This window comes from Odontesthes bonariensis, chromosome 7 (genome assembly GCF_027942865.1).
Source record: "Odontesthes bonariensis isolate fOdoBon6 chromosome 7, fOdoBon6.hap1, whole genome shotgun sequence".
Lineage (NCBI taxonomy): Eukaryota > Metazoa > Chordata > Actinopteri > Atheriniformes > Atherinopsidae > Odontesthes > Odontesthes bonariensis.
The window spans coordinates 18,508,472-18,580,375 of record NC_134512.1 but is presented as its reverse complement, the minus strand read 5'-3'; the positions used below and the strand labels follow the sequence as shown (position 1 = coordinate 18,580,375).

Sequence of the window (71,904 nt, the reverse complement as noted above, 5' to 3'; positions counted from 1 at the left end):
ATTTTTCTAAGCTAGATTGAGAAACACTGCTGCCTTCTCTGAGCTCTTTAAGATGGACTCAGGCTAGGTCATAACTGTCTAAAAGTCTGACATGTAGCACTTTTTCTGCAGTTTCTTTGAGCATTACACAGTCTGGCCTTGGGATGAACTTGCTGGAATGTCCACCCCTGGGAAGATTGCCAGCTCTCTCGCTTGTTTTCCACCTGTAAATAATCTTTGTCACTGTAGAATGAGGGACCCCAAATAGTTTGAAAATGGCCTTATAACCCTTCACAGACTGAAAGACAGCAACAATTCCTTCTCTAAGATCAATGCCGATGCCTTTCCTACATCGCATTATGTTAAAGGACAAGACCGTTTTTTTTACATTGGGCCCTTGATTTCACATTATAACATGATGTTCTACTCACCCCTGCTTGTTGTTGGTAATTTGGAGCTGTTCCGAAGATATTCGAGAGGCGTCTGGCTGCTCTCTTGAGATATTCGGCCATGAAACGGTTTCCTATGGGCAATGTTATACAGGCACAAACTATGCTGTTTATAATTTATTAATTACTGTACATTAGCACTGATAACGTGGAGGTGCGTCGCTTACTTCAAAAAATCCGGGTTACTGTAATTTTGAATTTTTGTCGTAAAGTGGGTGTTATTGATGTCATCATCGTGCTACTACCACAGACAGCCCACAGACCCACTTTACAACAAAAATTCAAAATTACAGTAACCCGGATTTTTTGAAGTAAGCGACGCACCTCCACGTTATCAGTGCTAGTGTACAGTAATTAATAAATTATAAACAGCATAGTTTGTGCCTGTATAACGTTGCTCATAGGAAACCGTTTCATGGCCGAATATCTCAAGAGAGCAGCCACACGCCTCTCGAATATCTTCGGAACAGCTCCAAATTACCAACAACAAGCAGGGGTGAGTAGAACATCATGTTATAATGTGAAATCAAGGGCCCAATGTCAAAAAAACGGTCTTGTCCTTTAACCAACACCTGAAGGCTCCAGATCAGCAAACTGCCTAAACTTCTACTTTTACATAGGCACTCACACCACCTAAAAATCAATGAATCAGTTTATCAGCCGCATCTGGCTGCTCCCTATTCCCTTAATTTATTTTGGAGCAGTAAGGGTGGACTTACACTGCTTCTGCTTTTTGGCTTAGTTTATGTTAAATAAAGAATGACATGGTGTGGTCTTTTAGTTGTTTTTGCGAGATTGTACTATCTTTTTCACATTACTGTACTGTATGGCATCTTTATACATTTTCAAATGTGTCCCAAGTTGTTGCGGATTTTTTGGGAATTTCTGTTAAATGTATTGGTGAAGCGATCAATTAAACCTGCAGAACGAGTTAAAAGTATGGACCCACCTTCCTATTCATCTTGAATGACTTGGTGTGTCCAAACCTTTCACCGGTTCAGGATATGATATAAAGACAATGGGAAGTTGGAATGTATGGGTTGTTTCCATACAACATTTTAAATTTCTGATCCTAAAGAAATGAATGCACACCTATTACTGATTGTACAAGTCAGACAGGGTCACAAATTTTACTGCAGTTTGATAAAAAGACAAATTAACATCTGACTTAAACGACAAGATTTGAATCATCTCTAGAACAAAGTCAGACCCGTTGTACAGCACTGACTGATAATGACTGAGACATAACAGATATTAGGGATTGCAAAAGACAGTCAGGGTTTTCTCTTTGAGCCAGTCAGAGGAGGGACAACACTGGGGGTGAGGTGGAGCCACAGTGACATAAAACCATAGGATGTGTCCTCAAAGTTAGTTTGCCTGTTGGATGCAGATGAATGCAGAGCGGACACACAGGTCGTATGCTGGATGGCATTTTAATTCTGATGCTGACATGATCCGCTGGAAAGTTTCTTCTGAGGAAGTTTGTACTTATCAGCGTTAAATTTTGGACTGAACATATCAGTGTTTTGTAAGTGCTCGCTAAGGTCAGCTCTGAGTTACTGTAGCTTTTTTTTCCGTTCTATTTTGTCATGTGTCATTTACTTGTGCTTTAGTACAAAATGCTGTTCAGGTTATTATGTTGTCAAGCACATCTCCTTATCACTTTTCCAGCCCAGCTATCTATCAAATGCATGTTGGACGGAGAACTGATAAGGGTATGTGTCTGGCACTTTCCATCACTGATAGCTGGACACAATATGCTGCCACTATGGGGAAAAAAAAGTTAATAATATGAACCAGTAACCAGTTCATCAGGACAACCGGATTATTCCCAAAAATATACCAATTCAACATCCTTAATCCTAAATATCTTACAGCCACATCTGAGTGGCTTGCTTCATCAATGCTTTTTACTGAAAAACACATTGTTTTCATGATTTCTCATATATTTCAGCAGTATTTTTAACCATTGCTCTAATACTTATTTGGTCTATGTCTTACAACATTTTCATGTTTTTAGAAAAGCCAAAATATTTCAATATCAAATAAATTAATTTACACATATGTAAATAAGACTGTTGAATTTGATAAAAGCACATGGATGCTTGTCGAAGTCTTTATACAGTTATGGTATATCTATAATAGACCTACGTTTTGTTTTTACGCTGCAGTATCATTTTGTTTTTTTTTGTGAGAATCTTTTACTTCATGAGAAAAATTTGCAGTTTTAATCTCAGCATCACCAAGGCTCACTAAATGTAATCTCTTTTAAATGATTTAACAATGTGGGGGCATATTGTCAAACTACCCAGTTCATCAGACTTGATATGAACACTGGGGTTAAGAATCCTGCAGAGATTTGCTTTACATGTTACTATTTGTCATTCTCAGTTCACATTCTCAAAGATCAGGGCAGCAAGTCAAACGATTTATCAACTTATCATGTTTTCTGGTCTATTGTGTCAGGTTTACAGATAATTGTGATAGACAGACTTAGAAAAAATTTTTTTTACTTAAAAATGTTCAATTTGTTTGGTTGCTTGTTTGAAAAAGCAGTCGATAGTGAAAAAAATTAATGGAAATAGAGCAGACCATGAGATGCAGACCATAAGATGCAAGATCTCAAAATGAGATGTTAGTTTTGCAGAGAGTGAATCACCACTAAATCTCGAGGCAAGTTTTTTTTGGATCATTTCAAAGTTTCCTGTACAACGTCACCTCTCAGGGTGTGTCCCTCCTGGAGGCTGTCTTGTGCTTCTGTTTTAAAAGGGAAAAACCTGCCTCAAAAGCAACTTTTTTTGTAGGATTTGCACAGGATGTTTGTAGGTGTGTTCTCAGTTTTTCCTCAGTTTTAATGCAATCTTTTGTATTTGCCAATAAATTTGTCAATTGGCCTGTTTGAACTAAGACGACGGTGCCCAATGCTATCTATATATGTACTGTCGGGAGGGTTTGGTATGCTTTGAGGAAAGCAAAGCCTGATGTGCAGAATGTCTTTCCCCACACTGTTTTGTTCTGTTGGAGCTGCTGATCTTCTTGGAGATTGAAAAATAAATGCCATCCTGTTCCTCTTTTCCCTGATGTCAGCGTAATGTATCATTCTTCCCTGGCTTACTTGTCATTGTGCGATAATCATTTTTTTCCCTCCTTGTTGAGAGATTTCATAATTTTTTTTATCTCTACTTAATCTGAAAAAAGTACGATCATTTTATTCCTTTTTTTTCAACGTATATTTTACAACAATCCGAATGTTCAGCTGTTAAATTAAATTGTTGTATGTCCTATTTTTGATTTGTTTGATTGACTTCATATTTTTTGCCAGGGGTTGTACAGCCCTCTGAAGCCCAAGCGTGAGGCTGAAAAAGTAAGTTTGAGGATTTCAAAATAAAATACTTTTTTAAACAAAGTAGATTGTTAAGTGGAAATGTGTTTGATTTTAATGTATCTTTGTATCTAAACGTTAAATGTTCTACTGACATTAAACTGTTTAAAGAAAACACATAAAGCGACCGAATCTGTAATTCATGTTATAATCCATCCCTGCATGAAAACAAACGACTCTTTACTCACCAAATGAAAGCAGTACTCATGTGGGTCTTCATGAGTGTCTCAGTGGAGGATGTAGTTGATGATCACTCACTGACCCTTTATGAGAAACACCTGTTAAATAAAATGCAATCCAGTATAACTGCACTGTCATTAATTCAGGTATGTATATTTTCATTTTGTTTGTGGTAATTCAAATGTTGAAAATTTCTCTTGATGTTAATCATTAAGGTCAAGGAGGGATGTGCTAATATTCCATATTCAACCGTAACCCATGAATATACTGAAGGGAGAGAAGACTATTAGGTGCACACTGTACACTGCCAAAAACTCCATCAGTGATACAATTAATGGATTGGAGGGTTTTATGCAAACTCTCATGAAAATGCAGAACACTCATTTGGTGTTTTTGCAGCAATGAAACAAATCTATTAAAATTGCTTGTTCTTGAGATTGATCTTAAAACATTTCTACCTTTTAAATCAAATTAGAATACATTTAAAAACCTTATTAGAGTTAATAAAGTTGAAGTCATTGAGTTGCACTATTGATTTAAAATATCTATTATAAAGGACAGAATACATGACATTTGTTGAAATGTATCCAAAAGAGTTTTCTCAAAGCTCAATGCTTTTATTGGTGTTTGTAAAAACTGTGAGCACCCAAATCAATCAATATCAAAATCAAAATCAAACAAATGTTTGGTCATAAAAACAAAGTGTCTTTGTAAAAGTATTTGGTATATCTCGTGATTTTCTTGTTGATCCAGAGGAGGGGGCCAACCAACTTTAGCTGTGAAAATGCAAATGGCTGTTATGTTGCACTTTATCAAAAACCTTATAGGCTTAAATTAAGCACAGATCAACTATATAGTCAATAAGATTTGGTGGCAAAGCTGCCAAACACCGACTGATGGCATATCTTATGGTTGCATAAAAAAGTGGTGTTTGGATTTGGGACGGCTGGTTCCCATGGCAACTGTTCCCTGATGAACTGCTCGAACCCTTTAATGTATTCAGTGCACTGAATGTGTCATACTCATTTTTAAAGCACTTTTGGAACTGGAAGATTTCAAACTATAATTCACCTTTGATTACCATGGAAATCAGCCGCGCACATCAAACCTTTGTGACTCCAGTCTGTGTGAAGGCGTCCATAAACCTGGAGAGGCTAATTAGACATAGTTCAAACATAGATTGTAAGACAAATTAAGTTGTATTCTGAAGTTTCATCCAAAGTTGGTGGTCTGTAGCAAGGGGAATACAAGGGTCAGACCTTTAAGGGGTGCTCAGTCCCTAATGAGGCTGTAACTAGAAAAACAATGCCCTGGGAAAGTGTTCCCTGTTAAATTAAAAATAAAAATGAATACATTATGGTACTTTAATTTTCAACCCTAATTCTTTCAATAAATAACTTATAATTACTGGTCATCACAACAAGCAAGTGAACAAGTTGTTTGTTAAACTATTGAACCTTTTTTACACTGGCAAACCTCTATTAAAAAGCCTATATTAGCCTATTAGCCATGTTAACTTCAGATGTTACCCAGTCAGTCAGTCTCTTGTGTTGTATAATAAGTTTTTGGAATGAATGTTCAATATCTTCAAATGTGATACATCTATTGCATGGATGATTATCAATTAGCTGATGAAACATTGATAAGAGTCAAAAGATCAAGTGACAGCACAGCAGATACGAAAAATTCACAGAACACTGTTACAGTCACTGAAGGACATGAGATGGTCCACCATATCATCGAGGTATGAGAAAAACATCACGTATTTCATCAAATCAAGCCATCACTCCGATCTGTGCACCTGAACCAAAGACAAACTGAATGACAGATGGTCCAGGTACTGTGAACAGAAAAAATAAATCGTTTTTGTGACCTCATACTAACTCTAACTTTATTGTGCAGATGCAAAACAGGGTTTCACGCTTGCACCCCAGTTGCAACAATGAGTAAGTTTATGGTCTGTCCTGGCAATGTGCACACAGGTGTGCTACTGTATTGAGCCCTTAATCTGTCTAGCCACTCCTTGCAGACTACGTTACACTCGTTGATAAAAAAAATTCTGCCTATACATCATCAAACAGAGTATATGTGCATGTAAACATGTGGTTTCGACTGTCCACCTTCTCATCTAAATCCCCATTCTATCAACTTCAGTGCATGTGCGTAAGTTTAGTTCATAGACTGTGTATAAGGTTATGTAGTATTCAACAGTGAAACTCTTTAGCACGTAAGTATGGAACCACAGCTGTGTCCACTGACTGTCGCCATAGTAACCTGCACTGACTGCTTGATGTAGTTAGGAACTACGCTGCCTTCGATGTCATTATGGAACAACCACCATTGGGTGTTATATGCCTATTTTTTTTATTTTCATTAATTTATTTGTCATATTTTCTTTTGTTTTATTTTTCCTGGTGGTTGGTGACTACTGCAGAAAGAAAAAAAATTTGAATAACAATTATTAGTATCAAATTACTATTAAAATAGACTTCTTATAATTAAAGAGAGGAGGTCAGAAGTCGGCATAAAAGGTACACATCCAAAGACATGGTGATTTCAAAAACTAACATGTATTCATGCATGACCTGGAAACCTTCCATCTCATGCATTTTGGTCACAGTAAGTGTGCACTGATCACTGATGTGAACCTCTGATGTGAACCATCGGTCGTGCTGCTTTAGTTGTGTTGAGAAAAGATAGGCCTTGAGGCTTAATCCAATTTTCTGGAAAATTTGTGGAAAATAAAGCTTTTACAGCATAAAACTAACCTCAATTTGTCTAAAACTGCTGCAGCTGACCTCAGTGTAGTGGGTGCAGGTTTCATTACTACTATTTTAGGAGGAAGAAACCAACGCACACCAGAAGATTCGAGGTGCAGGTAGCGGGTACTAGTTCACTTCAAAGGGGAAGATACCGCACACTCTTGTCCATCATGCTGAATTTATTGTACAAACAACGTTTCGGCCAGTGTGGCCTTTCTCAAGTTTTTACAAAAAGTTTTTACACAAGCAGAGTGAAAACACCTCTTATAAATTGTCCTCTAGTATGTGATTGGTAGACAACAATCAGTTAATTATGACACCTGCCAATCAAGGTGGAGTCTCGTCACATATTAATTAATCACATATGTTTATATTGGCAAATAGTGTCAAAAGGACAGGTAATAGGTTTAGACAATTTATAAGTATTGAAAGAAAAAAGAAAAACATAAACATAATAATACACCAGCCCCTGTGAGTGCAAAAGATCCAAATACCAAGTGGTCTATATACAATATAGTCCCATGGTGGGAAGACAAAATAATATAAAGACAATACTTGCAATGTTTAAATCAGGCCACTAGGGGCCGTCATAAAAAGCATTGTATCACCCTGTCAGCCCATCAAAAGAGTCCAGACCTACAGAGTAACAATGAGTCTAGTTAGAGAAAACATTTCAGTTCAAATTCCACATTTAAACCAAAAGGAATTAATGTCCTAAGGGAATGAATATAATAATTTTCTCTCTGAGATAGTAGACGTTCAAGGTTACCACCCCGTCTAGGTAGAGATACCTTTTCAATGCCTAGGCTATATATTTTAGCGCAGAAACCGAATGCCCAGCTTCCACAAAATGCGCTGCAACTGGATAGTTAAGGTTTTTACAGCGAATAGTGCTGCGATGCTCCGCAATGCGTACTTTTAACTCCCTACTGGTTTTACCAACATATGACTTTCCACATGGGCACGTAATCAAATAAATAACAGACTTTGTGTTACATGTGATAATGCCCTTAATTGGAATACTTTTACCTGTATGTGGATGTTTAAATGAAGTACATTTATAAGTATAACTGCATTGCACACAGGAGCCACATTTACGGTTGCCATCCGGAATAGGAGTTAAAACAGACTTAGGGGGCGCAGTCAATGGTGGAAGATCAGAGTTTACCAACTTGTCCCTTAGGTTTTTACCACATTTGTACACTATCCGTGGTTGGTTCTGAAATGCATCACCAAGATTAGTATCTGATTTGAGTATGTGCCAGTGACGGTTAATAATACTCTTTAGTTGCTCGGAACATTTGGAATAACATGTAGAGAGCATAATGGTGGGTTCTTCTTTTTTCTTTGGTCTGTAACGCAATAAATCCGACCTGGGTCTGTTTTTGATTTTGTCATTTGCAAAGGTAATTTGAGGTGACTTGTATCCGCGCGCTCGAAACCTGGACTCCATCGTGCGCATGCTGCGTTCGTAATCTGCCTCTCTGCTGCAAATGCGTTTAACCCTACAGAATCTACTGCGTCAAGTTCCAGTTTTTTAACCAGCAGACCGCACGTCACAGCGCAACAACAGCGCGGACGAGGGCGAGGACGAGGGCGGCCCCCAAAGACATCAAGAATAAACCCAGAGGAGCCACGTTGGACACGCGCCCGTGTGCGCACACGGACCTAACCATACAAAGCACTGAAGATACAACTGTCTTCAATCTCTCCAGTAAGACACTAAATGCCTCACATCTTTCTGTTCTTAATAAGGGTTTATCTTTTGTTCCTACTACACAACCAAATGATTTTGATGTAAAGGTTGATCTATTTAAGTTTTTTCGTAACATTAGGTTGCGTGAGTTTTTTGCCACCACTCAGGTGTATTCGTGTCCAACTGGGATGTTGACTGAGTCACAATACCAACACACACAGACTGCCTTTCGGCCAAAAAGTGACTTTACACCTCCAGCCAACCGAAGTGCCTCGATTGAGACTTTCTGTAGGTTAGTTGACCAAGATGCGACTGAACTGTTGAAAACAAAACACAAATTCAACACACATAGTAACATATCAGCTGATGAGAAAAAAGCACTAAATGATTTACAATCTGATGTATCCATCATAATTAAACCGGCTGATAAAGGTGGAGCCATTGTGGTGCTAAATCGATCTGACTATGTGAATGAATGTGAAAGACAACTGACTATGGACATGTTTTATGAAAAATTACCTGGGGACCCAACTCGATCGTTCCAAAATTAGATTTTTGGGACACTTGATGAATTTGCTCACACGGGTGATATAACTAAAAAAGAAATGCAATTTTTAAGAGTGGACAACCCAGTCATTCCGACTTTCTATACACTTCCAAAAAACCATAAGAACCTTCAACAGCCCCCTGGTCGTCCAATTGTGGCTGGTATAGGCTCTCTGACAGCCTCAATGTCTACTTTTGTTGATCATTTTATTCGGCCCCTAGCGGAGGCTGCGCCATCATTTATCAAAGACACTGGGCATTTATTGTCAGTTATTGACACTGTTAACCCTCTTCCAGAAGATGAAATGATTCTTGTGTCATTTGATGTGAACGCTCTTTACACCTCTATACCCCATGACGAAGGTTTGGAGGCATTAGAATATTTTCTTTCCGAACGAGAAACCTCCCCAAAACCATCTACTAACTGCATACTTGAATTTGCTAAACTAATCTTGACATGTAATTATTTTTTGTTTCAAGATGCATGGTTCTTACAGAAGCGAGGTGTAGCGATGGGCAGTCCATTTGCTCCATCCTTTGCTAACATTTTTATGAGGTTTTTTGAAGAAAAATATATTTATGTGAACAACAGGTTTAGACCACATCTGATACTTTGGAAACATTATATAGATGATGTACTGGCCCTTTGGCGTGGGAGCATTAATGATTTACAAGATTTCTTTACTTATCTGAATAATTGTACGGAATGTTTAGCTTTTTCAATGGACTTTGATTTGACCCGCATCAGCTTTTTAGATGTGTGGGTCATACGTGAGAAAGACACACTGTATACAGATTTATTTATTAAACCTACAGCACGCAATAGTCTTTTAAGAGCCGATTCTTGTCATCCTCTTCCACTGAAGAACAGCCTCCCCTATAGTCAGTTCTGTAGGGTTAAACGCATTTGCAGCAGAGAGGCAGATTACGAACGCAGCATGCGCACGATGGAGTCCAGGTTTCGAGCGCGCGGATACAAGTCACCTCAAATTACCTTTGCAAATGACAAAATCAAAAACAGACCCAGGTCGGATTTATTGCGTTACAGACCAAAGAAAAAAGAAGAACCCACCATTATGCTCTCTACATGTTATTCCAAATGTTCCGAGCAACTAAAGAGTATTATTAACCGTCACTGGCACATACTCAAATCAGATACTAATCTTGGTGATGCATTTCAGAACCAACCACGGATAGTGTACAAACGTGGTAAAAACCTAAGGGACAAGTTGGTAAACTCTGATCTTCCACCATTGACTGCGCCCCCTAAGTCTGTTTTAACTCCTATTCCGGATGGCAACCGTAAATGTGGCTCCTGTGTGCAATGCAGTTATACTTATAAATGTACTTCATTTAAACATCCACATACAGGTAAAAGTATTCCAATTAAGGGCATTATCACATGTAACACAAAGTCTGTTATTTATTTGATTACGTGCCCATGTGGAAAGTCATATGTTGGTAAAACCAGTAGGGAGTTAAAAGTACGCATTGCGGAGCATCGCAGCACTATTCGCTGTAAAAACCTTAACTATCCAGTTGCAGCGCATTTTGTGGAAGCTGGGCATTCGGTTTCTGCGCTAAAATATATAGCCTAGGCATTGAAAAGGTATCTCTACCTAGACGGGGTGGTAACCTTGAACGTCTACTATCTCAGAGAGAAAATTATTATATTCATTCCCTTAGGACATTAATTCCTTTTGGTTTAAATGTGGAATTTGAACTGAAATGTTTTCTCTAACTAGACTCATTGTTACTCTGTAGGTCTGGACTCTTTTGATGGGCTGACAGGGTGATACAATGCTTTTTATGACGGCCCCTAGTGGCCTGATTTAAACATTGCAAGTATTGTCTTTATATTATTTTGTCTTCCCACCATGGGACTATATTGTATATAGACCACTTGGTATTTGGATCTTTTGCACTCACAGGGGCTGGTGTATTATTATGTTTATGTTTTTCTTTTTTCTTTCAATACTTATAAATTGTCTAAACCTATTACCTGTCCTTTTGACACTATTTGCCAATATAAACATATGTGATTAATTAATATGTGACGAGACTCCACCTTGATTGGCAGGTGTCATAATTAACTGATTGTTGTCTACCAATCACATACTAGAGGACAATTTATAAGAGGTGTTTTCACTCTGCTTGTGTAAAAACTTTTTGTAAAAACTTGAGAAAGGCCACACTGGCCGAAACGTTGTTTGTACAATAAATTCAGCATGATGGACAAGAGTGTGCGGTATCTTCCCCTTTGAAGTTCATTACTACTATAACATCTAAAGTTGACTCAAGCATCTTTGGAAGAAACTTCATCTTGTATCATCTCCCCTAAATATCTCAGTCTTAAAGTGACTTGGGTACTTATACTACAAAACGGAGTGAAAGTATCCAGGGTAACTGCTGGTTATCTGGTTTAACTTACCCCAACAGTGGAAACCTCATTAAGTGGTACAATAATGCTCTTATTTGTCTCAGGGGGTTAACCCAGGTTGTCTAACACTGCAGTCAAAGCAGGGAGGAAAGCTGACAAGAAATTAAAAAGAAAGCTGACCGCGTGAATGGATTTATAATCTCATCAATATCTCTGCCGCAAAATTATAGCACAAGTAGATCAAATCTGATAAACTGGATATGCTGCAGGTGTAGCCTGTTCTTGATGCATGTGAGGGAGTTTTAGATGAGAACAGTATTCCGTATGTATGTAGCTCTCTATGTTCATTTCTCTTATGCTGTCTCTAAAAAGCTAAATAAAAGGACTTTGAGTTGTCTCGTAATTTAAATCATTATTTTAAACATTTCATTAGATAGGTGTGGGTATAAATATAAAGACACTTAACATAATTTGAGGCAATGTTGTGAGTTTGATATGCTGTATGGTCATTCTCTATATGAGGAATCAGCAAGGGAATCTTTTGCTGTTTAGCTTTATAGTGGCGAACCTAACCTGCAACAGAGTAGTTTCGGTTCACTGAACTGCAACCAAGTGGGAAGTGAACTAGCCTTGTGATACTGAAAATCCATAGCTGAACCTGAACTTATATACAAGAATGAATACAAACAGCAGTTTGTCTTCATAATCATTCTGCTATTCAACAACTCTGTGCTGCTGCTTGTCAGATTGATGACATGGAGTACACAGGCTAGAATATAGTATATATTTGAGTAGTTATAGTACTGAGTTAAGAGAATATCCTTGAGCCAAGATGAGATCTGACAAACAGACTAAAAACACTTCAATGAGTAAGAAAGTCTAGGCTAACATGTTTTACTGCACACAAACTAATAAACTTGCCACAAATTCTATTCCAACCAGCAAGTAAATACAATTTTACATTTTGGTCACATGATTAATCAATAATCAAAGAAAACTCAACATTTAGTTAAAATGTGAGATACACCAGCAACAACTTTATCTTAAACAAACAATTGAATTAGATGAATTGTACAGAAATATTGGCCAGAAATCCCTCATCCACCTGTTTAGATTTAACTCAAAAAGCTTCACAATTGTGCCTGATTTACAGAAATAAAAATTTAAACTGGCTCGTTTCTTTGACTGACAGGAGAAAAATAAACAGCTTTCAGGAACCACTTCAGCAATTGTGTTTGACAGGGTGTAAGATCACTAGTGGTTTGGAAAAAATAAAAATAAAAAATCACCCGCTGACAGGAACACAATGCTAGCATGAAAACTGAAATGAAAACAAACTGATCATTCAGTATGCCTATTGAGCCATGTAAGAGTGAGCACACACCTTCAGGTGTAATTACTACGAAAATAGTAAAGTTTACAACAAAAAGACCCGCTCCATTTTTTTACCGCATGTGTCAGGACGCCTCTTCCTGTGCAATCAGGAATCGTCATTCAGTATTTTAATATGCTGATGTTATTAGTTGTGTCTCTGCCCATTTGTTTTTGCACAATGGAACCAGCAGCCACACCGCTGTGACCACAGCGGGAAGAGTTTCAGGAGACCAGTAGACTCAAAAGTTCATGAGCATATCTAAACTGGAGAAGAGCCTTCCACCTGTGATCATCATGATTTCCTTAATGTACAATGTAAAGATATTTGATCTCCATTTGACATTTTTAAGATAATTTGCAGGGATTAAAGAAGCACTGCCATGTGTGGGCCAATGTGCATTTAAGTCAGTTTTAAATATGGCTGAGACAATCATTTCAAATGTATTAATGGATTACACATATATTGCACTTAACAGGTTATGTCTGCAGTTATGCAGGTGGGTTTGGCTCCCCATGTTTGTGGGAAACTGGTTACTTTAAGTCTTCAAAGAGCCAACAGTAAAAGCAAAACCTTGAGATTTCTCAAGGAACACAATCTCTGGCCAGTTATAGCTGAAACTCTCATCCGAGCAATAAGTCAAGTAATTTTTCTTTTTGTAAGTAAGAAGATTGAAGAAATGTCTGCTTTTATCATTTGACAAAACGATTAAATTGAAATACAAATATTCTAGGGAGTACAGAAAGGAGGTAATGTGCAAAACTATTCCTGAGCTGAGATCTAGATAGTGAGTGCATCTGTGTCAGTCAACACAAGGGGGTATTGTTCCACTACTTTTGTAGAGCAGCTCCTGAGTTGTGAGAAGGATGATGTGAGTGTTTAACACGCAGAACATACCAATGATACACCTAATGCTCTGTTTGGAATGACATCCACAACAGGATTAAATGCGGTCAGCTGAGTCTATTACAATGATCACGATTCATGTCAAATGTGTAAGATCAACCAATCTGTTTTCAAACTGAGTCTTGTAATGGCGCAGTTTATTTGCACAAATAATTAATCTGTACATCAAGCACCCACACCTGTCAAGAAGAGGACCCTTCATTTCTAACCTTCCTGATTTGTTTGCAAAATCTTTGAAGGATCTCTAACAGTCTGATAGGCAAGACGCAACTTTTGGATTCTGTAAAATTCAAAAATGTAAAAAAGTTACTTTGAAGCCAGTGGGAAGACCACCAGGATAATATTTGAGAAAAAAATATCTAGTAATGTTTTATGTTAGTGCAGTGTCGAGATGAGCTTCAGTAAATTGAGGTGTAACACTGTTCTAACAGGACAAAGGTAGCTCACTTTGTTTAAAGATACGGTAGATAATGCTGTGACACAAAACAAAGATGTGTCTTTGAAGTCTTTCTTTTAGCTCTGCTGCCATTATGAAGCCATTTCACATTGTAGTTTGGAGGCAATTATGAATGTGTTTATATTTGCATAACAATGGCAAGTTAATTTCTCTTAATGTTGACCTGCCTCTCTCATCTTTGAGCCCGTACTCTTCCAGGCACCTCGGACTGTTGGTAGCCACAAATCGTTGCTAAATATCCCAGTAAAGAGATTGTCTGATGTGTATGAAACTGATTAAAGACTGTATTCAATTTTAAAAAGATGTCACAATCATGATTAACAATCCCGTGTTTTGGAAAACGCAAGGTGAGAAGCCATGTTGAAACTGAGAGGGTTTGGCTCATCATTTTCTATTCTGGTAACTATGGTAACTATGCGTTTTAATCAAGAACTTCATTTGTCATTGTTGTGGGATACATTTGTCATTTTCCACACTTCCAGAGATGTCTATTTCTAAAAACAATCTTATTTACGGATGGCTGTTGTCTGTCAACATGGGCCAGACAGGGTTTATGTGTGACAGGGTTTGTCACCAGGATATTTTCTCAAAGCATCAGTGATTTAAGAATAGTTTGGATAGATAACAGCATGTGAGAGCCCTGTCCGTATTTTATGCTGCCTCTTTCTATCCACATGTACTCTGCATGTTTCAGCTGCACGTGCATGCTTCTAATTAAAGATTAACCTTTTGATGACAACACAAGGAAAGGTATTGGGAGAGGTACTTTGTGAACTGAAATAGTCAATACGTCCAAAGCTCTCTCTTTAATTAGACTCAAAGACGAAAATCCATCACCATGACGACACAATAAAAAGATAGAGGCGATGGAAGATGGGTTGGTGTGCATCTCTGGGAAGCAGAGAGGGCACTGCACATTGCCATACATTTGGCGATAATTTTGTGATATAATCCCTGCGTCTTTTTAATATCTGCTACTAATTTATTTAGACATGGTCCTCAGATCAGCTGTGACCAAATCGTGACGCACACAAAGTCCTTTTGAATAGAGGGCAGCTCCCAACTGGACAAAATATAGAACACTTAATGAGATATGATTATGTTCTGGATATTCAGGAGATGATATTTGCCTGCTCATAATTCTATCATGGAGGAAAAGAGGACGAGATGAAGTGCACCTTACATCGAAAGAGTAGCACACCCCCATTATCTCAAAGTAACAGCAGACCACCCACTGGTGCTCAGAGCTCCACACCACCATCTGTTACCACGTGCTAAGTGTTTACTAAGGCGTCAACTGCCTTAGATACTGTGCCACAAAACAAGTCTTGTTGGATCTGCATCATCTGTGTGCCAGCCAACCACAGAGGAAGGGCCGACTGACAGACATCATCGAAACAAAGTGGGTTCAGGAGAGGCGCCAACATACGGTGCACGTTGGAACTTGCATGTATCCATGTGCTTCACACGGAGCTCAGCAGTTACTATGGCTTGATGTATGGCAAAGGGACTGTTGACAATAATTGCTGTGAGCCTTACGTCAGAGTCTTACTCACAGGAATACGTGCATAGTGAGGTTGTAGAGGAGGAAAAATTAAGGAAGTAAATAATGATAAGGGTATACACGTGACTAGAATTTAAGCAATGAATGTATTTGGTAGAATTATCATTTTTATAACACCTTTCAAACAGTGTGTCTTTAAAGTTTATTCAACCTAACAAAAGTTGAGCTCTGGGACACTGGATTTGTATTTTGTTTCCCTCATGTGACAAAAAGATGCCCAAATGAAATGACAAATATCACCTAACGTCACATCTTCAGCCATCAGCACTGACAGAAAATTTGACAGAGTTCTACCACACGTGCAGCTGTACAAATATTGTGAGATGACATTGTTCATGACATTAGTCAATAAAGTAACAAAGTAATGAAAGAAAAATCTCCCACTGGCCAAAAGAATGGGCCACAAAGAGCCCCTCGCCCATACAGCAACGCCTTTCCCATTTACCTTATTGACCTTTCAGAAACCCAAAGCACGAATCAATTCACCTTTTCATTTGCATACGCATGAACTGCACCGGAGAACGTTTTCAAGCTGTGACTCAACCCAGGAGCAAATTGCAGAAATGTCAAAAATACTTCAGATGTGTTGTTCTAAAGAAAAAAATATCTATGTAATAATTACAAGGAAACAAGATTTATACATTTGTTTCAGGTGGAAGCACAATGTGCTACTACGAAGCCTTAACGACCACACTTCTAGATGGTGTTAAGATAAAGAGGTAAGTAACAAAGTATACACTTACCACATTAATATGAATGAGTACAAAATGTTGGAGACAGATATATATAATGAGTTAAAAAGGCAATGAATATGTGGAAAAGTCAAAAAGCAAGAATTAAGATTGAATTAATTCATACACATAAATTAAGACAGATTAAAGAGCAGTTAATGGACTGTTGAGAAGTTGCAATTATGGGATGTTCATAACTGCTGAAACATGTGGCAGAAGTAAAAATAAACAAGAGTAGCAATCTTAGCAATTCATTAACTTTGCTTACATTACCTGACAAGTAAAATCCCAGCAAGTCCTTAATGGAGCAAGATGTGTTTTATTACAAATGACCCCGCTGCTTTACTGAAGCCTATATTGAAATATTAAGGACTAATCTCAAACAATGATTTAGGGCAAATCAGATCTGTGACAAAGTAGTGTCCTTTTCTTTTTACCCCTATATTGTTTGCATGTGTTGTTGTCATTTTCAAGGTTTTTTTTTTTAACTACCAGCCATTAGAGTACAGGGCTTAATCTGCAATTATGTTTTACGCTTTTATATTGATGCTAATAAAGGGGCACTTTTTCAAATTAGATGATCAAATATAGTAAATAACAAAGTAGCATAATCTAGTTTGATTGAAACAGATCACTATTTAAGAATGTCCTCAAGGTGAAATTTGACAATTGAAATGGAAATAAGTGAGGTTGAACAGATCAAACTAACTATATAAATGAATACATAAACAGATAAATAAATAAATAAATAATCCAAACTATTGGAAAAGTGGAAGTGTAGCAGAGAGAGAGGTGTGGTTGAAATCTCCAGGGGTTTGCTGCAAATGCATTGTGATGTTTGTAGCTCAGCAACAGCTGAGCTGGTGGCGTCACGGACAGCATCAGCAGGTAACACAGGTGAACCCTGTCAGTAGACAACATGGAAATTAACTCACATCTCATCAATTCAGCATCAAGGTGCAGAAATGCTCCTTTACAATAACATGTTTAGGATTACATAAAAGAATAAATATCTTTTCTTTTTATTTATTCATATGTTATTTACTCCACAATTTTGAAAAAATCTTTACTTAGAGGTACATGCAGTTCATTTTGCTGTACTTTGGATTGATTGGAATTTGAGTAGTATCATTTCAATGTTTCACGCATATTTTCTTTATTCCTATTTTTATTCTGATTGTGGTCTATTATAATAACCCTTAATAACTTTGAAACTTGCTTTATGTGCCTCCAGTGTTTCCTCACACAAAGTTCTGCATTTTTTTTTTTTTTAAGATCAAATACAATAGGTTTTCCTCAGCTCGCCCTCCTTTCTTCACCCCTAACATTGAGTGTTGTTCAGAACACAGTCCATCAGTGCACTTGGGCAGCGTTGGATGTGTTGTTACTAACTGTTTTTAATAGTTCTTTTTGTTTTTGTATCTGAACTCTGTAAAGCAATTTGTGCAACATTCAATTGATTGATTGATTGAATGACTGACTGATCGATTGGTTGATTGACTGATTGCTTTGATGTAACATTTACTACTACACTCCTAATATTTCCATCTAGTCTTCTTTAGTGCAACTAGGGTATCCATTTTATGTGCCAGAAAGCTCTCAGCCCCTGAGACAATCTTAGGGTCTGCCTGGCTAATTCCAGACATTAATTGGGCTTTGGAGAGTGCAATCTGCTTCTCCCACATGTAAACAACTCTTCTGTGTCAAGTGCCAGAATTGTTAACAGAAATACCTTAAGCAGCAAATCAGTGTTTTTGTGGAAAAAGAAGATAGGGTTAGGGTTAACCCTAAAATAAAAGGCACTTTACATCTCTGTCAGTCAATACAGACTGCATCAACTCACCATAAAGGCAACACGTTTAAACTTTTATTACTCCATACAGTAAGATTCACATTCCATTCCTGCATGACCTGACACACATTTTCACTTTCAGCTACAGATTTGGCTATGTCAAAAGGTGAATTAAATATAGCCTCACCATCCTTGTACTCCTGTTTCTTCTTTGTACTTAATATCTGCAGCAGCATGCAGTTTTCTCATGTTCTCTACTCAGCTCAGAAGAATGTGTCAGCACTTGAACACAGCTAAAAAATGTCTAAAAGAAACAGCAAAAGCAGGGAGGATATACAAAATGGCAATAAAGTCAGGTTACAGCAGTCTTTGTCTCACTGTATGACGAAAAATATTGAGCATGGTGAGTAAAACATGCAAAATCTTTCTTTCTTTTTTCTTTTTGTTTGTTTTTGCTTTGAGTTAATTGAGAGCTGTTCAGCAGATTAGTGCTGTGTCTTTTTTTGTTTTACCTCACTGTTGTATGCCAAGTTGTAATTGGTCTCACTCTTGTCCCCTGAGACGGTACGGCCAAAATACCTGCTGGGATTAGTTTATTGAACAGCAGTTGTAGTGTGTTGTATAGACCGTTTCCCCCTACAAGGGGAAATTAATTGAATTTTTCTGTGAACAATGTCTTTAATGTTGCCCGACACAGAGGCAGTTTCTCTCTCCAGCGTGTGCAGTAATGACCCTGCAGATTTGTGTTGTGGCTGTGTTTCTGAGTAAAGGTGTTTAATCAGATGGAAATACTACAACTGCTCATGAGCTTCAGGTGGCCACACCAGTCTGAACACCACACATCTTTATTACTGATATTAAAAAAAAGTGTCAGAAGTTGATTAAAGCTGTAGATTATCTTGTCAGATGGGTTCAAACTTTAGTCTTTGGCTCTCATGGCAGATCTAATATCATTGCCAAAATCCACTTTGGGAGTCATATCTTCGCTCATGCAAACCATTTACTTGTATTGTGTGCTTAATTATATGGATTAAAAACTGAACTGAGAGTTTCATTCCATCACACGTGACAGAAGGGCTCAACACGATGACACAAAAACATTGCCTTTGGGAAGAATTAAAAGCCTGTTTATCTCCAGGACCCAGATGCCTGAAACCAATGATCTCACTTTACAGTGAAAAACATTTTTTTTTAAAGATAATATGAATTAAAATCACTGCATTACATACAGGTGTATGGAAGTTCTTTGTATGATTGGACATTTAGATTTAAACAGCAGCCACCGAAAACATTTTTTGAATGGGCTAAGCAACTTTTTTCGCTTGATTAGTCTGATTAAGTGATGGTATTCAGTCATTCATACATACCGATATTGATGGAGATTGTGTGAGATATTGGAAATTTGACACGATAAGTGATGTATACCTGAAAATCCACAGTCAGAGTCATATAACCACACCTCTGGTGGATGGGGCGGTAGATAATATCTCTTTTCTATATGTTTGAGGACACAAAATTTTTCTTTAAGCCATAGCATTCCTTAGAAGTTGAGCTAAAGCTCAGAGTCCATTTTCACTGTAAAACTGTACAAACTGGCAAGTAACAAGAAAAGCATTTTTGCAGGAACTCCGAAAGATACTTTTCCAGAAAAAAATGTCAAATATCAATTTGATATTTAAGATGAAAAAAACTGTAGAATAAAAATATTGTTTTAATATTTTGATTAAGAAAAACATTTCTTGTCACATTCTAATCAAACCTAGAAGCTGTCAATGTGATTACACGATATGTAGAAAAGCACATTGTCAATATTGGCGCTGCAGAGTTGCGGTGGGAGCAGATTGTATTGTGAGGCTCTGTGTTTTTCTTGGTGGTCTTGACTGGCTGTGTGCCGCTGCATGGTCATCTCCCCTCGGAGACATGATCAGAGCGTTGCTTCTCTCTAATGATGCTCTAGGCTGACTCACCTCCCAGCTGACAGACAGTGCTTTATTAGTTTCCTCAGGATAAACGTCTGCCTTTCCAACCCTTTCCAAAGCCACATCTCAAGGGTCACTGATGGCACCGTCCTTTATTCGGTTTATTTATAAATCCTGTCCCTGTGCTTCATTGAGCTTCTTCACACACCTGGCTGTGTATTGCTGATCATTGATCAAGCCAAAACTCTAAAAAGAAAGAGCACTGAACAACACCACCAGCAAGCCTTTAACACCTGAAATCTAATGTCTTATCTTCTTTTTAATGTCAGTCAGCTCCGTTGTTAAGCAATGCCACTGGTTCTCTGCTCTGATGCTGAGATAAAGCTATAGTAGAATATCTATAGGCATTTTGAAATCCTTTATTTGCATGTGACATTATCAAGACGGAGACCTTTTGAGGAAAAAGCAGACATGTAATGGTGCCTGCATGGACACTGCATAATGCATTATCTAAAGGCAAGGAAAATGACCTGTCAGGTGCTGAGCTGTTCAAGGGATTGTAGGAAGATTTACAGCATGTGTTCTTCTCTCTATTTGCTGAAAAGACAATAATTGTAACTTTTAAGGAGAGCAGAGGGCCTTTAATATGAGGGCTTTTAACATTTTAGCATATGCTGATATGTAGCGAGCACGCATCCCCCACAATCAATGTGGCTTTATTTTTCTATTCAATCACAGTGAGCATTTTGTGGCACTAACATGGCCATTACAAGAAACAGAATAAATTAAAGTTTATCATATTTTAGTGACTGAAGATCAGAACAGAATTTCTCTTGAGAAAGTGTAGAAATACAGGACAGCTGTACCTTCTCCATATTTTGTTTTACCTAAAAATGTTTTTGTTTTTTGAATAGAGCCTTTCGTCTCTTCATACTAATATATCTGAAAGGACATATCACTTGACTCTTCTCGTACACTGAGTATATATGTGCCATTGTTAAGAGGAAAGAGTTATATGCTTGGCTGTAGAAAATACTGTAAAAGAGGAATCGTGAACCGTATGACAATTAGATTAAACTGTTTTTCAAACTGCAGTATTTTTACACTGGTTTAAAAAAAAAAAAAAAACACAGACATCCATTAACATTTGGCTTTTGAGTGCAATGAGAGGTGTTTAAATGGCATTCAGTACTGCGTCAAAGACTCAGTTGTTGCTGGCTTTTATCGACTCCAGCTCAGAACGGCATTAATGGGAACACAACATGTGTGAACAGACTGGGCTTCAAGACTGTGCCCAATTAGCACAATTAACTTACCAACTGTACTGTCTGTCATGGAAGGTCTGAAACTGACAGTAACAACTCACGGAGAAAACGAGACAGGACTGATCGATTTGACCTGCCTGTGAGACAGCTGGCAGCTCACTCTCAGTCCCACCGTGTATGGGGCTGATGTCAGAAACAATAAAACTAACATTATTATCTTAGAAAGTCATTATTATGAGAAGCTGTGGTCCAACGCAGCCTGTAGGGCACTGTGGTGTGATGTCATACCTTCATGTGGTCGTACAGGCTTGACCCCCAACAGGTGGTGGTTTCTGAATCTTTTCTGGAGAAGCTGCAGCCCTCAGAGCACCAAGAACAAAAATGCAACAACTCAAAGTGGAAAAGGATGTAGATGTCTTGTTTTAAGTAGATGTCTGTGTTTAAAAAAAAACTGTTTAAGCACGCTGCTTTTGGTATAAAAACAGAATACCACACGATAAGACATTTTCCTTTTTAACACTGTTTGACAGATTGTTGGGAAACTTTAAATATTATCTATTGATGTTTGTACTGAAACTTTTGTTCAAACATTACCGGTCAATGAAAATTGTTATGAACCACTGTTTTTAGTGTGTGGGCTTTATGTCTTTATATGGTTGTGTAAATATATTTTGTCCAGCAGCTCAAACTTTCTTACAGATCAGCTACAACACAATCACCCACCCAATACTGAGAAACACCCTTATTCCACTGCAGGACCTCTAACTGGTCAGGGTGGGGACAAAGAACATCTGTCCATGGGGTTGTCTGGTCTCCACAAATGCAGCATTTTTCCCATCTCACAAACGTCTGGGAGAGCAGGTTCAATACTCACCAATACTTGTTCAATATTTGCCAAAGAGAACAGGAATATAAGTCAGACAGAATAATAACTTTGCTTCGTACTGCAGTATCTGTCAGTAACTGTCAACTACAAAAGTCAACAGGTTTTGAAACAATCACCTACTGCCGGTTGAAGAAGGAAACTCAAGATGAATTCATTACAAGGACTGCTTTTTCTCAGTAAGCCTCAAAATTTCAAAGATATGAACACATTAATATATATGGATAGATATGATATATGTGAACTAAAAGCGGTTATTATAATCAAATCAAATCAAATCAAATTTATTTGTATAGCACATTTCATGTACAAACAGTTCAAAGTGCTTTACATAAAATAAAAGCATTGCAGCAGGGAGTGCAAGAAGCATTAAAAATACATAAAATAATATAAAGAGAAACAAATAAAATCATTTAAATGAATTTAAAATCAGGCAACAGTCTAGATAAGTTAAAAGATATTTCATGCATAGACACATGAGAAAAGAAATGTTTTTAACCTGGATTTAAAAATGTCTACATTTGGTGAAAGTTTAATCTCCACTGGCAGTTTGTTCCACTTATTTGCAGCATAACAGCTAAATGCTGCTTCTCCATGTTTAGTCTGGACTCTGGACTGGACCAGCTGACCTGAGTCCTTGGATCTAAGTGCTCTGCTGGGTTTATATTCTCTGAACATATCACAGATGTATTTTGGGCCTAAACCATTCTGGGATTTGTAAACCATCAGCAGGCTTTTAAAATCTATTCTGTAACTGACTGGAAGCCAGAGTAAAGATTTTAAAACTGGTGTGATGTGTTCAGATCTCTTAGTCCAGGTTAAAACTCCAGCAGCAGCGTTCTGGATGAGCTGCAGATGTTTAATGCTCTTTTTGGGAAGTCCAGTTAAAAGAGCATTACAGTAATCGAGTCTACTGGAGATGAATGCATGGATGAGTTTCTCCTGGTCTTTTTGGGAGAGGAAACCTTTAATTCTGTTGATATTTCTGAGGTGGTAAAAAGCTGCCTTGGTGACAGCTTTGATGTGGCTGCTGAAAGTCAGATCTGAGTCTATCAACACTCCGAGGTTACCAACTTGGTCAGTGATTGTAAGGTCCCGAGTCTCAAGATATTTACCAACGCTGACCCTCTTCTCTTTGCTACCAAACAGAATGATCTCAGTTTTGTCTTCATTTAATTGTAGAAAATTCTCTCTCATCCAGGTGTTTACTTCCTCCAGACACTGACACAGTACGTCTGCTGGGCTGCAGTCGCCCGGTGACAGAGACACATAAAGTTGTGTATCGTCTGCATAACTGTGATAATTGATGTTAAAATTCTGCAATATCTGACCCAAAGGGAGCATATACAAGTTAAACAGAATTTGAGAACTTGAGAATTTGAGAACTAAACCCGAGTAATTTCCTTCTTCTGTATTTGCATTTTCATTACATGCAGCAGCTGCTGTACCTTTTTTTTTTCCAACGACCTCTTTCAGTTCTATCCAGAGTCCTCTGTGGTTTGTGCTCTCTAGATGGCTGTCCTGGATTGGGTATCACATAAATCATCCCTAAAAATACACAAATATATCATTCTTGTAAGCCTTCCTCTTGTTTCAAACAGCATGAAACAAGCTCAGATGGATGACAAGGATACCTTTGGTTTGCTTTTCGCACCTCTCCTCTTTTTTTACTCCCATTTTTCTGTGTGTGTGTGCATCAGTAATTGTATTTTTCAATTGCCAAGACAGTCCTTTTATCCTGACAGAAGCTGAGAATGTGAATGAGATGATTATGGGACATCTCAGTCGAGGCATTTGGGCTTTAAATGAGCTATTAGATCAATAGCACCAGTGGTAGCAGCAGGAGGACCAGGAAATCAGCATGGCTACTTACATATTTATTTAGGGCACATCCCCTCCATCTGTTCCGTGTGTCAGCAGTGGCATTGTAAAATGCAGAAGCAGGCATCTTGCTGCAGAAGTGCAACACTTGTGATGCAGATTTCTAGTTGACATGTTGAAAGGCTCACAATTGTCAGGGCAATAAATCTTCACTGGAACAACTCATTTCCAGAATTGTTGCACTGCTAGGTACCTTGGAACTGATATATTCAATAAAAGGAAATTACTTTTGTTACTCCGTCATAACAGAAGAAATGGAAAATAAATGTTTCATTGAAAGAAAAAAAAAAAGCCTGTCTTTGTGTTTATTCAACTTCAATAGACAAGGCTTTCCAAGACATTTTTTAAAGATTTGTTTTAGATTTGATGGTGCATTGTAAACTGTTTTTAAGCATTGCCAGCCATGTTGTCCCAGGGATCCATGTATTGAAGCTATTTTAAAGTTAAAACCGAGTGGAAATAGTTGCATTTGTTAAAAATGCAGGTTTGAAGCTGGGTTGTTGTTGTCACATTACCAGTTTGCATCCCCTGGGCCTAGAGAGTATGCCAGCCGTTACTGGGGAAATAAAAAGTGTTTGTGACTCTCATGTCAGTGCATGTTAGTGCAATCAAAGCAAAAGGCATAACACTTAAAAGGTAAACAAATTTTTAAAGATTACCTTCTGTGTTCAATAATGTGCTGCATCACCTCGTAGGAAACTCTTTGTCCTCTTGCACAGATCAGATCCGTTGCTGTGATATCATAGCTGCTGCCGATCACGCTTTCAGACTATTTTGTCAAAACAGGCTAGGACAATGAAATGCACTGTGAACCCTTTGATCAGCGCTAATGAATTATGGTTCCCCTCTCGATTCAGCATTCATTGAGTCACTGAACAGAGAACAGAATTGCAGCTTGAGTCAGAGGACAGCTAATGTGTTACCAACAGTCAAGGGATAATGAAAATAGATTATTCTTAAAAATAAATGAATTTCCTTTGAATTGACTGATGGCAGTTAATGCTAATGATAAAATACATAACACACATGTTTTTGGGTCACAATCCTTAAACCTAATATGACGTGGAGGAGGACGCATAACAGGAAGTAAGATGAGAAACATGAGTCACCATATTGTGATACAGACACAGTCGTGTCATGAACAGCATGCCGGCAGCATTCTGGGTATTTCCAACTCCTCAGGATGGGTGCCATTAGAAAATGTTGCTCAAAAGAAAAAGACGAACGAGAAATCCTCAAAAAAAAAGAATCTAGTAATTGCTTTAATGTTTAACAAAACAACTGAATCAATCATCGAAAGTAATCATGAATAAATAAAACTGAAATGTTTCTGGTATCAATAAACCTAGAAGAGAACATGGCCTCATGTCAACTTATTTTTCCCTTTCCGCTTGAAGCCAGTTTTGAGGTCAAAGCAGAAGCAGGGTTAATCCAACAGCTCTCTTGTCTGACCCTGCTGAATGAAGCGCTGCCCTGGCTTAGCTCTACACTGAGCAGGTAGAACGTCTTTAAATGGACGGAGGCATTTACCTCTGAAAGCCTTTCAAACCAAGAAACAGTGTTGTCATCACACCACACAAGATATGGTACTCAATATGTGCCCGCTGTCTGTGAGGTTAGAGTCAAACTCATTTGATTCCACACAAACGCGGGCAAAGCCCAGCATTTCAGAAATTCTGTACAACAGTTCATCCTTCGTTTGCTCAAAGACTGAATCATTAAAACATGGAATTCTCTGTTCCTGTTATATGTTGTAAAAAGGGATCAAATGACTGTGATGGAACAAAAGTGTAATGTGAGAGAATGTGCAGCTTTTCTCTTCTCTCTGAGGCCTCGTACAACATTTTGGATCATTTTGGTGGTGGTGTGTATGATCCAACTGTATGAACTGGGGAAAAAAACTGGCATGACACTTTTTGCAGCTCTAGAAGGAGCATCATGCAAATATTGATGGATCTTGCTCATCAAAGTAACATAATTTACATCCCATTTCTTGCAAAAGTGCTGGTGGTTGAGTTGCAGGGCGGGTAATATGGGGGGCAGATTTTGATAAGGCACTTTAGAAGAATGGGTGGAACAAAAAGAATCACGCTCCTGGTTCTCCTGGTTTTCCAACAACTTGGGAGTGTTGCAGTGTAGGATTGTAAAGCAAAATCATTTGTGATTGAACAAATTTAGCTCAAGCCTAACGTATACCTTTATATTTAAAGGTGCATTAACCGATACTTAGAATCAGCTTCTGTCGTTTATAGGTGACTGAAATTAACACCAAATTTTGCACATGACATATCAGTTATACATCAATTTTAACAGTTCTGCAGGTCTCCTGATGAATACACCAATGCTTTGTGATTATTGTGCGCTTTTTGATCTGTTACAAAATAATTTTAAAGTGCCTGAGTCACATCAGAGTTCATTAGTATTAATTATTACACGTCTTTCCAAATTACACTCTCAATAGACACGAGTAAAACCTGTGATTAGTAGTTACATTTTAAAGCCCTCACAACTCTAATTGACAAAAAAAACCCAGAGTACTATTCTGGTCTCACCGAATCCCAGGCTGCTGTGTCTGCTTAAAGTGGTGATCTCCCTCTGGGATGTGGAGTGCTGTGAGGCAAAGATAACTGGTTCTTATCTCGATCTGCTCAGTCAGGTATGAGAGCTCCTTGCCCAGGGGAACACCAGCACAGAGCCTCTCCAGCACAAGGGGAACCTGAGAGTAGATTAATTTTCCTTGCCTTTTACTGAGCACCGTTTGTTTTAATTACGTCGATTATCTTCCTCGCAGTGTTTTTGCTTACAGACTTTATCGCCACAGAGGCATATCATTGTCAGGCCTATTTTGAACTGAAATCAGACAGGAAAAGGGATTACAAACCAGCGGAGTTGTGATCAAGCTGAGAGAGCCTCCTGTTGAAAACTCTGATACATGTCCTGCCTGTTCTGTGTGTGCAAGCAGCAGGACACAAACACAGGCAACTCAGCCAAGTGTGTCAGCTAAATCAGTCTGATATGGAGAGTGTGAGAAAAAACAGGTGACACTATGCTCACAGTGCCATGAGGCTGATTGATCTATTGCTTTTTGAAGTTTCCTATTTGCAGGCACATGCAGCCATTTGAAAAAACATTACAAAGATCAGGTGACTTGTATTACGTGCATGTGGTTCAGTGCCTGCTTATTGCTGTGATCACTGACTCTGTGCTCACTGTGCTGATGTCAAATCTGGACATTTGTCAGTGGCATGTTTCTAAAAGTGGTTAAAGTATAATGCTGACTGTCACCTGGTTAGAATATGAATGACCAAATATCTGAAAAATTGAAGCAATCCCCCTCAACCTCAGCTGTTTATGGTGTTTATTGCTAAATATCAAAAGTTAACATCCAGTACTTCTCCAAATACTACGAGCCTAAGCGTAGGTTACCACAAGGATCGACCATTACTTTTCAATTTGTTCATGCTACACCCGGCCAGGGTTATCAGGTGGCGCTGCATCTCTTTTTACAGCCATGCTGATGAAATTCAGACTTTGAAATTCAGATTTTTCACTCAGTGTGTTAGAGTGGACATCCACCATTTAGGAGGCAAATGGTGGGATCTCTAGCTTTCCAAGGCCACAAGCATGAAAAATACAGAAACCCACATTGCTTTTAATCTGTCATCTGTATGTTAGGTGGTCTACAACAGTGAAACGCACTATGGAATAAGAGGGGTTGTAAGAATGTGTTTGTCAGTGGGTGAATTTGACTGTAAGTGTAAAGAGCTTTGAGTGATCAACAAGACTAGAATGATGCTATCTAAATGAAGACCATTACATGCATCTAATCTTGTCTCTTGATAATGCCAGCAATTGGACTTTTCTGTTAACTGTGTGGCAGTCACAGATTGTCACGGTTACAGATTTTTTTACAGCTCAGCTGGGATAAAGCACCAGTACTGATCATTGGTTTTAGAGTCTGAGAAGGAGAAATTGACCATCATCTGTAAATATCAATCCCAAGCCAAGAAGCAAGTAGTAAAGGAGAGATTTTAAAATAAGTCGTGTTACCCCGAAATAGTATTTTCTCAATTTTGGCATTTCCCAAAAGTGAGGTAATTTCTCTCTCTGAACAACACAGTGAAACTGATCTGTGCTTTTTTTTTTTTTTTTTAAAGTAGTATGTTACATTAGTCTGTAAGTGGGCTTCTGTCTGGTTTGCCCTGTTTAAATTTTTGTTCCCTGTGTTACCCCAATTTTTCCATGTGGATTTTTTCGAGGTACCCATATCTATTTGTAATGCCAGAGAAAGACGTTATCAGATCATATCATTTGCAGAGTCATGTTATTCTTAATTGACTGGAGGAACTCGGAAATGACCTGGAATCTCTAACAAGAAGGTGTCGTGCAAAGCCTTAAGTAGTTCTTTAGATTTTGTCCTTCATTTTTTTTCAGTTTGTATTGATAGACGCATAACATGTGTAACTTGGATGTCATTGTCCACTTTTTCACCAACATTTTTTTTCCAAATGCAGAGAAATATAAAATTATTAAATGTCAAGGAGGCTGCTATGCAGTGCAGGTTTCACTCAATGTGGGTTTGGGCTTAATTTATGGAATAATAGTTGTTTATGATATCCTAAAATGAGTCTAAAAGGTTTTCCTTGTTGTTATTATTGGTCAACTCTGTGTGCCATCCAATCCTGAGCCAAAAAAACAATTCTGAATGTAATTAAACTGAATGGTAAAGTTTTAGGAAATTTGTGAAAGTTTTTTTTTGTTTTTTTTTCGTCATATTCTCCCTTGATCTTACCCATTAAGTCTGTTTGAAATATTTCAACTAGGGGTAATCACATTAATGGTAATTTTGCCTTTTTTTAAAATATAGAAACAAGCTGTGCCTGAGTCATTGGTGAATTACAGGCTACTGATCATCAATAGGTCTGCTTGTTTGCGACTCTCCTCTAATTTGCTGGTAGACTGATTTGGTCCTTATTGAAATGCACAACAATAGTCGTGCCTGTGTTTACAGTCAGATGTCACCTGCCAATCTAGAAACTCCCATTTGGGCTGTTTTTTGATTTGTAACGACACACAAACTTCCGTGGGAAAGTAGATCCTCCCTGATGTGCCCTGTGACTGCAGAGAATTATGAAATTATTTCCTAATGCTGGGGAGACTCGGCTGATTTTTGCATTATTTCTGAATTTCACTTAACATTTTTGTGTGTGAATTAAAAAAAAATATTTCAAAAACCCATTTTTATCAACAATTTAACGTTAGTTCTTATCCCCTTTCATTGTATAGCATTTCATTATTGTTGGTCCTAAAATAGAGATGTCAACACTTTACCATAATCATTTTTACCAGCACTTGAGGCACCCTGGACTTGCTGCAGTCCTAATAGTGGGTGTTGCCTCATGAATGTGTTGAATGTGTTCATTTGGTGTTGATAATAAGAAAATGACACAACCACACAGCAGAAATAGCAGTGGAAGAAGTCCGACATCTTCCATACAGATATGTAATAACCCAGTTTCAGCGTATCTGTTTTCTTGATGTTTTAAGATTTGCTGTAAATGTATCTTTTGGGGTTTTCTGCATACGCTGCTGTTCGTGAGTAAAACAATGACCTTGAACAAAGCTTTAAGTCCAGATCAAAGGCTAAATTTGCAGCTCAATCATTAATCTTTGTGTGCTATGGGTGAATCTTTCAAAGAAGGGATATTGAGAGGCTCTCAGTCCACGACTAAATATCTATCACGTTTGATATTGTCAAGCATTCAGAGGGGAGGAATTTAAAGTGAGCTGTCAAAGAAGTACAGCTAGTCAGAGCTCAAGAGACAGGGTCAGGGAACAATATACCGTGAAACCTGCAAAAAAAAAATAACACTAACATGACAGAGGACATGGTGAAGAAACTACAATCTGCTCAGGAGTCTAAGCAGGGTTTTGTTAACTGGTAAGAACGCCCATCATAACCGATTTGAGCGAAGGAAGTCATTGAAAAAGATCTGCCACTCTCTCTTCAACAACCTGGCGAACTAAACCGATGGACTAACAAGGAATTACTTGTATATTTGTGTAACAAACTTGTCTACAGGACAGCTGGAACAGCTCAGTAAAGAACCAACTGTCCCTGTCGCTGATTAGTTGTGTAGTGTGAACACACCAGCCTTTCAAAACTCCCAAACACAAGTTGTGACAACAGTGAAAAAACTGGCTGGGGTTATGCTCTATTAAAGGACAGTGATTTGGAACATACCTTAATTTTGACAGCATTGCAAATATGGAGTTATGGTATCTTATTTGACAACCCTTTCAGGCATTTTCAAGCCAGAACGTGTGTGTGAGAGCATCTTATCAGTTAGGAACTGCAACACACTCACTCTGACAGTTTTCAGTGTGAAACCGCTCTTTTCTTATAGCACCCAGCAATAATTACTGACTTTTGTTTGCCCTCTGATACTTGCCAGCTCTTCCCACCTACTAACACAGTTGATAAGACCCAGCTGCAACACATATGCTGTCTTACACTTGCCACAGTAGGAACTCAATGTCTGAACAAAACCCCCAACTCGCCAACCTTTCATTTTTTAAAGCAGGATTATGGCTAAATAATTACTTGAATTAATTAGAGTAGATATGTGAAGAGATGTAAAATTCAGTGCTGTAGTGGTGTAGTCAGTTGATTCTGTTGCTCAGTGATTAATTATGGTTGAACCCAGAGGAGTATGACTTAGTCTTCAATTAACAGCTGGCAGGTATCCTGCCTTACAGCCATGTTATGAAGCCTCAGATCTATTGTTAGCTATGTCACCAAGACAGGGTGCATTTTGCAGAGGCCAGGCAGATCCTGTTTGGTCCTGTCATGTCTGATTGTGCTCATCAACAGACATGCTGAAGGACGGAGCAGAATGATTTGACGTCACCAACAACAGCATGCACAGAAAAAGCTTGTTCTTCACCTTTTGCTGCAGAGGAGGTGTATTTTGGTCAGCGTCTCATAGTGTCAAATACGTCACAGTCTCAGGGGTGTGAACCGCATGCAGCTAAGTTAAGTTCTCTGACTGACTGTCAGAACAGCCACTCATAAGCTCTGATGTACCCGCATACTCAGACAACCCAAATGTCTGACAGCTCTGAAAGGGTCTGTGATCAATTCACGGCACAATTCACTGTTATTGAATTGAAATCTGTTCAAAGACTCACCAACGTTTTCTACTTTATTCTACCAATAAAAGACCACAGCTGTTAAAAGATTTAGACACTTAGGATTTGAAGAGGCATTTGCAGTAATCTTAAGACACTTGAGCAACGGCTGTGCATTTTCTCAGTAGTTTTTCATTGGATTACTTAAATAGATATTAGGGGGATTTGGCAGATTTGGTGGTGTGAACAGAGATGTGAGAGATCCTTCCAAAACATTAATTTTGCTGTTACATTGGGTGGTTGATGAGGCAGTTACATAGTTCTTTAATCTGAAACTCTGCATGAAACTGATTAATAAAACTCTTGTTAATGTAGAAGTCATGGGATTAGATATTTGTGGTAAAATTCTTCCATAAAGTCCTTCCTATTCCAATATCCCATTAAAGGCTTTACAAGAACTTCTTATAGGAGGTCTGTAGAGATGATAAGCAACCAATTCTGAGGTTTCAAGCCCTCTGCTTCATTAGGACGACGTTGAGCTAAAACAGAAAATTCAACACGCTGGACATCAAAGTACCCACTCTGCAAAATGAGTAACAAACTCCTTATTAGATATGCATCAATCTCCTAGGATACAGCCAACATACACAATGATCACCCAGCAAAACTGTTGGCTGTATAATGCTCTTGAATAATGTTCAACTCAATTATTGCTCACCAGAAGGGCAGGTGTTGGTTTGCACTGCGAGATGTGAGAGAATAGAAGGAGCGAAGATGGAGACGGATGCAGAGGAGGAGTGGAACCATTTCAAAATTTCAAGTATGAGAAAGTAGCACTTTTAGACACGACAAGATCAAAGTGTCTTCAAATGTGTTATACTTCACGGGTTATAATCATGAGTGGATGAGGGGGGGGCACTGGCAGCATAAGTGAGGGGTGGCAGGGTTTTAAACTGCACCGGAGGCATTTTTTCCCTATATCTGCCGAGGTAGGAGGGAGGCAAGGAGCAGTCCGGTGCAAAGCTGCAGCAGGGTTCGTGTCAGTTTATTGCTGTCGCAGCCCACACATTCGCTTGATACAATCGCAGAGGCACCAAATGCCATGAGAATGTCAAACTCAGTCTTTAAAGAGACAACCACCACAGAGGAAGAAACGCAAGAGCACCACAACAGGTGATAAATGTGCGGGAGAAATCCTCCTCTATGTTGAAATGCAAATGGTGTTATCAAGAAGAAAGGGACAGAGAGAAATAAAAAGATCTCTTTTATAGGACAGTTTCCTTAAAATAGCATATTTGAACATCTCTGATTGCAGGTTTTCCTCTGATCAGCTCTACAGTTCTTCATCTGTAGACACAGTTTTCTAATCTTAACCTATGTGGATCATGGAAAAAAGTTACCACGTGTCATTTGCTTCTTGTTGAGAGGGAGGAACTGCCATTGTGTTTGCATGCCTGATATGAAGCTACTGATAGCAGCTGGCTAACTAAGCTCTGCACAAATATTGGAAACAGACTAAAATTGGTTGGAAAAAAGCCAAAGCGTAAAACTAAAAAAATCAACAGTTTTGGGGATGTTGCGTGTCAGACTTATTCTTGGTATGTGGCAGTTTCCCAGCAACCAGTGGAGGCTCCAGGAGGTTGCTGCTCCCAAACATGTAACCCCAATAAAACAGCAATTTGCCATTTTCACAGTTTTCACAGGTTTTTGGATGGACTAAAGAAAGGAGATGTTCAAGCAGGGAAATTTTGTCACCTCTGGAGAGAGTCAACCAGGCTGTGCCAGTTATTAGACAGTCAGCTTCTGTAATGGTGGCCCAAGCTTTCTCCCAAACTGCCTTTGTTCATTCTGGTAATGTAAACTTGAGCTAAACTTGAGTCAAGGTGCTGCATCTTTTACTGCACTTTTTGCTAGCTATTGGTTGTCAATGTCAAGCTGTATTAAATACCTGACAGGTTTCTCATATTATATAGAATACTGTTGTTTAATGAGTTGCGATTTGTTAAGCATATTTCTAGGCAAAACAGAAGTAAATTGATGTATGCTTTGATAGATTTAAAGTTTTCATTCTGAATATTTAATGTTATGCTCAAAATAGAAAGCATTCATCTATTTCCAAAGCATATTTGAGAGTCAGATACATGCAAATATGCTGTTAGCTTTCAGCACATTTTTCCATCTTTGATGAGATCATTGTTGATTCCCACCATCCTCTGATAAGTCTGTGAAGCCAGACGTTTGATCAGCATACGATTTTAAAAATAGATATGGTATTCTGAATACCAGAATAATCAAATCCATATTCCATTTTTTTACATTATGATATAAATTCTATTTTAATCTCATTTTTCTTGTCAACATTGCCAAAAATTTGTTTATGTTTTCTGTTACTGTCTTCTTCAGGAGATATTGTGTTCAGACTCTCAGTTGTTGATAACTTATACATGTATTTTACCAGGTGTATAAATAGTCCCAGAGCTATGCTCCATCCTGATGAGTAAAAATCTCACAATGCAGACGGAAGAAAAGGTTATATTTAGAACGGAGGGATGGAAGAGCAGCAGCTGCGACGTCAGATATCTGAAAATGGAAAGTGCTCCCAGGGGTGGCAGTGCTTAAATTATTATTTTCCCCCTTTAATATACCATAGACGACATAACTGTTGGGGCAAAAATCACACCACATGATGACCACTGACGTCCATGTAGCTCCCAGTGCTAATTAATCTGTCTAAACCAGTGAGCTTTGGCGTTGTTCTGATTCCTAGTCCATAATACCTCTGCTGACAGTCGCTTTGTGCATCATACAGCTTATATCCTATCAAAACATTCAAATTCTGTCCCTTTTTTTGCCCTTCAAAAATTGCGCTTTGGATTTCATGCAAACAAAAGAACTGAGACATCCTTATATATTTCTCACACAGAAACATTTGAACTTTCCAAGATACAGACAATATTTCATATGACTATATTATTTACCAAATAAGGCCAAAATAACCAAATGAATGAAGGCATACGCATTTTTATCATCATGCCTTTTGAATGTAGCTCTTCCTATTGGTGACATTAGTGTGTGCTGTTTTATAAAACCCTTTTCCATGCACCTTGTAAACAACGCATCCTCCGGGACTGAGAAACCAATCACAGGTGAGAAAGCACTGCCTGCATTGACAACTGGAGTTCTGAGACGTCAGGTGTTTGGACGGGTAATAAAGTGATTAGTCGCAGTCTCAGAGGAAAAAGAGCAGGGGTCAAAGGACTAATGAGCGAACGTGGTGGTGGTGGCTTACTCATGAGTGGAAGAAAAAGTTTTAAAAAAATCCACCACCTTCAAAAATATCTGTGTAAAAGCCTTAAAAGCTTTTGTGTTTCTGGTGGAATGTTGTGTGTCTGATTTACCTGTTCCTTGTAGGGCTGAGAACATCACTGTTCTCATTAGAAACTGCCTCTGTGCTGTCTCATAGCAACCTAAAAATAGAAATGTCCCTATTAGGCTGTATAGCTGTGATGGCTTCTACAAGTTTTGGCCTCTTTAATTGTACAGGGTAAATATAGTGAGTGCAAAAATATTAAGCTCCATTCCTTAAATTTGCTGAACTCATGCCCATGCAAGAGACAGGACTTGTTGGAAATGAGAAATATGAATCAGCATTGAAAATCAAATTATTGACAAATGGTTACTGTTTTTTCTGTAACTCCTGATTTTACAACATATTGGAAATTTCATTTTAAGAAACAGTGTGATCCTGAGCAGATTCCTTTGTCACATTTCACAGTTCAACTGTCTTTGCTGTGCCCTTTATTACATGACAGGTAGAGAGCCTGCCTCTGTTCCAACACTGATGTTCCACAGCAGAAAGATTCAAAATTATTTATAGCACAGACTTACTATCTGAGGCATGGATTCACAGCGGATGGATTCTTACAAACCAGCATAAGCCACAAGACACTTGTTTTCATTATGCGCAGGCCAAACTCTGCCCCTTGTGCTACTTTCGTTTACAAACTGTTCTGTTACGATCATTGTAAATAAGATATAAACAAAGCGAACAGTCGCATGTCTTCAAGGGGTGGCGCTCATTTTGTTTGCGTTCCGCAGATATAAAGATCAGGACATAGGTTTCCAGCAGACGCCGTTTATTTCGGTCGACTCTGACGTCAAGAGAATACACGTTTCATTCAACAAGCAAGAAACTAAGTTATTTATAACTCGCTGCATCTCTAGGTTGTGATCTTTGAGTGCGCAGTGAAAGGAATACTCCCCATTGGACTGATGTAGCATGCCACCATAACAAAAGCCACACGGCTCATGTGCTATGGTGACAGAGGGGTACGGCACTCTGCAATCCAAACCAGGACGCATCGATGGGAGCAGCCACGGCTGAAAATTGGGACATTGCAAACTTTGTATTTTGAATCATTTATTTCCCCCAACATCTCTCCCTCTTTGAAGACACTGGGTGCTTTGAACATGGAGAATCTCTTCTCTGACCAGGTAAGAAGACAAGCAGAAGTTGCTATGTGAAATTGTTAAATTACAAAATTATTGAAGGCAAAGGTTAATGAATTAAACTTTATGTCCCTGCCTTGCGTCGCTGCTAGAAGAGGCTTGCAAATTAGATTTACCTGTTAAATTGCGAGAATTCGGGCGATCAGCTCTAACGATTTGCAAAGAAGCGCGTCTCGCCAAGTTATCCGAAATTAGCACCACGGACAGCGACTCCTGCGTCTGTCGTGCCTTTTATCTAGTGTTTGTGACACCATTTTTAATGTAGATATAAAACAAAGCGCAGTCTCGTGGATACATTACATTTCTTCGAAAAAGAAGGATGAACAAGGTTGGTGTTTTTGCGCACTCGTAGTGGATAGTGAAGGACTCTTGAGCTATTGAGAAATACGCGCAAGCAGTTTTCTTGGTGGAGATATGAGTTTTGATTTTAACATCCAAATAACACCACCTGATTATTCATCAGAAGTGTTTGCGACTCTAACAGGTAGTGGTACCTTGCTGTCTTCGGCGTTTTGGGAAATGAGTATGATCATGCTTTCTACGTGCATTGCTTCTATCTGACTGATTAATTAAGGAATATATCCCCTATAGCCTACCGGAGAAAAGTAATAATAAGTTATATTTATAATATATGTTATAGCAGACTGCCACCTGCTGGTTGTTATTATTTGCAAGCCCGTGAACAAACAAATTGAGTCTTATGAGCTAAACTAATTCCACAATTTGTTTCAAAGGTCTGTGAGCTGTGAATTCAGTACTGAGAAGATCTGTGACTGGCTGGAAAATGGCAGATATTCTGGAGCTGCGCACAGATGGAAACTCACTCCTGAAGGCAGTATGGCTCAGACGCTTGAGACTCACCAGGCTTCTGTTAGAAGGAGGTGCATACATCAACGAGAGCAATGAACGTGGGGAAACGCCACTCATGGTGGCCTGCATGTCAACACACTCTGACCAGCAGAGTGTGAGCAAGTCAAAGCTTGTCAAATATCTGCTAGACAACGAGGCGGATCCCAACATACAGGACAAAGCAGGCAGGACAGCTCTAATGCATGCCTGCATTCATAAGGCAGGACATGAGGTGGTGGATCATCTCCTGAGCAATGGGGCGGATCCCAGTCTGGAGGACAGGAGTGGGGCTTCAGCTCTGGTCTTTGCCATCAATGCAGATGATAAGAAGACACTAAAGTTGCTCTTGGATGCATGCAAGGCTAAAGGCAAGGAAGTAATCATAATCACAACAGACAAGTCACCATCTGGCACCAAAACTACCAAACAATATCTTAATGTCCCCCCATCTCCAGAGCTGGTTGAGAGGTCATCCCCTGAATACTGCACCTCTCCCTCTGATGTTGATGTTACTGCATCTTCAACATCTGAACAAGATCAACAAAACACTGTCTTCAGTTTCCAGACGAAGCTAAAAACATCTAGTGCAGCTGCAAAGCTTACAAATGGGCCCACGTCTCCAACTCGCCGGGCTGCAAACCCCAAGCGTGCCCGTCTGCCTCAGCTTAAAAGGTTGCAATCAGAGCCCTGGGGACTGATTGCCCCCTCTGTCCTGGCTGCAGCCGCTGCCCATGAGGAGAGCAAGAAAGCTACTCCTGACGAAGATGTTGTTGCAGGGGTGAATGGACTCTCTCTGAGTAAGAGATCGGCTTTATCCCGACAGAACAGTGTGGATGGGAAGGACAGCTTATTCCCACTGGTAGGCGAGCAGCCTTGCAAAATGACAACCTCATTATCAGTTCCTCCAACATCTAAACCATCATATGAAAGGTCTCTTGGTCAGCACCAGCCGCTGGCTCGGCGCAGTACTGTGCCCACAGAGCAGGAGAGCAGCAGCTGCAGCAGTGGACTAGTCAGTCTGAGAGACACAATGCATAGGAGACGTCTGGGAAATGATCACTATGACTCAGATTCACAGCTCTATTCAGACTCTGCCATGTTAGACTCTCCTAAAGTCCCAGTGGAACGAAGGAAACTAAACACTTCTCCTCTTGCGATGCTTACCAGTTCAAGAGAATCTCTTGACAGCAACGCCAGCACATCTTCTCCCAGCACAGCACGCAGGCGTGGACCATGCTTCCTGGAGCGGAGGGGCTCGGGCACATTGCTGCTGGACTACATCTCTCACACCAGGCCTGGCCACCTGCCCCCTCTCAACGTCAACCCAAACCCTCCTATTCCTGATATTGGGGCAAGTAACAAGCCCTCTTCACCTCTGGCCACAGGTTTTAGATCCATAGCTCCAGTAGCACCAAACACACCAAAGAAAGGAGGTCTTAAGATGAAAAAGAAACTTGTGAGAAGGCACTCTATGCAAGTGGAGCAGATGAAACAGCTGTCGGATTTTGAAGAGGTTGCTCATTAGGTAGCGATGGTGTTATTACAGCAAATAGTGTGGAAGTAAATATGTAAACACCCTAAATTGTCAGGAAGTACGTCCATATGTCCACTTGTGTAGAAACACAGTCATCTAGATGTTGAATGATGTATAATTTATTGAAAAATAAATTCATATATATATATAAATAAATATATATATATATGTATGTATACATTTATTGAAACTGAGCAATATAGATAGTTTTCTTCCCTGTGTTACATCCAACCGTAAGGATTATTATCTTTTGACTCAACAATATCTGTCGTATATGTTTTACACATTTGAATGTAAATGCCAAGACAAGGTACTTTTCCTCTTAACTAGCTCTTACATGATCATGTAAAATGTAGGAAACATACAGGTTTAGTTTGTAGCCAGCAGGCCACTTGGGTGCACTTTGTGCATGTGTAATTAACGCCCTTAATGGACTTTTACTGGAAAAAACAAAACAAAAGATTGATGCACTTGTCTGAGATGTAGCTTTGAGTGAGATGAAATCTGACTGTTTGTAGCAATTTTGTACAAAGTGCCTTCAAGATAAAGACCTAAAAGAAAAGAAAGAACATATACATTTGTTGTATTAAGACCATTTGAATTAATGTTGATGTAATCAACATGTGTTTTTATTTTAACACAGCGAGTCTCACATAGGAACAAAATAAAGTCTCGTGAGAAATAATATACACCATCTGAATCGACATTATGCCTTAATAACAGGTAAAACAATGGGCTATGAGGTTTAACAGCACTTTAATGCAGAGGAGGAAGAAACTGAACATGTTGCCATTAACAGTGTTAGAAAAGCTTGTCATAGAACTTGTAATCCCTTTATGTTAATTTCAAGCAAGAGTACATGACCTGTAAGCCCTCAGTCAACAGACATTGGTGAAGCTTTATGTCATTTCGAATGGCAATCTAAAGATCGTACAGCTTCCATGTAACTTATCTGTGAAGCAGTGCTTCTGTTTCAGAAAAAACTACTTTAATCCATAGTATTTTTGCAGGTAGTTTGTTGTACATTCTAAATAAATGTCTATCACTTGTGACTTCCTTTGTTTTGCCTTTTGACTGATTTGTCACCATAAGCTGCCCAACTGCTTATAGCCACACAGATGCTCACTGGAAGACGCACTGGTGCATCCTCGGGCAAACTAGTGGTAATTTGGGAACTGTGATGACGACAGTCCTCATCGTCGTCACCATCAATGTCACTGCGATTGTGTTAGACCGACCATGGAGGCACTCAGATCCCACAGCTTCTTGGCGGCTTCATCATCCAGTGCCTGAGGGGCGGTAGCTTTAGGGGCACAGTCACTGCAATCAGTGAACAATTCATTGTTAAACACACAACTTGATGTATTCTCCTTGATGCACTCCTACTGTTCACATTAAGTCACATAAATAAGTTAATAATTCAAGAATAAATTATGAATATGAATGTATCCACGAGACATCTTGCAAGGTAATATAGCAGTATTTCTCCAAGATAATGAAAGCTAGTCAGATAGCTCTGTGATAAGCAGCGTATTAAGATAAATTTATCAGTTGGATATATCACCGTCTGCAAGATACCTCTCACAACACAGGATTCAATCAATATTTTATATTTGTTCCCTCCATTATGAAGATGTTTTCGTTTATTAGATTTATAGGCCACCACGATTAAAGTGTGTTAATGAGATGTGGAGTCAACACATGTGCAACATGTAACAACGCTTAAATGTCAGTCGTTCGCTGGAAAATAGCTGAACTCCAAGAACATAAAGAGTTCAGATAAAGTGATAAATAGAAAAGGAGAAATTCCTCTTATGCAAAGTCAGGGTTGCAAAAAAAAGGTAAAGTGAGCAGCAGAGCCAAAGTTCCAGACAACTAGATTGTTTTGATTTTAATACATATCTTTGAGTATAAAGAAGCACAAAATCAGGCAAGATGACCATTCCCTTCAAGTATGATCCGTATCCTGATCCTGACATACTTTTTAAGAATGATTCTTGAGTAAAAATCTAGTTTTGAATTACACTAATCCACTTTTTTATGCCAATGCCAGATCAAATCACTCCTGTAATATCTTTTAAATGCGTCACTAATCATTACTTGTGGAGCATTCAGCAGCAAAAAAGAGATATGTTCCTCGGGTGTCAGTGGATAGTAAAGCAGAGTTAAAAAGAAGGTGAATATTGAGTCAACACTGATCACGTTCAGGGGCATGACCTTAAATGAATGTTAATGTTGTTCTGCGTCTGCTCGATGTGTTTTATATGCACTGGTCATGCACTTGATCAGAAGCGGTGCTCATCCTGACATTAAGTGGACTGGAAACAACATAAAAGATTCAATCCATTTCTATAAAAGAGTGTTTTTAGTGCCTCAGCAACCCATATCATGTTACCTTACTAAAAAATTAAATAACTCCACTGAGTGACATTCAGTAACATACTGTATGTGTGACCCTTCCAAGTTATTCCACATTTTGTTTAGCGTCAGACTCATCTAAAAATTGAAATTTCTCCCATTGTTCTTGGCAGAAATGCTCAGGTTCACAGGTTAGACGGAGAGCTCTCAGCAATGCTGCACTGGGTTCAGGTGCAGACTCTGTCCAAGTCTCTCCACCACTTTCCAGAGTTTTCCTACCGTCACCACAGTGTTTTCTTTATGCTGGTCTTTAGGTTGAAGGTAAACCTTTGCTCCTCCCTGAGATCCTGAGCTCTCCGGAGGAGCTTTTCATTCAGGATTATTCTATAGTTTTCTGCATTAATCTTTCCCTCTATCCTCACAGATTTCCCAGGCACTTTAGCAGAAAAAACACATCCCCACAGGATGATACTGCCATTACAAAAATCAGGTGATGCCTCGTTTCCTGCACACACAAGGTTAGAAATTGTGGCTAGATAGTTTAGTTGTCACCCCCTGGATTTAACTAAGTAAATATGTAAGAACCTGCCATTAGAAAAGTAACGTAGTGATTACTATGTTTCAGTTATCTAACCCTAACTGATGCAGTGAGTAGCGTTGTAAAGCCTTCAGAAAACCACATTAGTGAGGTTCATTGGGTAAAAAAAGCTTCAGTTTGTTATGGAGCATAAAGATTACCCATCATGCCTTGTGTTTAGTGTACAATCCTGTAAGGGCAGCTTATGATCTTGGGTTGCTTCAGTTGGTCAGATGCCCAAATAATGAGTTTAGCTGACTGCCTGAATACACTGAATGACCAGCTCCACCCATCATTTTTCTCTAACCTGGTGGCATTTGAATAACCCAAGATAACAATGCCAGGATTAACTGGGCTCAAATCATGAAAGAGTAGTTCATGGAGCATGAGATATCATTTTCACACTTTGATTGGCCACCCACAGAGTCCAGAACTTCACCTCATTAGGAGGCTTGGAATGTGCTTGAGAAGACTTTATGCCATGCTCTGACTCTACCACCATACACACAATCCTGCTGAAAAACTAATGCAATTCTGGATGGAAATAAATGCAGTGACACTGCATAAGCTTACTGAAATCATGGGGAGAACAAAGCACTGATATTGGAATTATATCTGATGGATGAGTGGAGATGTCAGATGCTAAATTGGGACTGAAGCTTTCAAAATACCAACTCTGATAAATGATAACGCAGCCTGTCAGCGTTGTGTTTTCAGTATGCTTTGTTACTTACACATGGACAACCCTTTTACTAAATCAGCGTGGGAGTGACAATGTGCTTAAGGGTACATATTAATTCAAATATCTGTATGAAATAAAATTACCTGACTTGAAACCACAGCAATATTGAATCTGATAGTCTAACCTCTTGTTGTGAAACTGCTGACTGACCTGTAGTAGAGTCCACTCTCATTCTGCAGATTTTCGTCCACAGCACAGTAGATGGTGGTCTGCGCCCCCTCTTTTGGAGACTTGATGAGGAAAGACAGCGGTGTGTACACAACTCTCTTCCACAGGGGTATGTTGGGCCAGAAGTGTCGGCCAAGTTCAGTCCGAATTATTCCAGGGTGGAGGCTATACGTTGCAACTCCAGTGCCTGCAAGATGACAACATTTTAAATGGTCTTCAAATTGAAACAGCAGACATTCTTGTTAAAGTGAGATACAGTGGGATACAGCATACCTTGCAACCTCTTGGAAAGCTCCCTGGTAAAGAGAACATTGGCTAGTTTACTTTGAGCATAGCTTTTCCAAGGCCTGTAATCTTTTTCCTGATTTATGTCATCAAAGTAGATTTGACCTGTTGAGCAGAAGCAGTAGATCCTTATTCACAGATGTGCTGTTAAATGAAACGGAAATGACATTCCTAAAATAAAATTAAAAAGAAACATGTGCATCTTTTATTATGAAACTGAAAAAGAGAGGGGGGCACCTCTTTCATGTGCTAAACTGGAGACATTGACAATGCGGCTCGGAGCTGACTTTTTTATGAGATCCAACAGACAGTTTGTTAAAAGGAAGTGGCCCAGGTGGTTCACACCAAACTGCATCTCAAAGCCATCCTCAGTCTTCCATTGTGGGCAGCTCATTACACCTAGGAATAATGAAAAAAAAGTGGACATTAGTTTACCACCTTCCAGCTGCTTGTCCACACAATGTGACGAATCCGCTATCAAGGGTCGACTGGGATTTCTTCATTCACCTGCATTATTGATGAGAACATCCAGTCGCTGTTCATTCGCTAGGATATCTTTGGCAAAGTGGCGCACCGACTCTAGAGATGCCAGGTCCAGCTTTTTGACAATCACATTGTCGTTTCCACTCCTCTTTCTCACATCTTGTGCAGCTTTGTTCGCTCTGTCCATGTCTCTGCAGGCCAAGATTATCCGTGCACCTGAACATAGCAGCGAAGTCTAAAAAAAAGTGTTTCTTAAAATAAATTTCATCCAAGAGTGAAATATATCACACCACCAACCTCTTTTAGCAAGATCAACAGCGGTTTCTTTGCCAATCCCAGTGTTGGCTCCAGTGATCAATATGGTTTTTCCATCTAACCGGGCTTTGCTGTGACACACACCACCTGCCATCCATTTCTTCAATCCAAAAAGTCCCACTCCTGTCAAAAAAAAAGAATGTCCACACATTTACTCAAACAATCGGAACCGTACTCCACACCTTGTAGAAAGCTGTGAAAGATTCTCCAGATTGTTTCTGTTTTAACCAATACACACATCCTAAAGTCTGAACATATTTTACATAAAAAAAAATGTTTAATCACTTTAAATCCATAAAAAAAAAAATATAGCATATGGTTTATCCTGGCAAAACTTTAAGGTTCCACCTTCTGATATATATAGAAAAATGTGCAGCTGTTTTCATTGCATTGTTTTATTAAGACAAGATAAAGCATGGGTTCATGTTGTCGTTGTTCATGTAACTGTTATAATTGCCTTGACATTCATCTAATTTACTTAATGCAAGGATTTTTCTATGCTTGGATTTTTGTTGTCCCACATTATGATGTCAGCATGTCCTGGGCAGAGGAACAATAGATGGTATCTTCGAAGAAGCTAACAGGGATTCAACCAAACAAGCACAAGGAAAAATTGAAGAGCATCTGTTTCGCAGTTTTTTGACATTTCATGGATTATGTGATTAGTGGATTAATTAAAGAAAACAATATTAGTTGCCACATCAGTTGACAGGGACTAAAAAAATTCCATACTTATTACAAGCTTTATAACTACAACACAGTCTACTAAAAGTATTAATGAGGCGCTCAGAAATAATAATCTAACAATAATCAAGGCAAAATACACGTAAATACTTATCAAAGCTATGCAGTGGCCAGATAATCAATTTAAATAGTAAAAAGCTATTTTTTAGCATCTGTAATCTGATGTTACAGTTACAAAACAACTTAACGAAAACATGTTAAATAAACTTAAACAAGACCCCGACATGTTTTACTGTTAAAGAAATATACTTTTTATGTATGTACTGTATTTATCTGACAGATTGATTATTGATTATTGACAGATTACTTGAGGAAATACAATTTATTCAAATAACAAGTTGCAGCTGTAACAGAATCTAAGCAACACCCGTTTATAACAACATCACACGCATGATATGTGTGCTCTGATAAGCGCACTTGATGCCCCCGGTTGTCACTGAGTCAGTGTCAGGCCAGTGCATACGTTACCTGTCAGTGTGACCACAGTAATAGTTTTAGGGTACTGCAGAAAAAACGACCTTGTAGCTGTGAGGGCCTGCATTGTTGAATTCACACTGTACTCCTGCAAAAGAAAAAGCCGTTAAAGTCCGATTGCTGCTCTTTCGGTGTATAGAGCAACTCTGTTATCTCTCTGCAAACCGACAACAGGAAAAGCCTTCTATAACAGCTGCTCACGTTTCTGCTCAGATACGTAACTCACACCGGAAGTACACAGGAAGTACCGCCTATCGTCACACCGTACAGGAATCTGATTGGTTCCTCACATCAGTAAATCTCAAAACTCTGCCAAACAAGTTATAAAACAAGCAGATCTCTGGAAATGAACCCCGTAAAGAAACATTTGTCATATATGTAAGTGCATTACTTTGAAACTTTGTCTTGCCAGTTGTGCTGCTGTGCTCCACGTGTTGTCCACACTGCTCCAGTTTAAACAGAAACTCTGAGCCAATTTAGTGAACATGTTATGTGGCGACACTCTTTTTAAACTACCCCAAACATTATTTATTTGTTTATTTATCCATTTAGAAATGATGCCCTTTATGTACATTTTGTTTAAGTTTGAGTTCCATTTAAAGCGAAGACATAGCCCTTCCATGGGGGAAATAAAGCCAAGAAAGCCAAGAAAGCCCAGCAGCGTCTCTACTTCCTGCGAAGGCTGAGGAAGGCACATCTCCCACCTCCCATCCTCACCACATTCTACAAAGGAACCATCGAGAGCATCTTGAGCAGCTGCATCACTGCCTGGTTTGGGAATTGCACCATTTCGGATCGCAAGTCCCTGCAGCGGGTAGTTAGGACAGCTGAGAAGATCATCGGTGTCTCTCTCCCCTCCATCACAGACATTTACACTACACGCTGCATCTGCAAAGCAACCAGCATTGTGGATGATCACACACACCCCTCACACACACTCTTCACCCTCCTACCGTCTGGGAAAAGGTACCGAAGCATCCGGGCCCTCACATCCAGACTGTGCAACAGTTTCTTCCCCCAAGCTATCAGACTTCTAAACAATCAGACTCTGGCATGAAACAAATTGCACACATGAAGGACTGGACTGAACATGCACACACACACTATCTCATCCCTTAAATCTGTCTACTCAAACTCAAGAGTACAATGTTTACACTTATTTCAAATATGGACAAATAACTGCTGCTAAACACATTGTTTACACCCACTGTTCCCACTATCAGTGGGCTATCTGCACTGTTTCTTTCCCTGTATTTATTGTTTTTTTTTGCTCTGTTATATTGTAATTTTTTCCTGCGTATTTATTGTATTGTCTTGCGTTATTGCACATGCCACTGCACACGTGCACTTTATGTTGTGTTGTGTAGTTACTGTTCTGTGTAGCACCTTGGTCCTGGAGGAACGTTGTTTCGTTTCACTGTGTACTGTACACCACTGTATATGGTTAAAATGGCAATAAAACCACTTGACTTGACTTGATAAAGTGAAAGCCTTAGTTGCAACTGAATACTTTATTTGAGTAGATTTTATTGATACTGTATGTGATGACATACAATACATTGGCAGCATCTTGTTTTTTAAGGTTAATACTGTGTCATTTTACAAAGAGAGTCCTGGCAATTGCTCAGTTTAAGATTTGGTAGGTGGATCAGAACAAAGCCATCCATCCAGCTGAGAGTAATGCTTACAATCTGTCCAGCAGAGGTCACTGCAGGCTCACAGTATCGTTGCTTTTTAAGTGACCCAGTAGATGGAGCACATGTATCATTTTGAGGTGTCTGACTTTACCTTAAAATTATTCTATGTTAACCCATCAAGCAAGTACTGTTGTTTGATGATTTATAGAATGCTATAGCAACAAATGACGTACTTAACTCCTGCACGTGTCTCGACTGATGTATATGTAGACAAAAGAGGACGACAGTAATAATAGCATCGGCCAACACCCTCAAATCTAAAGTGAAGCCTGATCAGCGCTGCAACCGAGCAGCTGACTCTTGAAATAAAACATTTAGTTTCGCTCTCTGTGATGTGAGTAAAATTCTACTGTGTCAGATCTATAAGTAATAACTTTCTTTGAACTTTACAGCTCTATGGAGTACTCTGACGGCATGAGTTTGAATGATGACTATATATAGAGAGCTGACCTTGACGTTTACAGGGTGACATCTGAGAGCGTCTAAAAGAGGGTGGAAGACATGTAGACATGTTAACAGACTGAAACTTCAGGAGTTGTTGTAGAAAACAGAGGACGTTGTCACTGCCACTGTCCTCTACCAGACAACAAATACTACATTCTTCATCATAGTCTCTCAATACATATGCAGTATTAGGCTTACCATTTCAAAGGCACAAAAAACCAACTGCATTTAATTGCCCTTCTGAATAATCTTACAAGCACAAGATAATGATTGCTATCTTTCATAGGACATCTTGTTAATACTGCATTTTAATGAGTTTTCATTGTTTTCCAATAAGTACTACCTCCATATTATCAAAGAGGACTTTAGAGGTGACCTGTCTGCTGGCTCACCACCAAACCCATCATGTGACTGTGCTGCACACTTCCCAATCCTTCTCCCAGTATGGTAACCTCCCTCTGCTAAAATTAGAGGGCCCTCTGCTGAGACTTTTTGGAATGTGACTTTCCTCTCTCTATTCTGCAGACAATTTAGGTTCCAATTTAATTTCACAGTATTCATTTTAGACATTGACCGAATTATGGTTTGTTTGATCGGGACATAAGAAAATTGACAGAGAACATCAATCTAATGCAAATGTCACAGCGTTTATAGAAGGGGTTTAATGGGTCTATGAGGTTATGAAAGTGAGATTATCAAATCAAATCAAGTTTATTTGTATAGCACATTTCATGTACAAACAATTCAAAGTGCTTTACATAAAATAAAAGCATTGCGGCAGGGATTGGAAGAAGCATTAAAAATACATAAAAGAATATAAAGAGAAACAAATAAAATCATTTAAATGAATTTAAAAACAAGCAACAGTCTAGATAAGTTAAAAGATATCGTGCAGATTTCATGCATAGACACATGAGAACAGAAATGTTTTTAACCTGGATTTAAAAATGTCTACATTTGGTGAAAGTTTAATCTCCACTGGCAGTTTGTTCCACTTGTTTGCAGCATAACAGCTAAATGCTGCTTCACCATGTTTAGTCTGGACTCTGGACTGGACCAGCTGACCTGAGTCCTTGGATCTAAGAGCTCTGCTAGGTTTATATTCTCTGAACATATCACAGATATATTTTGGCCCTAAACCGTTCTGGGATTTGTAAACCATCAGCAGACTTTTAAAATCTATTCTGTGACTGACAAATAATAAAGACATATTATGATAAAGACATAAACTTAGTACTATGGATACTATAAAACACAGTAGGACACACACCACATGTTTAAATGCCTTGCACTCAAACTTTAGATTTGTTTCTGTAAAAACTGTGTCTTGTATTTCGAGAACTTTGCATCTTTAACGTCAGCAAATAAAGAATTTAAGTGAAGCTGTAAAAGTGGTTTTGCCGCTTCTTTGTAATTTCTTGTGTTAGAGAGATAAACAAGAACATGTTGTTTAAACATACCATTTACCATTCTTAAAAAATATGGCAGTGATGGTATCTTATATGTTTTTTTTTTTGTAAAAAGATAAAGCAGTCAAACAATATAAGAGATGGGAGATTATCAAAAACATTTACACGCCAAGTGTTAAAAGTGAGAAAACTTACTGTTTCATGAAAACTGTCTTGAATTTGATGGCAGCAACACATCTCAAGAAAGTTGGGACAAGGCCATGTTTTCCAGTGTTAAGGATTCCCTCTTCCATTAGCAACAGTATGTCAAATGTCTGGGAACTCAGTAGACCGCCTGTTGGACCTTTGGGAGAGAAATGTTCTTCCATTCTTTTATGATATGGGACTATGGCCTATCAACAGTCCTGGGTGTTCTTTGTTGTATTTTGTGTTTCATGACACACCATTTTCAGTTTGTGGTTTAACACTGTCATGCTGAAATATGCAAGGCCCTCCCTGAGTATTGACATGGGATGTCTGGATGGGAGCACATGTTACTCTAAAATCTGTATATGCCTTTCAGCATTGATGGTGTTTTCCAGACACTGGAATTCAAGCTTTTGAAGGGAGTGCTGATAAGAAGCCAGATGGTCCCTCTCCTCTTAAGTGTGGAGGAGGCAGTGCTCATTATGTCCAGAAAGATTTTCAGATTTTGATTCCTCTGACCACAGAACAGTTTCCCATTATGTCCATCTTAAATGGGCTTTGGCCCATAGCCCATAGAAGACAACATAATTTCTAGATCATGTTTACATCTGGCTTCTTCTTTGCATGGTAGAATTTTAACCTGCACTGAATTCTGGGCGTGTTCTTGAGCCCATGCAATGATTTCCATGAGGGCCAATGGGGATCATGGAAGATCATGGGCACCTCATAAGGATTTTCGGCCATGTCCTTTGTGCACAGAGATGTCTCCAGATTCTTTGAAGGTAACTCCGCCGATCTTTACTTCTGGGAGGCTTTTTCTCTCTGAGGTGCTCTTTAGTTGCAACATGTTTCTCCATATGTTTTGGCTTAAAGTATTGTTTACAGTGTACCTTTTGTTAAGAATCTGTTGAATGTTTACTATAACAAGACAAGCTGCTAGTTCTATGTTCTCTGTTTACATGAGCTCAGCTCTGATATTCCCACAAGATGAAAGCTTCCATATTCTCTTTGTAATGATATCTACAAGGAAATACTTTGTACTGCATACTTATGCAACCTCGCAAGCCGGCTATGTATGACACTGTATGGACCTGGTAATATTAAGTTATACACATTTAACATTTGTCCTATTGTGCCCTCAGTTGTTCCATTTTAAAGATTTCTTTGTCATTATCATTGTTATAATGATTCATATTGCTGCACGGAACCATAAAGCCTCATTATATCAGTACTGTTACTATCATCAGCTGTGATCTTGCATTTTTTTGGGCTGCCTCACAAACAAATCATTAATCTTGAGAGTCCGTAAAGCCACGGACATTTGAGAACACAAATGTTGTGAAAAATTATATGAATTTGGCAAATTACAATTGTAATGTTTCTGCAAGCACTACATTTGGTCTCTCAAACATACAATTTGCTCAACACTAGGAGTACTGCGGAGCCTGGGAAAACTTCTTCTCTGGCTCCCTGAAGCCTGAAAAATAACCCGACAGGGTTCTCAGGGACATCATGAAAGAGACAGACAGCTTGAATTTAACTAAAGGTTCAAAGGATGATTATTCACCTGGCAGGGATAACAGACGATGACTAAGCTAGTGTTTGAGAGTTTAATCTAGGAGCCTGGGCACAGACATGTTACTCGCCTTCGACCCCTCTCGCAAAGGACCAAGATTTGGACCGAGAAACACATGCACAAAACATGCAGATTCCATCTGTGTTAGGTTTGTTTCTCAAACTGTGTATTTTACCCATCATTTCATGTCTTTCTGTCATCAGCCTCCCTATATCCCATCCATTTGTTACAGCTCGGTGTTTCCTTATTGTTGCCTAGCATATGTTTATGGTTGTTCTTTGTATCATTGTGGGTTTTGTATTCTCCATTTCGTGTCCCTATGTACTCATTTCATGTCTCATAATGGTCATTTTGTGTCTCCTTGGTGTCACTTTCCATCTCTTTATGGTTGTTTTGTGTCTCATATTGGTCTTTTTTCATCTCTGTGGTCACTTGCATTCAAATTCAGTCATGTTGTGTAACAGCCAGGACATTTTTTGCCCCACCGTTCTGCTTTTGAAGCCATTCTGTGTCTTTTTAGGACATTTCTAATCACATTTGAGTTATCTTGGGACAAATTTAAATCTAATTGATTTCCACTTCTGACATATGTGTCAAATTGTGTGGCTTTCTCTCTATGGTCCTTTGATTTTTTTGTTTTTGTTTTACTATTAATGTAAGGTTTCGGTGGTTTTAAAATAGTCTTCATTTTATGCCTCATCCTTAATCTTTCTTGCATTCCATTTTGGCGTTTTTTTCATGTCTGTCTCTTGCACGTAAATTTATGAAATAAGACCCGAAGAATGGTAGATGGCCCTTTGACTTCTTGGGTCCCGGGACCTGTAGGCCCATTCACTAATGTGTCCATGGTACACTTTCGGTTTTTGTGGACCAACACATACATATCTGGACATGTACTGAGTGAATAGCACAGATTTCTACAGAGTGCTGTCGTGAACATATCGTTTAACACTGGCGAAGACAATCAGTGTCCTTGGCTTAGAGTTAACACACGGCTGTGTGCAGTGTAAACGCTTGTTGGTGTCTCCCACCCCTCTCCGTGGTTGCAAGACTCTGACGTAGCAGTCAGCGTGTCCCGCCGGGGAGGGAAAGGAGGGCGGTGCTGCTTCCGACTATAATGCAGAGAGCCTCGGAGAACATCGCCCCCTCTTCGCTCTGAGTTTCGTCGAGTGTTGACCGCAAAGTGACTCAGACCGGGAAGACATGGCTGGATATTTGAAAGTCCTCAGCTCTCTTTCGAGGTCTGCCGGCGCTGCTTTTTCCAGAAACCCCGGCGTGCTTGCGCCAGCTGCAAACTGCCAGACTTTGCAACAAAGAAACTGTGAGTGGAGGGAGATCACGGGGGTTCAACTTCAGCATCACGGCGTTGACTATAACTGCATGTTCATGTAGCAATGGGTTTTTTAAGTAGCTCACAATGCATGTGGTGATATGTCACGTCAAACCGGACTAAAGGCGACAAAAATCAGCGAACCCGGTGGCGGTGAAGCCGGTGGCGCCGCGCTAACGTAGCTATGCTAGCCGACGTACGTGTGCTGCTAGCCAACAGGGATGCTGCCTTTAATGATCTCTGAGCTTAGGGCCAACGATGCTGATATCGCTTCCCAGTTGTTAAGTGACTGTTTAAAAAAAAAAAAAAAAAAAAAGCTGTTGCAGGTTGTTCGGATGATGTGGAGGATGCAAACGTCGAGTATGAAGAAAGGCCATGACCGAGTCAGAGTGCTGTCATTGTGTTCCCATCCAAACTTTGAGGAACAGTTGGTAACAATGAGAAGATAAGCGGTCACAGAAAACAAAGAACCACAAACGATATAAAACCTCCGAACTAAATGGATGTGGCAGGGTAGGATTACATGTCGCTTTTCCTTGAAAGACTTTAAAAAAAAAAAAAATGCAGGGAAATTGGAGGCGCAAAAACTGGCTTCCAGAGTCAAAATGATGTTCCGTTTTTTAGCCGTCTGCGGAAACTTTACTGCTTCTGTCAAACTGTTCTTCAAACGAACTGAGTAAGTTGTCTGAAGCCAGTGCATATGAGTTGCGCTTCAGTTGTCGTGTCCTTCTTGCGACAGTGACTTGGAAAAACTTGAATCAAGGTCAGCCGGGGCATACGAGACCCCGTTATAGAGAGTAATGGCTGCCGCTGCCAGAGCTCTGGCTGTCCTACACACGGTTTCCTTCTGGGTTGCGTTCACACTGCTGCTCACCACCGCACATTTTACTCCTCAAGACTCTATCATTTAGACTCTAAAATCATATGCGGCGTCTCTTTTTGATGGACGCTATAAATTTAAACAAAGTTGGCTGTATTTTTTCCCCATGGCAATGCTAGAATAGAGGCAGAGTCGGTTCTTTTTTGTGATGTGTGGCAGGGATCTATATTTATAACCTGTTCCCTGCAAACGCTCAAACAGCTGTGGGTTTGAAACTACAGGTATATTGGTGTGTTTGAATCCCCGCAAGCCAAACCAGTACGTCCAATTGGTGTTTAGAACACGGCAAGTAATTGTAAGGGTGCTTTCGCTCAGCTGTGATTCAATCAACATGCTATTCGAGCCCTGTGTACATAGCTGATTCTGGGGATTGAATGTAGCCAAGGAATGTCTCAGATAGATGAAACGACACATTGCAGCAAAATGTCCATGGCGGCTGTTGAGAAGTTTGAGGACGCGTGCACAAATGGAAGCTTAATTCCTGTGCTGGGTTTGTCAGAATTTCCACCAGAATTGAGTTGTAAAGCCACCTGCCAGATTAAATGTGATAATGTTTACAGCTGCCGTTAACCGTGATCACAGGTTGCAGTAGCAGCTCTTTCCCAGTACTTTTAGTCAACAATTCTTTTGGAGTCTATAAAGAGGGCTATTATTTGTGAAGTCTAGGCACTCACTGTGGTTTGCAGTTCATTAATTGACCTTTGTTTCAGCTCAGTCTTGACTGCGAATCTTACCCTGAGCTCTTTTGTTTACTTTGTGAACGTCTCCCCCTGGTATAGGATTAAATCCAAAGTGGTTAAAGTCTGGTCTCACTGGTGTTGAAAGTTAACCAGAGAGGACACACAGGCAGTGGTATGTCCGATCATCTTGACAGGACATATACTTTTACTGTGTCTTTGACCTCGTGCCCTGACTGTATATTATGCATGAGTTATATTTAGCACGTAACTTTTCATTGTTGAGCTTTGAGATTAGTTGTAGGTTCCTTGTTGTGCAGGCAGGGTGTTTGAAACTACCACATACTCTGAGCTGACTCTGTAAAATTATTACTTGTGGTAAGTTACTTTCATTAGTGGTTTCCTGGGTTTAAGACTAATTGACATGACTTTAAGCCACATGCAGGCAAGCTCTGTTACAGCTGATTGGCTTAGGACAACATTTGAGATATAAAGAGAGGTATGGATTTAATTTTATTGCCCCCCATATTACCATATTACTCAAGACAGCTGCATCCTTGTGAAATGTTTCAAATCACTGTACATCTGCTCCTGATTACTGATTTCCAGCTATGTCTCAAGCCATGTGCAGAAGCTCAAATCCTACAGACCGGTCTTCAGTGCGTAAGCGAACGATCAGGCAGGCAGGCTCACATGACTTTGTTTCAGCTCGCTCGTCCTTATCTAAAAGTTGCATAACTGACTCAGATCGTTCCTTCCCTCCCTTGCCTCTAAAGGGAGATATCAAAATTCTGCTTTTGCATATTTAGAGCAGACGAGTCAGAAATGATCCCAGACAGTTGGTGTTGATGACTTACCCATAATGCATTACAGCATTCATTGCTATTCCAAAAGCAGATGGAAAAGGACAAAGTCTGTAACAAAATATAAACAAAACAAAAAAAACATCTTGCCCTCTTCTCTTTTTAAATATAATAACTCAGGAAATTTGATAGTATTTGCAGTTTTGTTATGAATGGGATTTTGAATGCGTGTTCTTTCCCATTTTGGTGAGTTTGGTTGGGCTTTGGGTTTAGAAAATGTGGAAAGTTTTTCTTTTCAAATTCCCAAAGATGAAGCTTTGGTCTTCGAGTTACTTGTTTGTCCAATCAACAGTTTGTATCTCCAAAATGGTCAGACCATTGGCACAACTGATTTTTGGTATTTATTTATTTTTCATTTTTTAAATGGTTGGTATATGAATTGTTTCAGCCCTAATGAAAGAAATGTCTGCAACAAAAACAAACTGCCGGGAATTTCTAAATAAAATAGTTCTGGTTGTTTCGCTGTTGTAGCTCTTGTGGCTACTTCCTGTTGTGAAGTAACAAAAGTGACCCCCCCCCGATACGCTTATCAAATGTGTTTACTGACGCCATCATTCACATAGTTTCCATGAGATGCACTCTGGCAAGATGATAAATTCTCTACATAATGCTAAGATCATTGCTGCCCCTGTAGAACTGACTTATACTCTGGACCACATGCTGGTTCTCACTGCGCTGTAACAGAGTTGGTCTTTTCTTGCCTGTGCTATGCTATTGTGTAACATGGAGGTCATGCTGTTTCTCCTATGGGGGTTATTTTCAGTGCACGGTAACCATGCAGTCAGTGAGGCTTGTCATGTTTGAAGCTTGGAAGAAGAGCTGAACCTATTTTGACAGGTGCTGCCTTGGCTTGACCGTCTCGATGAGGTCAAATGTCAAACTCACCTTTTCAGTCTAGAACAGAGGTCTTCAACAGGGGGTCCGCGGAGGTACTGCAGGGGGGTCGCGAAATTTTTGGTTGATTAGACGATTTTTAACTTTTTTTTTTTTTTTTTTTTCAAACAGTTTTTTCTCACAAATTGTTGCAAACGTGTGCCATCCACAGATTGTTTGAGGATTCATTGTCCCATCTACATGCATGTTTAAAGTTAAAATCTGTGGATTATTTGAATAGCTCAGTGTTGTATGCAAGATGTTTGTTTATAAATGGCAGTGGCACGGCCACCCTGTACCTTGTTTAAAATAAAAACATGAATATATTAACCTGTGTATTATTTGAATAGCTTAGTATTGAATGTACAATAACAGAGTAGCTATGTTTATACATGGCACTAGGCCCCGTTAAATATAATTAATATACACAATTGTATGCCGTATAAATAGTAGGGGGGGGTCCCTGCTCCAACTCTCCATCAGTTTGGGGGTCCTTGGCCTGAAAAACGTTGAAGACCCCAGGTTTAGAACATTAAGAATGTTGGTTGGATAACACATCCACAGGACACCTTATGTTTACTTGCATTGCTGTGGGAAGGCTTTAGTGGCGGGGGGGGAGGGGGGCGGCATTAACCTTTCCTGGGAAATCTGAGAATCACTTGATCCTCTGCGCCTCCCCCTGTACTTTTCAATTCACTGAAGTTGTCCAGCTGGCAGGACACTGAGCAAACTGAGAGCAGATATGATTAGAGATGTCCGTCCACGCTGGTCGCAGTGGAGAGCAAACGAGTCAGGAGAGTGTTCTTAAAAAGCTCAACTGGGCAACGAAAGTAAATCTCAATTCCTGTTTGTTCTCGAAGTAAAAAGAAAACTAACAAAAAAAAAACGATGGTTACGATTTTCAGAGTACGTCCACAAACCGTAGAATAAATTTCACCGGAGACGTAACCATGACTTGTGTTGTACTCTTGCATGTTATGATTTGCAGCTTCTGATTAAAAGTTCATTGTGGAATTTGAAATGCTCAGCTAGCTTTAGTAAAGATTTGCTCCTGTGCATATGATGCAATGTGGACTTGGTGCCTGATCAGGTGTTTATGGCTGTAATTCATCAAGAAACAGTGAAGTACCATTTTAAAAACTGCATAAAAGTAGATTCTAGACTAAAACTGTGTGTACGGACAAATGCAGAAATGTGGATTAATTTTGCCAGATTTATGAAGCCGTGTGTGTGTGTTGTTCTCTTTTGTGAATCTTAATAATGAAACTATACTCGCATACAAAACATGATTTCCACTTTCATTTTTAGCCACGAATGGATGTTGAATAACCCCTAATTAGTCATGTGCATATAAAAATATATGCTTTGCTCCACAGTTAGATAGGCAGGATAATGAAAGCAACGGTTAAGAAGAGGTGCAGATTTACTGGGAAGGAAACTTGAGACGCTCATCAGTGAAGTGCGAAAAGGAAATCTGTTTATCTGGTGCTTCAGTCCTCCTTGAATCTTAAGCTGAATGAAACCGTTGGCTGGAAATAATTAACAGAAGTGATCAACCCTATAAGTTCAGAGCAAATGACCCTGCAAAGGGGGGCGAGGATAATAAATGAGACGGCTCTCGTGTCAGGTCACACAAGGACAGCATCGGCGCTACAGTCGACTTCTGTTTTATCAGAAGATACGAACACTAGACGGCCTCTAGTGTGTTGTGTGGAGATGATCAGGAGTGTGACTCAGATGTACAAGGGGGGGGTATCATGCAATATTGGCTGTTCTGGTATGCTAGAAAATCATAACAATCTCTAAATACTCATTCCTTCTTTAAAGACTCATTAGTCAGGTCTTCTATAGCCACTGCGTACAACGTGGGGCACAGCTCCCGTTATTTATTGCACTCAAAATTTGATTTTTTTATTTTTTTATTTTTTTTAAATTTTTTTATTATCTCCGACACTTCGGTTGCTATAAAAAGATTTGTACACATTGTTTGAAGAATGCACGAGGTGCACACATTGCAACAGTGCATCCTTTCCTGAATGAGGAGGAAAAGATGCACTCCTCCTTTTCATGTGCACCACATGTTTTATGCATGTGACCCCGGGGCTGTTCTGGAAATTGTAAAGTTGAGTGATTCGTCCGTTTTATGGTAATTCTCTTTTTCTGTGTTTGATTGCAGCGTCGATTTTGAATCTTACTTTGTTCCTTTTTGTTTCGATGGTTGTTAAGATGCCGACAAACGCATCAAAGTGGCTCAGCCAGTGGTGGAGATGGACGGAGACGAGATGACGAGGATCATCTGGGAGTTCATTAAAGAGAAGGTGATAAAGCAGCAGCCAGGGGCGGAGGGATTAATTCAATTACACCGGTGCGAGTCTCGGGAGGGAGACTCTCACCGGTGAGTTCCAATCCCTTAGACTGAGATTTTGTTTTGAAGATGGACTGACATATTAAATGGTTTTCCAAACAGCAGGATGATACACTCGTGTAGTTGTACAAAAATTATGGAAGTTAATTCTTGTTTTGTGTTTTTGTTCCTGATCTTTTAGCTCATCTTGTCCAACATTGATGTAGAACTGAAGTATTATGACCTGGGAATGCAATACCGCGACCAGACTGATGACCAAGTCACCATCGACTCTGCCCTCGCTACTCTGAAGTACAACGTGGCGGTTAAATGTGCCACCATCACACCTGATGAAGCCAGAGTGGAAGGTCTTTAACGAATCTTCAATTGCCTGTTATACGTTTCTGGTTTCAAAACTGCTCAGACTTACACGCTCCCTGTAACTCAGATCCACAGAATACAAATGAAAGAAAAGCATGAATGCTTGACCCACATGTTGTGGGTCTGTGGGCATTTTGTTAGCATGATGGGAGTTCACTCTATTCGGTATAAATTCTGGTAGAAACGGTTTCCTCCTGGATGACTCTGACCCAAACCCGCTCCCCTCACGCGCTCCCACTCTATTCAGAGGCTCCTTTGGAGGGCGACCATCCATAAGGGAACGTGGGTTATAAGATCCCTCGATGTTAAGTCCGAATCGTTGTGGATGGGAGAAAGCAGGAAATTCTATTCACCTCCAAATATACAGTACTGTGCAAAAGTCTTGAGCTGCCCCTCATGTCTTTTTGTTTTGCTTCTGCTGACCCAGACTTTCTGAAGGTCTTTCAAATGTTTCTTTTTAACATAAATAAATGTTAAATAAAAAACGCTTAATGAATGAAAGGTGGGTCAGGACACACTAAGTTCCAAGTTGTTTTTTTCAGAGAAACGGCTTGAATAAAATTAAATGGCATTTGAGAATATGTAGAAAAAGATGTTGTCTGTATTTCAAGGCAGAATATTTGTCCATTGGCTTTTTTTATTAGGATGAATGTGCAAATATTTATGTATTATTCTTTTGAGAGCAAGAAAATGATGGGTAACCACATCTCTGTTTAATGTTAAGGAATATCACCAAAGTTGTCATTCAATATAAAAACGCGCACGAGGCTCTTCAACACAAGATGGCCTAAACGGATGTTCATTTTCCTTTATGTCTTCGGTTCCTGGCCCTGAGACATTGTTGCTTTCTTTGACTGTGTCAGCTGGCACAGACGAAACAAAGTCCAACAGTAATGAAAAACGGAGCTCCTGGAGTTACGTAAAGAGTTTTAGCCCTTATGATGGAGGCAGATTGAATTTAAAAGTATTTACAGACATACACGTTGAAAGTCTTTGCAAGTATTTTTTATTTTTTTTAACCAAATCAATTTAATCTTTGTTCAAAAGTACCCTGCACATAAAGATTACATGATACCTGTGATGTTTGTGGTATTTAATTTCACCTTGTAAAATGAGTTTTTAAATTTAAAATATTTTTTTTTTTTTTTTTTTTTTTTTTTACAGAGTTTAACCTTAAAAAAATGTGGAAGAGCCCCAACGGAACAATCAGGAACATCCTGGGCGGCACCGTCTTCCGCGAGCCAATCACCTGCAAGAACATTCCCAGGCTTGTTCCAGGTTGGACGCAGCCCATCACCATCGGCAGACATGCCTTTGGCGATCAGGTGGGTCTCAACCCTGAGTAAGATGCGTTAGACTAAAGAGATGTTTCCTTTGCTTTTTCAGCCGAGGTATTTTCAAGACTTCTGTCAGCTTTCTTAACTGTGCGTGTTTCTTTTACAGTACAGAGCGACAGACTTCGTCGTGGACAAGCCCGGCAAATTCAAGATGATCTTCACACCTGCTGATGGAAGTTCTAGTAAGGAGTGGGAGGTTTATGACTTTCCTGCCGGTGGCTGTGGAATGGGGATGTACAACACAGACGAGGTGAGCAAACGCTTCTTAAGGTAGGATAGGGAAAACTGAAATGGGTTTCTGCCAGCAAACGCCCCCAAATACTTGTTGCGTAGACATTGGTTTAAGGTGACGTGTGCCTTTATTTTCTTTTTCTTTTTTACCAAGTTTAATGGCATGTCTGAAGTACAACAGTTCCATTTTCAGCCATGTCTTTACACCTCTGTTTATAGCAGTTGGTTTTAGGGATGGAGTGAGCCACTCGACTCCACTCTTTGCACCTGGTGTGTCTTTCTTTTTGAGGTCTGTAGTATTGCTTTGTGTGACCATACTAATGGAAATGTTGAATCAGATTACACTCGGTGAGCTTTAAAGCACATTATTTTCATATGAGCGATCATACTGCACCTAGCTTGAGAGCTCTGACCAGCAAACTGACTGGCAGTTTTATCCACAAATATTCATGGTTGTTGGCACAGATTCCTCTTTAAGGCACATTGTTTTTGGAAGTAAATATGGCCCGTGTTGTCAAAACATGAGCTGGTGGGGGTGGAGGATTATAAAAAATGCCAACAAGTTGCATTTCCTGGTCAGGATATAAAAAGTTGTAGTTGTAGGGGAGTTGGGAGATCAGAAGACTGGACCTTACTACTGTGAGCTGGGTCTGTGACGTAAAGGACATTTATGGCCTTAAGCAGCCCTAAAAAAATAAATCAATAAAAATAAAATAAAAAAGGGACATGGTTGAGTTGGTAGTAACTTCAGACATCCAAATATATGCTCTCTGCATGAAAAGGCATGCAAAATAATGTCTCCTTTAAGAAATTGTAGAATAAAATAAAATCTTTTCCTACAGTCTCTTTTATTATTGCGATACTGCTATTCAGGAACTTTGAATTTTCTAGCTTAACGTTGGAGAAACGATGCCGTTTAATTCTTCAAAAGTGTTTCGTCGCTGCAGTAGAACGACCTCTTTTTAACCCGCTTCGCTACTGTTTTGTTTGCCTTCATCAGCTCGGTTTGTTTGATTTAACAACATCAGAGGTCACTGTAGATGACTCTTCAGCTCTACAAGGGGAAGGTTATCAACCCTGTTACAGCTGATAAAACCTGCAGCAGTTGTAAACTTCTTTTTTTTTTTTTTTTTTTTTTTTTTTTTTTATATACCCCCAGTCCATTACAGGCTTTGCACACAGCTGCTTCCAGTATGCAATTGGAAAGAAATGGCCGCTCTACATGAGCACAAAGAACACGATTCTCAAAGCATATGATGGCAGATTTAAGGACATCTTTGAAGATATATATCAAAAGTGAGTGCCGCCTTCCTTTGCTTTTGCACATGAGTCATTGTAAATGGGTTTATTTCTAAAAGACAACACGGTAAAAGTATGTGTGTACGATAACTTGCAGGCATTACAAGCCAGAGTTTGAGAAACTGAAGATCTGGTATGAGCACAGACTTATCGATGACATGGTTGCCCAAGTGCTGAAGTCCTCAGGAGCCTTTGTGTGGGCTTGCAAGAACTATGACGGAGATGTTCAGTCCGATATCCTTGCACAGGGTGAGATATTTGACGAAAAACGCCTCTGCTTCCTCTTTTGAATCAAACCCACAAGCATGCAAGAGTGCTTGCCAGTTTGGGAGCTGATGTGGGTGGCACTGAAGAAGAATTCTGTTTCCTGTTTTAGGCTTTGGCTCCTTGGGACTGATGACATCAGTTCTTGTCTGTCCTGATGGCAAGACTATTGAGGCTGAGGCAGCCCACGGCACCGTGACCAGGCACTATCGTGAGCACCAGAAGGTTGGTAACCATCAATCTTTGTCAGTTGCACAGCCCCGTATTGGAAAACATTTCAACTTGAGGACAAAAGAGTTGAAAAGAGTTGAATAAAGCCACATTATCTCATCTCCGACTGTAATTTGTTGAGTATTACTGCCACCGTGTGGTGAAAATAGAATACGACATACAAGCTGTAGATTTGTTGATGGTTCATTCTTGACTTGTTGATGCTAAAAAAGAATATCGTTATGTAATTTAAAACTCTACGGTCCTCATGTGCGTTTTCAGGGAAGGTCAACCAGCACAAACCCCATTGCCAGCATTTTTGCCTGGACTAGAGGCCTGGAGCATCGAGGCAAACTGGACGGCAACCCTGACCTTATAAAGTAAGCGAAAGAGATGTCATAATTTTTCGGGGAACACACTGACTTCAGCACGAAACACATTTTTTTTTTCGTGTGTGTTAACAAGTGTTTGTTAATTTGCAGGTTCTCCCAGACTCTAGAGAGGGTGTGTGTTGAGACTGTTGAGAGCGGCGTTATGACCAAGGACCTCGCTGGCTGTATCCACGGCTTGTCCAAGTAAGTTCATCTAAGATTGGATGCCTTCAGTCACGTTGTTGATGCTGACTTACTAAGAGCATTATGTCCACTTGGTGTTCAGTTTAGATACAGTACCACTCTAAATGTCTGGGCACAAACTTTCGTAGTTAACTCGTTTGCTATTGAAAGCAGTTTCGTCTGTTCAGACTTCTGTCGAGTTGACTGAAAATCTAACTGTGTCGACAGGCGGTGCATTGTGTTGTGCCTCATGTCACATTTTGAACAAAGTCGTCAGATGGCTAATAATAAAGTCTTCGGGTGCGTTATGTGGTTGCATAAACATGTCTTATCCTAAAAGCTTTTGGAGGTGTAAGGATATTAAGGAATGGAAAGTTCTTTGTATTGACTGAACATCACAAATGAAGCAGGTATGATGCCGTTGTAGTAATATCCATTTCTTTAGCAGATCGCCAAACATGCCAACTGCTGTAACATATCCGCTGTGTGAACACGCTGCTCTTTTGGGTTTGGGGGTCGAGCATAACAAACCAAACGAATTGAAGGTGTCATCTTGAGCTCTGAAAAATCATGGTGTCTGTTGCTTTTTTTTTTTTTAACCATTGGCTTTATACTTTATAAACCACACAGTTTGAGAAATGAATGCACATAATAATTAATCATACAAAACCTCATTAGGTGCAGTGCTGATTTGAGGAATGTTTTCATTTAGTCCTCCAAGCATCTTTATGTTTTGGGACATTAAGCCTATAATGGCATCCAGAAGAAATTAATCAGGTTTGGCGCCTCCGACTTCACATTTCTTTTCTTTAAATTCTCAATGACAATACTTCCTTTGATTAAATATCGACGCACGCGTTTGAGTAATGCTGAGAAGTTGTATTAAAACTTCGCAGTCGAAGGGCCTTCATTTTCACTCATATGATTCTATTGTAGTTGGTTTCTCATAAGTCATCCTTCAGTTAAATTTGTGTTTTTAAAAAAAGAAAAAAAATAATAATAATACTAAAAGAAAAAAACTAGAATGTTTCTCATCCAGATTAAAATGTGGACTTTAAGCATTCTTAGAATAAATATTGAAAGTAAGTTAACTTTTTTGGAGTTATTTTTAAAAATAAAAACTGCACACATCCTGCAGGATTGCTGGTCTTCATCCAGGTACAGATACAAGGTTTTAACATTTCACAAAAGCGACTGCTTAAGGCTTTCATCGCCCTGAATGTGAGGTGCGAGGTATAAATTCTCATCTCCCAAGCGGCACCTTTCAGTGCACGGAATGTTTGTTATTTACAGCCCCGTTCTCTGAAGTGAAGACGACCATCTTTCCCATTATAAAACGCGCTGTACTGACTCATTACTCGCTTAATATTTATACCCTCCGTGTTACCCATTCTTTATTTAGGCAGGGGTTAATCCTAAACACAGCTAATGTCACTTAGCTTCTCTTATGCGCAACACTGATATTTCTGATCTGCTCTTCCCCGCTTGCCTTTTCAGTGTGAAGCTGAATGAGCACTTCGTCAATACAACAGACTTCCTCGACGCCATCAAGACAAATCTGGAGAAAGCCCTCGGCAAGTGAATGACTTGAGAGAACACATTTGGCCTGGAGATGGCAATGTCACTCCTTGTTTTTGTACCTCATTTTTAACTTGAAAGGTCAATAAATCCGCTTGCATTTCAGCAGAAGGAACCGTCTGTAGGATTATGTAGTGTTTTCTTAGGATATCAAAGGGTTGTCGTCTTTCCACCTGATGACCCCCTAACTACCAGTCCTGTTATGTGCAAGGTTTTATTTTTGTAATGTGTACTGTATGCGATGCCATGAAATGCCTTGAGAGAGACTGAATCCTTTTGTCAAACACACTTGCCAATAAATCGTTTGACCCATTGTCGGCATCTTGTGTGGGTGTTTTAGGACAAACGATAAAAGCTTAAAGGTAAATAAATTTATTATTTTACAGTTTTGTCTGGTACACAACATTATACATACAATTCTATTCATATTTTCTTCACACTAAAGTCTAATACTGAAAGCTATTTAAGCTGAACACCTCCCCCTTTGTATCGTCACTACAGTAGTGACGGAGTTAACACAGAAGCTTGAAAACTCACAAAAATGAGCATTTTTTTTTATTTTTATTTTTTCCCTTTTTAAATGCACTATATCAACATCGCAAATGGATACCTTGTTTGCAGGCTACAAGTTTGAGAAGCTAAGCAGTGGGGAAACTGAATATATTGAACATTTCCAAATCATTTTCCACAAGGTCCACGACCCTGTCACATGTTGGGAGGTTGTCGTCCATCACATGAGACCAGTGTACAGCATGATGGATGGCATGCTCTCACAGACATCGGGGCGCTTAATATTTCTGTCCCGACTTTTTGGGGACAGTTCTTGAGATTCATCCATTTAAGAAAAAACAAAAACTGCAATAGAAATGCAGGGTTTGCATCGCTTTTGGAAAAAATGCTGCAGTGTAGCCTTGTGAAGGCGAGGGGGAGCGATGAGGTTTGTTTAAGGAGATGCTGCACCAAAGTCTGTTCACTGTCGTAATCTTTTGAAGAGATCTACAGATGGGTGGTGGAGGAACCTGAATGTAATTTCACGAGGGTCTGCAACTGGACCCCAAGAGATCCGGCGTCGCAGCTCAATGTAACTGTAAGGAGAACGACCGCCGGACACCCGTAGCTGCAAGATTTGAATCCAGTTCTTTGGTAAAATGAAGTCCGCTAACATTAAAAAGGTCATAATGTTTTCGTATGCGTCTGAAAACATTCCACAGAAACGAGTTACATTCATAGACAAGAGATCAATACAGTGTGACGCTTTTTAATGCAGAAATGTAAAAAGTAGACACGGCGGTCTTTAGTGCAACGCAGTGATTACAGTACCAGCAAACATACGGGAGGGCTGATACTCTGTACAGTTATGTACAAATTTGCAGACCTGGAATTGAATTAATCACAGTATAAAATCAAAGTGAGCTATTAACATCTTGATAAGCTTTGGTAAGTGAAAGAACACTTGTTCCGTTCCTTCATCCCTTACATTGGTGTAGCCCAGCAGACCAGGATTGTCTGAATGAGTAAGTACAGTGTGACACACACAACTACGCTTGTTCCTGAAAATGTGCTTTTGTAATGGAGCTCAGATGATCTTTTTGCTAAGCAACTGTGTTCTTACTGAAAGACTCCTACTATTTATGACCATCCTTTTTCGGGTAATCTGAGAATTTGCAGTGCCCTAGATGAAAATAGTAATGAGAATAAAAGTATAAATGTTAAAATTTAGTTGCATTATGCCAACTAACAGTGCATGTTGATTTGCAGTTTGCTGGGTCTCCTCACGCCCATCAGAGGAATCAAAGTATTATGTCTTTAACAGCAAAAACCCAGCCAAAATAAACAATCCGGCTCTCATTAGATCACACATATTCACTTTGGGGTTATTTTAATAATTCATGCAGTGCTGAAGCGCCCTGCACTCTTCCCATAGGTGCTGTAATACTCCATTTGAGATAGTTTAGCCACGTCTGGTGTGTTGTTGTTGTTAGCCCGGTTTTCTCGCTCGCTGAATTCAAAACTCTCCTCTTCATAGTCCTCCTGCCCTTCTGTCTCTTGAGGGGGTTCTGACAAAGGAGGGACAGACAATTATGATCCCACGTTGCCCTCAATAACACACGTACACACATGGAGCTCCCCCTTAAAGACATGGCTACAGTGAGGACAGCCAGTAGATCGCCCCTCCTTTGTCTCAGTCTCCACCCAATATAGACTGGCATGTCTAATCCAGGCACTGCTATGTTTACTAAACACACGCAGTTGGAGTGACAGAAAAATCAAAATACTTGGCTTCTCGATCACAGTACATGCTGAGTCAAAGTGCATTGGGGACAGAGAGAGTGGCAATAATACAACATGAAGTCTCACTTAGGAATTTGCCACTATTAACCCATCAACAAACTCAAGTTTAATCTGTTTCAAAGCAGCATCATTAGGACAAAAGATTGAGTTACTCACCATGTCCGTCTACTGAGGCATCCATGATGCCGTGTTTAACTTTCATGTGTCGGCTGAGGTTGCCCTTCAGGTTGAACTTGCTGGTGCAATAAGGACACTTGAAGGGCTTGCTGCCTGCGTGCAGATGCATGTGGCCGAGGAGGTTGTACATTCTGTTGAATGACTTCCCGCACACCTGTGAGACAAGAGTCCAGTCGTCAGTACCTCTCCTTCACAATGGGATCCAGTCTGACTTGAAATGAAACAAAACAAACAAAAAAAAAACCCTGTCGCTGGCTTTACCCACCTTGCATTTGAAAGGCTTGACCGGAAGGTGGACAATCATGTGTGTTTTCAGGGTCTGCTTCTGGACAAAAGTCTTGAAGCAGACGTGGCACTGGAAGGGTCTGACACTGGCGTGGATCAACATGTGTCTCTTCAGGTTGGCAGACAGGGTGAACTCTCTGGCACAGACGTCACACTTGAATTCTTTCATACCCTGAGAAAACAAAGTGTGTTCTTTGAGGGCCTTTTAATTCATTTGGCAAATGATATGGTTGAGAGGAAAATAAATAGTGAGTCACGATGAGCTCACATGTGTGCATGTGTTTGAGCATTTGCAGTCTGGCTTTTGGTCCAACTCGTGTAGAGTTTGTTGTTAGATGAGGAAGACAGACTCTCAATGTAAATAAAAAACTCTTTTTTTTTTTCAGGTTTCGGCATTTATCCTATTTTATTTTCATATTCCACAAAGCACACGTTGTGAATAGAAGCCCTATAGAACGAAGTAGACTATATAATGGAAAAAAAGAGTAATTCATCAGACACAAAGGGAAGAAGGTTTGCAAACGACACTCACCACAAAACACATGCAAGTAGGGAGGGATGGGGTGGGGGGTAGTTGAGCCACACACACAAAAAAAACGCAAGGCCTTTGAAGACTATGTTTACAAAGCAACTGGTTTTGGAGAAAAGCCTGTGATGCAAGTGTGCCTTTCACCCCCATGTTTCCATGAGGAAACACAGCAGACTTTGTTTGAAATTAGCTAAGATACGTATGTTTATAATGAGATTTTTCTATTTCAAATAAAGGTTTTATTGATGTCGAATAGCAGCATTAGGCCTGCCTGATCACAGTTGTGTTTTCAGAACATAATTTTAGACAAAGGCACATCATTAGGTTTCAGTACCGTGGGTGCAAGGGTGTGTGCCACCAGTACCTTGTGAGTGAGGGCGTGTTGTCGAAGGTGGTGGATCTGGACGAACTCCATGCCGCACTCTGGACATACATAAGGCCGCACATTCTGGTGCTTCATCAAGTGGTTCTGCAGCTGGCTGCGGTAGGCAAAGGACTTGTGGCACTCTGTGCACTGGTATGTTGTGGGGCCCTGATGGCTGGTTAAGTGGCGTTTCAGGTGGGCATAGGTTGGAAACTCGAGGCCGCACTGAGTGCAGACGTGACACTGACCATTCTCGTGTTTGTTCTCATGCGTTCTCAGCTCGCTGGGGTAGGCAAAGCCGCGACCGCAGAAGCGGCAGCTGTAGGGCTTGACGTCCGTGTGCTGAAGCATGTGCCTCTTCAGGTGACTGGTCTGCGTGAAGGCCTTCTCACAAACGGTACACTTGTGGGGTCGGGTTCCCTGATGGGTGAGTAGGTGAGTCTGGAGGTGGCTCGGCTGTTTGAAAAGCTTCCCACAGTGTAAGCATTCATGGGGCTTAATTCCATTGTGGCCCAGAATATGGGTGACTAGGTTATATTTTGACGTGTATGACTTCTCGCACATGCGACACTTCCAACGTTTCAGACCCTCTCCCACGTCTACGCAGTAAGACTCGTCGATCTGTACATTTATGTCCAAACGGTCAATCTGCATTCGTCTGGCGAGGCCCTCTGGGTCTGACCACAGCATGGCCTGGCCGTTCTCCTCGTACTCTCCCGTCATCGGCATGTCAGTGGACTCATAGGCCACTTCATTGGAATCATAATAACGGTTCTCCAGAGGACTCCCAGTGTCTCCACTCGTCTTGAGGTTGAGTGCCTCCTCTTCTTCTTCTCCTACGACCAGCTCTTCTTCCTTCCTCTCTTTCTCCGGACCAGAAGTGTCTTCTTGCTTTTGTTCTGGCAGTCTGTCTGTTTGTGGCTTGGATGTATCTCTCACACATGACGGACAGTTTCCGCAGGCCTGTTCCTCTTTTAGAGAACCTTGCTGGGTGGCTGTATCCTCTGACTTGCCAGGACTATGCCTGCTGTTCATGTGAATGCAGGAAGGAGGGTTATCAGTCTCAAGTCTTTCACCTTTAACCTGAGCTTGTGGAGCAGGTTCTTTGTGTGGGTGAGGATCTGATTCTCCATCAGTCCTTAGCCTCTTGATCCTCCCACGAGGCCCGGGGCGTCTTCTCTCGCTGCAGTGGGGCTGGGGCTCCGGCTCTCCAGCAGGCTCTGCCAGGTAGTCTCCATTAGCTCCTATCAGCTGGTCAGCATACTCATACTCTACTGATTCAGTCGGAGGAGGCGGGCACTCTCTTGGCTCCCCGGTGTAAAAGCCATTTGGGGCAATGGTGGCCCCAAATATTTCGTTCTGGGAGATGAGGCCAAGAACGGCAGCCTGAGCCAGAGATAGCACTACTACAGGCTCCGTCTGCGTGCCCACATCGACATGGCCCTCAGTCATCTTTGGGTAGGCCCGCACAAAGCGGCTACTCTCTTCCTCCTGAAAAAAAAGATAAAAAATGCATACAACTTAAGTCTAAAATTATGCAGATGCACCGCACGAATAGTTCTGTAACTGTGTTTTTATTATTTCAGTCTTACGAAAGCAGCCTTACACATCATTTCCTCATTTAACCTTGTTTGCCCACTGTAGTCTCATAACGTTGTAACCTAACAGTGAAATTATCATAGAGTATAGATCTTGAAATTCTATATCTTATACAGACAGAAGCTACAAAGGCTTCACTCCCTGGACTTTATGAGAATATTAAGATCCTGTTTTTAAGGGCTACTCTGTGAAAGCAGCACTCAGACTACGCCTTGTGTCTTTGCTCTGAATCCACAGAACATTAGATTGAGGAGATAAGGCAGATCTGTGTTAGCACCCCACTTCCTTCCTTGACAGGCTTTAGAATAATAAAGAACACAACAAGGGATGCAGGTCCAGCCAGGAAGTTGACTTCCGTGGACTGTCCTCAGCACTTCCTGTGGGGTCCTGGGACAGCCTGGCCGACCAAAGTCAGCCCATCACTGTAGCAATCTGTCCCATTCATGTGGAGCGAAGCCTCTCTGCGCAAAAGACAACTTTATAACGCCTGCAACACCGGGCGTCTTTAACAAGATGATATATGCCGGCAGAAAGTCTCATAACCATAAAAGACATTTGATTGAGCTTTGAGCTTATTCTGTATTCCAGACCCATGCATAAGGCTCACTAACATAATTGTATGGTTCAGAAGTGTTTCAGACCCACATATTCATGTTTACCCGGCAGCCTGTAAAAGCAGAACAGCAAAACTATGGGACAGAAATTGTTGAACTACCAAACTGGCCCTGTGTGGTAAAAGAGAAGGGCATATTGCATGCCACTGGTTTCAGGTTATTTCTCAGCATAAATCTGACTGGTAGGTTAATGTATAGTGCGAAGCTCTGACCCCCTAGTTTCTTCTCAGACAGCACTCCAGCCTTCACTCTGCCACATAAGAAAGAGCTGCTTCCTTTCCTGATACAATACTGAGAGAAAAGAAAAGAGTGCATGGAAGAAAATGGGAGACAGGAAGAGGAGATAGAGAGCAGGAATAAAGGTGTGTGTGTTTGTGTGTGAGTGCATGGGAGAGGGGAGTAGACCTGGATGCCCTGATAACCACGTCATTTATAATTACTGCTTTTAAAGTAGTCAGACAGAGACAGACTGTGTGTTTGTGAGAAAGAAAAGGAAAGAGACTGGGTGTGTGTTTGAAAGTGTGTGTGTGAGAGAGAGAGAAAAGAGGGAGGGAGGTATGAAGAGAAGGAGAAAGAGCTGTGGGCGGGGGAGGAGTGGAGGGAGGGAGACAGAGAGAGAAATGAGATGGAGGGGCTGAAAGATAAAGAAAGAGGGGAGGGGAGGAGGGGAGGGAAGGGGAACGAGAGATTGAGTGAGCATGTGAGGGGAGGGAAGAGAGAAAGGAAAAGGAGAGGGGGTGTGAGTGTGTGAGGGGGGCAGCCGGAGAGACAGAAAGACAGAGTGAGTAACAGAGAAAGAGGGGAAGGAGGGAGGGGGAGCTGTGAGAGAGAAGAAAAAGCACAGCAAAATGAAAGGCTGACAAAATGAAAGAGAAAAAGACAAATGACAAGTAGACAGAGAAGGTGGAGTAATAATTGCAAGAGAGCGTACTTTCACATTAAAAGTTGCAGCTGAAAGACACCTAAGGACAAACAATTAGAGCAGAAAACAGAAAATGTGCAACAGAGACACAAAACAACTGTTCTTTTAGAAAAGATGTTTCCACTGCAGCACTCATACGAATGTGAAAAGTAATCTTGCTTCCTCTTCTGACGCGCACGCGGACAGAAGTGTAAACACCTCATGAACAAACTGCAACACAAGTAATCACCATCTCCTTCCAAACATCTCCCTCTACTTCTATTTCAGAAACTCACCACATTGTTCCTGGAGTGATGTTTTAGGTGTTTCAGGGATCTCATCCTTCAGGAGAAATGAGTGGAGTAAAAAAACCCACCTCCTATTTATATCTGTGGGAGAGTGGGGCGGTCCCACGGCTCATCCTCCTCCTACTGTTGCTGTTATCAGAACTGACTGTGCCTGCCCCCCCCTCTACACCCTCCGCCCCACCATAGACACACACACACACACACACACACACACACACACACACACGCACACACACAGCATCACCCCATTTCTTTCTCTTCCTCCCACCCTCTCCTTCCCATCTCACTTCTCTTTCTCTCTTCTTTTCTCTTACAAACACACACACATCTTATCTCCCTTTCTCACTACATACAATTCGGCATGACCCTTCAACACACATTTCTCTTTAAGGCATGCAGGCTCTATTTTTTCTTGATCACACTTCATACTTTACTTTGCATTTCCTTTTTCTATGAGAATCTTCTCAAATGCACAAAGAATTTTATAAGCTAATCAGTAGTTCCTCTTTTTGCATGCAGATAAATATATGTATATATTCATCTATATACACACACACACGTGTTGATATCTATCTATAAATATATATATCTATATATATAGATATATATATACACATTTGTATACACACACACTGTCACAACACACAAACACCCAGAGACGCTATGGGTGGAGGTGCATCTTCAGTTGAAAACAGTCAGACAACGGATAATGTCTGAGAAATACAAAAATTTTAACTTTCCAAAGAGACGGCGAGTAGTTTGCTGCCATTATTTCTAGATTCAAACTAATTAACTATTTAGACAGCCTGAAGTATACTGTCTGAGAAATTCAGATGAAAAAAAGAGTGAGAAAAGAAAAAGAAAGAAAGGAGAGAAAAGCAGTTAGAAGGGAGGGAGGGAGACAGACGTGGGGAAGAAAGAATAAGGAAGAAAGAAGCAGAAGGAGGGGGAGTGAAGCTGAGTGGAGGAAGCAAGGGGGGGTGAGGGACAGAAAGAAAAAGGGAGAGAGGAAAGAGAGCTGGGTGGGGGAGGGAAAAAGAGAATGCAGCAAAAAAAAGGAGGAAGAAGGGAAAGGAGAACGGGATGATGAGGAGGGGGGTGGCTGGGGTATAAGAAAAGATGTGGCAAAAGAAAGAAAAAGAATAAAAGAGAGGAAAAAGATAGGCGGTGGGGGGATGAGAAGAAAGATAGAGGGAGGGTTGAAAGAAAATGCGGTGAAAGAGAAGAGCAGGGTGTGGGGGTGCTAAAGGGAAAGAAGGAGAGAAAGAGAAGAAAAAAGGGGGATGGTGGAGTGTGAAAATAAAAAAAAGAAGAGTCCATCAGCAAGAGAAAAGAGAAAAAAGGAAGGGGGTGTAGAATGAAGGAGGAGGTGGGGGGCAAAGGGAATGGAGAGAGGAAAGGAGATAGAGAGACAGAGAGTGTGAGGAAAAGGAAAAACAGCAAGGGAAGACATTAACTATTGAACTTCCAGATTTCTTTCAGGCTGTGTTGAGAAACAGTGCGGCAGAGTACCTGCGGACTGAGTACAGGTTGTGTGTTTAAGTAGTCGTCACTAAAGATGATCCTGATAATTATACAGGTATTCCATTAGGCTGGAGCTTACCTCACCTTAACTAGTAAACACAAGGGAATCGTGTGGAAAAAAAGTCCATCTGAGACATGCATGAGTAGGTGCGGGCGGGCAAGACAAACACAGCGTGGACACGTGCCAATTGTGACTGTAAGACTGAGGACTGTGCATAAACATTTCCTACTAAATAACAGGAAAGGGCAAACCTTGAAAACCTTGATCAATCATCAGCAGCTGGGAGTGCTGCGAGAATGAAAAAGATAGAGAGAAAGGGGAGCGGAGGGGGGAGGAGGAAGAGATAGGGAATGAGAGTGAGTGCGAGGGAGGGAGGGAGGGGAGAGAAAGAGATTGAGTGAGGGTGTGAGTGAGGGGGAGAGATAGCAGGAAGTCGAGGGAGAGAATGGGAGAGAAAATAGAAGGAGAGCAAGGGAAGAAACAAAGAGATAAGAGGCTGAAAGACAAAGAAACCACATGGAAGAAACAACAAGGGACATGTACATAAAACAACACAGAACTAGCCTATGGGGAAAATGAAAAAGACACATACAACAAAAGTTTGGGGAAGAAATGCTCTGGCTCCTTTTCAGGCCTGAATCTTCACAACAGCAAAACCTACTCGCTTGTCCATTTACTTGGGGTACATTTGAATATTGGGCTCTGGAAAACTAAGAGCAGAAAAGCCCACAGTGATAATAAGCGTAATATTTCATTCAGTTCTTAGATTTCTACAAGTTACGTTGTGCATATGAGACAGAGAAAGAGAAGGGGAAGTAAGCCATTGCCCTGTGCTCAAGTGTACTAACCCTGAACTAGGATTTC

At 40.0% G+C, this 71,904-nt stretch overlaps 4 protein-coding genes across 4 annotated transcripts; 2 read left to right on the top strand and 2 right to left on the bottom strand.

Moving 5' to 3' along the window:
- Positions 1-35,382: 35,382 nt before the first annotated feature.
- On the top strand, positions 35,383-39,171 carry ankrd34c (ankyrin repeat domain 34C). Its single transcript, XM_075469835.1, has 2 exons — positions 35,383-35,769; positions 36,519-39,171. The coding sequence occupies exon 2, from the start codon at positions 36,569-36,571 to the stop codon at positions 38,156-38,158; it is 1,590 nt and encodes a 529-aa protein (XP_075325950.1). The 5' UTR covers positions 35,383-35,769; positions 36,519-36,568; the 3' UTR covers positions 38,159-39,171.
- Positions 38,907-44,529, bottom strand: LOC142383962 (retinol dehydrogenase 13-like). Its single transcript, XM_075469836.1, has 7 exons — positions 44,308-44,529; positions 43,078-43,218; positions 42,805-42,996; positions 42,535-42,696; positions 42,286-42,402; positions 41,995-42,199; positions 38,907-39,487 (listed from the first exon to the last, which is right to left on the bottom strand). Exons 1-7 carry the CDS (start codon positions 44,378-44,380, stop codon positions 39,382-39,384), a joined length of 996 nt encoding a protein of 331 aa, XP_075325951.1. The 5' UTR covers positions 44,381-44,529; the 3' UTR covers positions 38,907-39,381.
- A 6,225-nt stretch (positions 44,530-50,754) lies between these two features.
- Positions 50,755-62,759, top strand: idh2 (isocitrate dehydrogenase (NADP(+)) 2). The gene is made up of 11 exons (XM_075469834.1): positions 50,755-50,946; positions 56,475-56,566; positions 56,795-56,960; positions 58,138-58,298; positions 58,417-58,560; positions 59,701-59,837; positions 59,938-60,089; positions 60,217-60,329; positions 60,597-60,694; positions 60,797-60,889; positions 62,366-62,759. Exons 1-11 carry the CDS (start codon positions 50,829-50,831, stop codon positions 62,448-62,450), a joined length of 1,359 nt encoding a protein of 452 aa, XP_075325949.1. The 5' UTR covers positions 50,755-50,828; the 3' UTR covers positions 62,451-62,759.
- A 43-nt stretch (positions 62,760-62,802) lies between these two features.
- znf710a (zinc finger protein 710a) lies at positions 62,803-69,558 on the bottom strand. The gene is made up of 5 exons (XM_075469833.1): positions 69,504-69,558; positions 66,094-67,584; positions 65,181-65,372; positions 64,895-65,069; positions 62,803-64,503 (listed from the first exon to the last, which is right to left on the bottom strand). Exons 1-5 carry the CDS (start codon positions 69,546-69,548, stop codon positions 64,334-64,336), a joined length of 2,073 nt encoding a protein of 690 aa, XP_075325948.1. The 5' UTR covers positions 69,549-69,558; the 3' UTR covers positions 62,803-64,333.
- Positions 69,559-71,904: the final 2,346 nt, after the last annotated feature.

What these genes read in the sequence shown, in the direction of transcription:
- ankrd34c (XM_075469835.1), top strand. Translation starts at nt 36,569, where the DNA reads ATGGCAGATATTCTGGAGCTGCGCACAGATGGAAACTCACTCCTGAAG.
- znf710a (XM_075469833.1), bottom strand. Translation starts at nt 69,548, where the DNA reads ATGAGATCCCTGAAACACCTAAAACATCACTCCAGGAACAATGTG. An exon ending in ATCACTCCAGGAACAATGTG is followed by an intron (nt 67,585 to 69,503) that starts GTGAGTTTCTGA and finishes CTTTTTTTTCAG; the next exon opens with GAGGAAGAGAGTAGCCGCTT. An exon ending in AACACGCCCTCACTCACAAG is followed by an intron (nt 65,373 to 66,093) that starts GTACTGGTGGCA and finishes TTGTTTTCTCAG; the next exon opens with GGTATGAAAGAATTCAAGTG.
- idh2 (XM_075469834.1), top strand. Translation starts at nt 50,829, where the DNA reads ATGGCTGGATATTTGAAAGTCCTCAGCTCTCTTTCGAGGTCTGCCGGC. An exon ending in GGGAGTTCATTAAAGAGAAG is followed by an intron (nt 56,567 to 56,794) that starts GTGATAAAGCAG and finishes CTGATCTTTTAG; the next exon opens with CTCATCTTGTCCAACATTGA. An exon ending in GGCAACCCTGACCTTATAAA is followed by an intron (nt 60,695 to 60,796) that starts GTAAGCGAAAGA and finishes GTTAATTTGCAG; the next exon opens with GTTCTCCCAGACTCTAGAGA.
- LOC142383962 (XM_075469836.1), bottom strand. Translation starts at nt 44,380, where the DNA reads ATGCAGGCCCTCACAGCTACAAGGTCGTTTTTTCTGCAGTACCCTAAA. An exon ending in TGTTCTCATCAATAATGCAG is followed by an intron (nt 42,697 to 42,804) that starts GTGAATGAAGAA and finishes CATTATTCCTAG; the next exon opens with GTGTAATGAGCTGCCCACAA. An exon ending in CAGTTTAGCACATGAAAGAG is followed by an intron (nt 42,403 to 42,534) that starts GTGCCCCCCTCT and finishes TCTGCTCAACAG; the next exon opens with GTCAAATCTACTTTGATGAC.